At 40.9% G+C, this 72,089-nt stretch overlaps 1 protein-coding gene across 1 annotated transcript; it reads left to right on the plus strand.

Annotated features, from left to right (window-relative positions):
- Positions 1-3,919: 3,919 nt before the first annotated feature.
- On the plus strand, positions 3,920-45,651 carry LOC308335327 (transmembrane protease serine 9-like; the record flags this gene model as incomplete). Its single annotated transcript, XM_080792345.1, has 20 exons — positions 3,920-4,062; positions 5,373-5,635; positions 8,497-8,636; positions 9,169-9,416; positions 14,451-14,722; positions 17,047-17,186; positions 17,714-17,957; positions 18,489-18,546; positions 19,400-19,553; positions 20,368-20,397; positions 22,001-22,152; positions 23,983-24,254; positions 27,555-27,694; positions 29,047-29,403; positions 36,652-36,889; positions 39,096-39,258; positions 40,328-40,599; positions 43,018-43,157; positions 43,691-43,934; positions 45,596-45,651. 20 exons carry the CDS (start codon positions 3,920-3,922, stop codon positions 45,649-45,651), a joined length of 3,726 nt encoding a protein of 1,241 aa, XP_080648471.1.
- Between the last annotated feature and the right edge of the window lie 26,438 nt (positions 45,652-72,089).

The raw sequence follows: 72,089 nt of genomic DNA on the forward strand, positions 1-72,089 counted from the left end.
ATTATTTTGAAAACAAATGCTTTCTCTCTCTCTCTCTCTCTCTCTCTCTCTCTCTCTGTCACTGCAGTATGTGATTTGATATACAGCACTACAATATGAAACGATCTTTTCACACTGCATAGCCATTGATTTTGTGCTACCGCGGTGTCACAACAATTTAATCTCTTTATACCTCTTGGGAAGAGATACTTTTTTTGTTATGTTCTTCTTTGTCTGGAGGGGCAAAGTAAATCGCCTGGCATGACTCACTGCTATAGCACTGTGGTGCATGCTATGATAGATAGATAGATAGATAGACAGATTCTTTATTTTTGTGTCATGCACCAAAGGCGCCCAACCCACATGGACTTATACTACACCATATCATTGATTCAATATTGCATTGTGTACAAGAAACAGGTTTGTTTTGTTGTTTTCTTTTCTTTTCTATATACACAAACAAAACATTCTGCCTTTTTTCCCCACGCTTTGCATAAAAAGTTTTTCATAGTCCTCCAAACAGAAAAGGTTAGCACAGATGGTTGTCATTTTACAAAATAATACATGTCTTAATTCTTCATATAATGGGCAGTAAAACAAAAAATGAATTTATTTTTCAATTTCTTTCAAATCACACAATAGACACACTGTCCTCCTCAGGAGTACCAATTAATCTACCCGTTTCTAAAGCTAATGGTAAGGTCCCAGAATGCAGCTGTGCACAAAAAGATCTCTGACTTTTGGATATATTTTGTGTAACATAAGGTTCAGGGCCATAATTATTTTTAATAAGACGATATGTTCTTAGTTTTGGTTTGTACCATAAATCAACAGCCCAACTCTCCTTATACCCAAGGAACATATAGTTATGTATTTCATGAATATTACAGCATAGTCTATTTATATAAATAAATGATGAATTATTCTTAAAGAATAAAGACTTTACTTCATTAGCCCAGGGGTAACCATTAGAAATGTCCCAGTTAAAAATCTTTTTGGTTAAGTCTGTCATCCGGCTCCTCCCACCCAACACTCCCTGCTCACAGGTACAGGTAAAGGTACAGCCCCAGTACGGAGTACGGTGACAAATATCATCCTCCCAGCCTGGCTTCCCTCAAAGCCAGATGCACCGCAGGTGATTCAAAGCCCTAGACTCTGCGGTGGTGGGCAGGCACTTTACCACTGCGCCACCCGAGCGCCCCTTTATTACTTTATATACAATCTTGGAATCCATCTGCAAAAAAGTAAAATTTAAAATGACTCTGCCTCCTCATTATTATTATTATTATTAGTTTAGTTTGTACTTTACAAGGATATTGTATAGTAATGCATGGGTTGCACATTCTGGAGTCTGCCTCACCAACATTTCACTGCTCAGGCATACGTGACAAATATTGTAGTCTCAAGCAGACTGACAAATACTGTACTCTTTGAATCTTACAATCTAAACCTCTTGCGCAATCTGAGATGACTGAGCACAATAACTTGTTTGTTCATTTTTGTTTTGTTTACCACAGCTTTAGCCTTGAGCCCGGCCGCTTTGACTTCCTGTCCATCTACGATGGGCCAGACAAGAACAGTCATCTAATTGGTAGCTTTAATGGCAGCAGACTCCCAGAGAAGATTGAGAGCACTTCCAACTTTATGCACTTGGCGTTCCATAGTGACCACTCGTTGAGCTTCCCTGGCTTTCACTTGGAATACACAGGTAGTTGTGGGGTCTGTCTCTCAAAGTGGGATTCTGCCGTGCATTATAATGCAAAAGATTATGTGTATGGATGACTGAAAATCGGTTCTGATGTTGCAGTGGGATTTAGTTGGATGTGTGTGTATGTATGTTTGCAATTGGAAGGATGTTACGCAACTAATGTGTCTGATGTCGATGCCAACTGCGAGAAGAGCCGCTGATACACCCTTGGTCATTTTCATTTAGTTTCACAAACGACAAAGTGTAATACTTTTTAATACAACAGTTTTGTCAAATGGGTGCTCAATTTGAACCTGACTTACTTACAATACTGCCAAATTGCGGCAGTATTGAGTTCACAAATTCCCTCCTCCTGCCTCCATATTAATCTGTGCTGTGTACTGATGAGACTTCTTTACTAATATCTTTCTTTGCTATGAATTTCAGACTCTGCACAACAACCGTGGTCTGCGTCTGGTAAGCATCCAGGTTTATCTGCACCGTTTGTCTTTCATTTCAGGCTGTTACTCACAACAGGCATCAAAATATGTGTCTGGCAAGCATCCAGGATTAGCAGCACTGTTTAAGTTCATTCAATTTCTCACTTTAAGGTATCTAAAATAACTGCTTATTTTTCTAAAGAGCTCAGAGTATGCTCATCATCTCTTGTCAGGCAAGCATTTCAATATTTCCATATATTAGTTTATCGCATGACAGTGTTGTGCAAAAGAAGAACGCGTCACAAAGGGCATTTTTTTCTGGAAAGTAACCAGGGGTCATCGATTTGCCCGTACCACCCACCCTCTCCCGACCCCTAGCGCACCTCGGACCAAATGTGTCTGTGGCAAAGACTTGTCGGGGCATATTTTAGATTTTCTTTTTTGCACACATTATATTTTCTGAGGTGGGTGGGTCTTTCAGTACCTCCATGATGCTCAGTGACATCATAGAACGAAGGTTTGTTTCCCTGCCCACATCCCTGTTTTTTATTTTCTACAGGCAGGTGTTCAGGTGAATTTCATCCGTGTTTAGCCATGTTTCTCTCTCTCATTTCATGTACCAGGAATGGGTGGATAAAAGGTTCCCAGCTTCATTATTATTATTTTTCACTGACTTTGCTCCCCTATGATATACAGTAGGGCCCCCCATAATATCTACTTTGCGTGTGTTTTTAACATTGGGTAAAATATACCTGAGTTTAGTGATGGTGTGACAAAAAGGATGTTTAGCGTTCTAGGGTTAATACGGACCACGATGGAAACAAGTCCCCAGGACTTTATGTGCGTAAATAATTTATAAGACGAAAAATAAAACAAATAGTGTTGTCTCCTGACTTTCTTTTCTTCTTTCTAATGATTTGATCGTCCCAAAATATTGTGTTCATTGTCATGATTCGTCACGATCCGAATTGGCTTTGTCCGCGGCGTAACCGTCTTTAAATAAATTATATTAAAAGTGCCGATGGGAGAATGCATGGGGCTTCCACTTCCTGGGCCACTCGCTTTTCTGAAAGGGGGCTGGGACTGCGGCGCTCTATAGGCAACAGCCAACTAGGCACAGCCAACTGGGATTAGGGTGTGGGCGAAGACACCCAATCAGGAAGGAGGGGCAGGTCCGAACATGGACCTGTCAATCTCACAGCCAAGTCTGCATTCAATCATTCACTGCCAGCCATCAGCCTTTCTCACTCTCCAACATACTCCATTCAGCTCCATTCAATACCTTACATGAAACACAGAAAGAAACAAATTATAATACAAGCCATCCACAGAAGACCAACATTTCCATACTATAAATATTATTCACAGCTCAACTAATTATCATCATAATTAACCATCACAACATCAATAACAAATACTCAGAAGGACCATGGTCCGTAACACAAGTATATAGTATTTATTTATGCAGCAATGTACTTTCAAATAGAATATGTTAGACTCGTACAACAATCTTATATGACTAAACTTGCAATACTTGCTGTGCTCTGTTTTATCAAGTGTAGAGGAGGATTTAAGTGGTATTGAATTGGTACTGAATTTGCAGCTCAACAAACGCTAATTAATCCTAGTATGTGATGGAGGACAATTTCACGATACATTTCAATCTTCTCGCGGTATGATTATTGTGAGCGATTACATCGCGATAAACAATAACGATTATGGTCCCATCCCAAACTAGTAGAAGTGATAATAATCATCATCTTCAGTACACATGATGAGTGTGTTGTTTTGTTAAGTGTGCGGCCAGGCTCCCATGAACCAGAAGATCGTCGGAGGGCAGACCGCGCCGCCTGGCAGCTGGCCATGGCAGGTCAGCATACAGACTTCCTATCATTTCTGCGGAGGTTCCCTCATCAACAGTGAATGGGTGCTGTCCGCTGCCCACTGCTTCCCAAAGTGAGACATCATTTAATTAATTGTAATATAATAAATCCTTGTTTTTTGCACGTCATTAAAGTAGAAAGGTCCACATTTTTTGAAAATTGCTGATTTACAAGCTCACGAGGCATTGCGATGTGACGTGTTATCAAAATATTTTAGTTAAATTAATCGCAAATTTATAGAATAATCCCTAAGAAATAAAATCGATAGTTGAATCCCTAGTCCACATAACTATCAGTGTTCATATAAGGGTTGTGTGCGTTTTGCATGTGCGTGTGTGAAATCATCATCATACCAGGAAGTGGCAAAGAAACTACTTTCTGGCCTCGACAGCCCATACATCCAAACAGAAAAGTAATATAGACCAATTAATTGTTTACAAACATTGGGACTGGGCGCACGGGTGACTGTTTCATGTAATCAATTCCCAACAGATCTCCGAACCTGTTGTTTTGGGGAGCGCTGGTTTCAGTCCATTCAACCTCCTCTTGTGAGTTAATTGGCTAGTGAGGTGCACCCTAGGAGACATTTATACTTCAAAGCCCAACAGTATTGCACACAGAGAACAGCTGATATACAAGCTCACATCGCATATGCGACTGTTGTGAGCGTAAGAGGTCTGCGTGCGCGACACCATTGCGGAACGAAGCATACATTATACTTGATGGGCTGCAGGTGCGCGTGCAGCCGTGCACAAATAGGCTCTGCTGCCGTTCCTCCCGTTCTTATGACAGCGACTGGAGGTGTGGTTTTGAGGACAACTGTTTTGAATTGCTATTATTGTTCAAACACAACAGAAACCAGGGATTATATATTTCAAGGGCGAGAGATCACAATAAAAATCCAGTTAGTGCCGTTAGAACTTTTCCATTGCATCTTATGAGAGGTGGTGTTCTTCTGCTGCCGTGATGTGCGCGCATGCTGTTGCTTATCAGTGTGACGTCGTCTGTTAAAGGTATATTCAGTGATTTCACTAAATAAAAGGTAGGTTTCGTTTTTTGCTGTGGGACCTAAGCCTTCGTCCAATCAGGATAGAGAGTCAAAAATGAAACCTAAGGTTTTTTAACCCCCAGGGGTTAACTGGGGACAGGGATAAACTCCTTATATGGTCAGCACACTCTATAGTAGAGAGGATTATCACAACAAAACAACAAAATAAGTGATATTTGAATTAAGTGAAATCACTGAATATACCTTTAAGGCGTCTATAGTAATATCTACGCCTATAATAAACTCAATTTACCACTCAATTTACCACTCACTTTATGTATGTGCATACCTCAGGTAATTCATTGTTACCCCCTCCTCCACACACTCTCTTGCAGCCCTGATCCCAATAACAACTATATCATCTTCTTGGGCCGCCAGTCCCAAGAATTGATGAACCCCAATGAGGTGAACCGCACGGTGGTGCAGATCATCAACCATCCTCAGTACGACCAGATGTCGAATGACAACGACATGGCTCTGCTGAGGCTCTCCCACCCCGTCACCTTCACGCCGTACATCCGCCCGGTCTGTCTGGCGGCGACGAACAGCACCTTCTACAGTGGAACCATGAGCTGGGTGACTGGCTGGGGGACGGAAGGTAGTGGTGGTGAGTAATAAGGCGGGTGCATGCATGTGTTTGGTCCAACGCACTAACAGTCCGACAGGCATTAGTCCCAAACACATTGGTCCGACAGACACCCTACCCAAAACCAGAAACCTAACCATAACCTCACAGGAAAGCCATGGGTGAGTTTTAACCGGCAGCTCCATGTCAGGACTCGGGAGCCACGGGTGAGTCTTAACCAGCAAAGCATAATATGCATACGAACATAAAAACCCAACGAAACAAGCTAAGAAATATTGTTACTGCCATGACCAAATCAGATAAAATAAACTTTATCAATGATAAAGCTGAGGAAAATGAAGACAATCCTCGGGAGCTCTGGAAGCTACTCAACAACCAACTAGGCTGCGGTCAGAAACTGAAAACCAGGTTTTCAAACATAAACATCAAATCGAACGACACTCTCATCACTGACAAGCTTGATGTGGCCAACTACTTGAACATCTTCTTCACAAATATAGTAACAACGCTGGTTAACAAACTGCCCTCCCACTCTGGGCTCTTTGGAGTAGAGCACATTAAAACCTTCTACAGAAACCTAGGTGTTTGTAAAGACGTTTTTAAACAACTGATGAGACTCGGCCAACTCTATAGCTCCAATCATCACACACATAGTAAACCTCTCCATCAAACAGGGACAGGTCCCCCAAGATTTCAATCTGGCCAAAGTAACCCCCTTGCACAAGAAAGGGAGTAAATTAGACTACCGCCCTATTTCTATTCTAAGCTCCATCTCGAAGTGATGGAAAAAATAGTCTATGAACAGGTTGAAAAGTATCTAGCCACAAATAAATTAATGTACGAGTTCCAATCTGGCTTCAGAATATCACTCCACTGACACATGCCTCCTCTATTTGAGCGACCACATCAAACACGAGGTGGATGCTGGCAAATACATGGTCCTGCTGGACCTCCAAAAGGCTTTTGACACAGTGAACCACTCCATACTGGTTAACAAACTAAAAGCAATTGGTTTTGATAGCACATCAGTGAGCTGGATGCAATCCTACCTGGAGGGGAGAGAACAGATGGTGGAGGTGAACGGAACACTGCCCCCCCTCCCAGTGAGGTATGGTGTTCCACAAGGAAGCATACGGTCTTTACTGTTCCTAATACATGTAAACGACATGACATCAGCTTGTGACTGCAACTTGTTTCTGTTCGCAGATGACTCAGCACTGCTAGTCTCGGACAGGAACAAACTGCAGGTTGAAAAGGCCCTCGGCTCTGAACTCGGTAGAATCTGCACCTGGCTCGCTGATACACTATCTTTACACCTGGGAACAACTGAATCCATTCCCTTTGGATCAAATAGTAATCTCAGCAAGGCAGATGGCTTCTTGGTTAGAGTGGGTGACAATATTATCACACGAAAAGATGAAATTACCTACCTAGGTTCCATCCTGGAGGCTAATCTTTCCAGTGATAAAATGGCCACCGCAACGTGATCAAAAAAGTCAACCAAAGAACAAGGTTCCTTTACAGGATCTCCTCACTGGTCAACAAAAACAACTTGAACACCCTAACAGGAGCCCTCGTACAAGGGCTCTTTGACTATGCATGCACCTCTTGGTACTACAGCACCTCAAAGGCCCTTAAAACAAGGCTCCAGACTTCCCAAAACAAATTGGTCAGGCTCCTACTTGGCCTCACCCCCCAAAACCCACCTCACCCCTGCCCACTTTGGCAGGCTGGAATGGCTTAGGGTCGATGACAGAGTACAGCATCTTGCAATGGGTCTGTTCCACAAGATTCAATACACCACCAAGATACCAATGTACCTGTCTAAATACTTCCTTAATGTTAACCAAGTCCACACCCACAACACCAGATGGAGTGCAACAAACCATGTGCAACCCAGATTCGGCACAAACAAGGGACTAAATTATTTTAGCTCCTATGCCACCAAAATGTGGAATGCCCTACCAACAGTCATTAAGACATGCGAATCCCTTGACTGGCCCCCGTAAAAATCGGAATCTTGTAAACAAGTGTAATGCTTTATTGGGTCGTCCACTCACAGTTAACAGTCTTTGTATTGAGTTGTGCTTGAAATGTACTGTAATTCTGCAAACTGTTAATAAATATTTCAATCAATCAATCAATGGCATGACATACAGGTATGCAACAACATATTATGTTGTCGGACTGTTGCATGTTCGACTATGTTAGAACAGACCTTGAAGTCAGTGGTGGAAAGTAACTAAGTACATTTACTTAAATAATATACTTACTGTAAGTATAATTTTGAGGTATTTGTAGTTTACTTAGTATTTCCAATACTTTTACTTCTAGGATCCAAATATTGTACTTTTACTCCACTACATGTATTTGAAAGCTTTAGTTACTAGTTACTTTGTGGACTTGACTGAAATGGGACATTCTGTACAATGATTTTAATTTTGGTACTTTACGGTACATTTTGATGCCAATACTTTTGTACTTTTGCTCAAGTACATTTTGAATTCTGAATTACTCTTACTCTTACTTACAGACTAAGTAAGGCCAGACTCACACGTGCACAACAGATTGATGTATGCTTGTTGTATGAGACTTATTGACTGATGCAAGCTCACACTGCATTTCCAATGGGAGTCACATGGTTTGACACAACATTTGTGTTGTATGAGGGGGTGGGGGGCAGTCGAAACACAGCCGAAAGCCGTACAACACAAATGTTGTGTCAAACCATGTGACTTCCATTGGAAATGCATTGGGGCAAGATGTATCACACCCTTTGTATACATCTAGCATGCATCAATGTTGTATGCTAGATCGAAAGGTGTGAGTCGGGCCTAAGACAAATGAGTCCCTTTTCCTCTCTTCCAATATAGTTCCACTGGCCTCTCCCCAGAACCTTCAGGAAGTCGATGTGCCGGTCGTGGGGAACCAGCAGTGTACATGCAGCTACCATGGCCTCACAGACAACATGCTTTGTGCTGGCCTCAATGAAGGAGGAAAGGACTCCTGTCAGGTGACAGATCATTCTTTTCTCTGTCCATCATATCCTTCTATCCAGTGTTGTAGTGCTACTTTTAGAAGTGGGGGGACGTGGCACCCCATTGTATCTGCAAAGATGTTTCATTTAATCATAACGCCCCATAAGACACGTGCGCACACAAATGCATGCGCATTTGCGTGCACAACACACGCAGACACTCAATATAAATATAAAACATGCAGACAGACGTCTATAGCCTGTTTAGAAACCGGGTTTACCATGCTTAATCGTATCCATAAAAGTAAATAAAAGTCAAAAAACATATCTTTGCCCTAAAATAATTTTAGGCGTGAGAGAAGTGGGGGGTACGTATGATGTTTTATTTAATTTTTTTGTGAAAAGTCATGATGAAATATTATATTACCTCAAGTTGCCATGTATTTGGTGTATATGTGTTTAGTGATGGTATGACAAAAAGGATGTTTAGTGTTCTCGGACAGGGGTTCTCAACGTTTTTTGCCGGGGACTTATTATAAACGATATCATGAATCTCTCATTTCCTCAGGGAGACTCTGGCGGGCCGATGGTGAGCCGCATGATGAGCAACAGCACGCCACCCCGCTGGGTCCAGTCCGGGGTGGTGAGCTTCGGCCAGGGCTGCGCCCTGCCCAACATCCCGGGAGTCTACGCCCGCGTGTCGCGCTACCAGGACTGGATCAGCATGCACGTCACCTCTGACCCGCCAGGCTTCGTTAGGTTCATGTCCGACGGCATGGACACCGACATGGGCTTCCAGTGTCCTGGAAGCTGTTAGTTAATTCATTTAACAATTATCAATGTAATTAATTCTGGCCAGGGAAGAACTTCACTGGGCATGGGACATTATTTTATATACATGTTTATCTTTTATTAGCTTCCTAAATTCCTAATCTTGTCAGTGCTTTTGAATTGCATTGAGGATTTTCTTTTCATCTTAAAATATATTTCCATTTCCCCAACACCAGGCAGTGGGAAGAAAATTGATTCAAGCTGTAGAAAACTACATTAAGTAGTCAAATATGTATTTATAACTAGCTACTTATCTTTTCAAAAGCTGTATATATGTAAATATTGCTCTTACCCTATCATTACATTATAAGACACATTAGCTTAACCACATGGGCTGGAAACTGCAGTTTACCCCTCAATAATTACTACTGGAAATGATGTATAATTATGTCATTTTGTTCAAATCTACTTCATTACTTCATCTACTTTAAAGCTCCATGTGGAGGGAATGTGACAGGATCTTCTGGGTTAATTCTTTCTCCAAACTACCCCCATCCCTACCCGCACAACAAAGATTGTGACTGGCTCATTGCTGTCCACTCTGACTATGTCATCTCATTAGCTTTCATCAGGTAAGTAACTTTTTTTGTTATGTTCTTTATCTTTGTCTGGATGGCAAAGCAAATCGCCTGTCATGACTCACTGCTATAGCACTGTGGTGCATGCTATGCAAAAAATATATAATAATATCCTATTAGTCTATGGTATTGGTTAGTGGTTACTCACCAAAATTATTAGGTTTTTACTAGTTTACACTTTATTACTTGAGTAATATTATATATTTTTGCCTTTTACACCCTGTTCTCCCCAATTTTAGTAGTAAAGTAATACATAGTTTTAGTCAATACATTTCTCCCCACACACATTGAGTCACTGCTGTATCCTTCGTCCGGCTCCTCCCAACACTCCCTGCTCACAGGTACAGGTAAAGGTACAGCCCCAGTACGGAGTACGGTGACAAATATCATCCTCCCAGCCTGGCTTCCCTCAAAGCCAGATGCACCGCAGTTGATTCAAAGCCCTAGACTCTGCGGTGGTGGGCAGGCACTTTACCACTGCGCCACCCGAGCGCCCCTTTATTACTTTATATACAATCTTGGAATCCATCTGCAAAAAAGTAAAATTAAAAATGACTCTGCCTCCTTATTATTTTTATTATTATTATTAGTTTAGTTTGTACTTTACAAGGATATTGTATAGTAATGCATGGGTTGCACATTCTGGAGTCTCACCAACATTTCACTGCTCTCAGGCATACGTGACAAATATTGTAGTCTCAAGCATACTGTACATGACAAATACTGTACTCTTTGAATCTTACAATCTAAACCTCTTGCGCAATCTGAGAAGACTGAGCACAATAACTTGTTTGTTCATTTTGTTTTGTTTACCACAGCTTTAGCCTTGAGCCCCACTATGACTTCCTGTCCATCTACGATGGGCCAGACAAGAACAGTCATCTAATTGGTAGCTTTCATGGCAGCAGACTCCCAGAGAAGATTGAGAGCACTTCCAACTTTATGCACTTGGCGTTCCATAGTGATCACTCAGTGAGCTACCCTGGCTTTCACTTGGTATACAAAGGTAGTTGTGGGGTCTGTCTCTCAAGTGGGATTCTGCCGTGCATTATAATGCAAAAGATTATGTGTATGGATGACTGAAAATCGGTTCTGATGTTGCAGTGGGATTTAGTTGGATGTGTGTGTATGTATGTTTGCAATTGGAAGGATGTTACGCAACTAATGTCTCTGATGTCGATGCCAACTGTGAGAACAGCCGCTGATCCACTGGTCATTTTCATTTAGTTTCACAAACGACAAAGTGTAATACTTTTTAATACGACAGTTTTGTCAAATGGGTGCTCAATTTGAACCTGACTTACTTACAATACTGCCAAATTGCGGCAGTATTGAGTTCACAAGTTCCCTCCTCCTGCCTCCATATTAATCTGTGCTGTGTACTGATGAGACTTCTTTACTAATGTCTTTCTTTGCTGTGAATTTCAGACTCTGCACAACAACCGTGGTCTGCGTCTGGTAAGCATCCAGGTTTATCTGCACCGTTTGTCTTTAATTTCAGGCTGTTACTCACAACAGGCATCAAAATATGTGTCTGGCAAGCATCCAGGATTAGCAGCACTGTTTAAGTTCATTCAATTTCTCACTTTAAGGTATCTAAAATAACTGCTTATTTTTCTAAAGAGCTCAGAGTCTGCTCATCATCTCTTGTCAGGCAAGCATTTCAATATTTCCATATATTAGTTTATCGCATGACAGTGTTGTGCAAAAGAAGAACGCGTCACAAAGGGCATTTTTTTCTGGAAAGTAACCAGGGGTCATCGATTTGCCCGTACCACCCACCCTCTCCCGACCCCTAGCGCACCTCGGACCAAATGTGTCTGTGGCAAAGACTTGTCGGGGCATATTTTAGATTTTCTTTTTTGCACACATTATATTTTCTGAGGTGGGTGGGTCTTTCAGTACCTCCATGATGCTCAGTGACATCATAGAACGTAGGTTTGTTTCCCTGCCCACATCCCTGTTTTTTATTTTCTACAGGCAGGTGTTCAGGTGAATTTCACCCGTGTTTAGCCCCTGTTTCTCTCGCTCATTTCATGTACCAGGAATGGGTGGATAAAAGGTTCCCAGCTTCATTATTATTATTTTTCACTGACTTTGCTCCCCTATGATATACAGTAGGGCCCCCCATAATATCTACTTTGCGTGTGTTTTTAACATTGGGTAAAATATACCTGAGTTTAGTGATGGTGTGACAAAAAGGATGTTTAGCGTTCTAGGGTTAATACGGACCACGATGGAAACAAGTCCCCAGGACTTTATGTGCGTAAATAATTTATAAGACGAAAAATAAAACAAATAGTGTTGTCTCCTGACTTTCTTTTCTTCTTTCTAATGATTTGATCGTCCCAAAATATTGTGTTCATTGTCATGATTCGTCACGATCCAAATTGGCTTTGTCCGCGGCGTAACCGTCTTTAAATAAATTATATTAAAAGTGCCGATGGGAGAATGCATGGGGCTTCCACTTCCTGGGCCACTCGCTTTTCTGAAAGGGGGCGGGGACTGCGGCGCTCTATAGGCAACAGCCAACTAGGCACAGCCAACTGGGATTAGGGTGTGGGCGAAGACACCCAATCAGGAAGGAGGGGCAGGTCCGAACATGGACCTGTCAATCTCACAGCCAAGTCTGCATTCAATCATTCACTGCCAGCCATCAGCCTTTCTCACTCTCCAACATACTCCATTCAGCTCCATTCAATACCTTACATGAAACACAGAAAGAAACAAATTATAATACAAGCCATCCACAGAAGACCAACATTTCCATACTATAAATATTATTCACAGCTCAACTAATTATCATCATAATTAACCATCACAACATCAATAACAAATACTCAGAAGGACCATGGTCCGTAACACAAGTATATAGTATTTATTTATGCAGCAATGTACTTTCAAATAGAATATGTTAGACTCGTACAACAATCTTATATGACTAAACTTGCAATACTTGCTGTGCTCTGTTTTATCAAGTGTAGAGGAGGATTTAAGTGGTATTGAATTGGTACCGAATTTGCAGCTCAACAAACGCTAATTAATCCTAGTATGTGATGGAGGACAATTTCACGATACATTTCAATCTTCTCGCGGTATGATTATTGTGAGCGATTACATCGCGATAAACAATAACGATTATGGTCCCATCCCAAACTAGTAGAAGTGATAATAATCATCATCTTCAGTACACATGATGAGTGTGTTGTTTTGTTAAGTGTGCGGCCAGGCTCCCATGAACCAGAAGATCGTCGGAGGGCAGACCGCGCCGCCTGGCAGCTGGCCATGGCAGGTCAGCATACAGACTTCCTATCATTTCTGCGGAGGTTCCCTCATCAACAGTGAATGGGTGCTGTCCGCTGCCCACTGCTTCCCAAAGTGAGACATCATTTAATTAATTGAAATGATTAATAACAAATCCTTGTTTTTTGCATGTCATTAAAGTAGAAAGGTCCAAATTTTTTGAAAATTGCTGATTTACAAGCTCACAAGGCATTGCGATGTGACGTGTTATCAAAATATTTTAGTTAAATTAATCGCAAATTTATAGAATAATCCCTAAGAAAAAAAACGATAGTTGAATCCCTAGTCCACATAACTATCAGTGTTCATATAAGGGTTGTGTGCGTTTTGCATGTGCGTGTGTGAAATCATCATCATACCAGGAAGTGGCAAAGAAACTACTTTCTGGCCTCGACAGCCCATACATCCAAACAGAAAAGTAATATAGACCAATTCATTGTTTACAAACATTGGGACTGGGCGCACGGGTGACTGTTTCATGTAATCAATTCCCAACAGATCTCCGAACCTGTTGTTTTGGGGAGCGCTGGTTTCAGTCCATTCAACCTCCTCTTGTGAGTTAATTGGCTAGTGAGGTGCACCCTAGGAGACATTTATACTTCAAAGCCCAACAGTATTGCACACAGAGAACAGCTGATATACAAGCTCACATCGCATATGCGACTGTTGTGAGCGTAGAGGTCTGCGTGCGCGACACCATTGCGGAACGAAGCATACATTATACTTCATTCATTCATTATACTGCAGCCGTGCACAAATAGGCTCTGCTGCCGTTCCTCCCGTTCTTATGACAGCTACTGGAGGTGTGGTTTTGAGGACAACTGTTTTGAATTGCTATTATTGTTCAAACACAACAGAAACCAGGGATTATATATTTCAAGGGCGAGAGATCACAATAAAAATCCAGTTAGTGCCGTTAGAACTTTTCCATTGCATCTTATGAGAGGTGGTGTTCTTCTGCTGCCGTGATGCGCGCGCATGCTGTTGCTTATCAGTGTGACGTCGTCTGTTAAGGCGTCTATAGTAATATCTACACCTATAATAAACTCAATTTACCACTCAATTTACCACTCACTTTATGTATGTGCATACCTCATGTAATTCATTGTTACCCCCTCCTCCACACACTCTCTTGCAGCCCTGATCCCAATAACAACTATATCATCTTCTTGGGCCGCCAGTCCCAAGAATTGATGAACCCCAATGAGGTGAACCGCACGGTGGTGCAGATCATCAACCATCCTCAGTACGACCAGATGTCGAATGACAACGACATGGCTCTGCTGAGGCTCTCCCACCCCGTCACCTTCACGCCGTACATCCGCCCGGTCTGTCTGGCGGCGACGAACAGCACCTTCTACAGTGGAACTATGAGCTGGGTGACTGGCTGGGGGACGGAAGGTAGTGATGGTGAGTAATAAGGCGGGTGCATGCATGTGTTTGGTCCAACGCACTAACAGTCCGACAGGCATTAGTCCCAAACACATTAGTCCGACAGACACCCTACCCAAAACCCGAAACCTAACCCTAACCTCACAGGAAAGTCATGGGTGAGTTTTAACCGGCAGCTCCATGTCAGGACTCGGGAGCCACGGGTGAGTCTTAACCAGCAAAGCATAATATGCATACGAACATAAAAACCCAACGAAACAAGCTAAGAAATATTGTTACTGCCATGACCAAATCAGCTAAAATAAACTTTATCAATGATAAAGCTGAGGAAAACGAAGACAATCCTCGGGAGCTCTGGAAGCTACTCAACAACCAACCTGGCTGCGGTCAGAAACTGAAAACCAGGTTTTCAAACATAAACATCAAATCGAACGACACTCTCATCACTGACAAGCTTGATGTGGCCAACTACTTGAACATCTTCTTTACAAACATAGCAACAACGCTGGTTAACAAACTGCTCTCCCACTCTGGGCTCTTTGGTGTAGAGCACATTAAAACCTTCTACAGAAACCTAGGTGTTTGTAAAGACGTTTTTAAACAACTGATGAGACTCGGCCATCTCTATAGCTCCAATCATCACCCACATAGTAAACCTCTCCATCAAACAGGGACAGGTCCCCCAAGATTTCAATCTGGCCAAAGTAACCCCCTTGCACAAGAAAGGTATCTACCCACAAATAAATTAATGTACGAGTTCCAATCTGGCTTCAGAATATCTCACTCCACTGACACATGCCTCCTCTATTTGAGCGACCACATCAAACACGAGGTGGATGCTGGCAAATACTGCGGCATTGTCCTGCTGGACCTCCAAAAGGCTTTTGACACAGTGAACCACTCCATACTGGTTAACAAACTAAAAGCAATTGGTTTATAAAGCACATCAGTGAGCTGGATGCAATCCTACCTGGAGGGGAGAGAACAGATGGTGGAGGTGAACGGAACACTGCCCCCCCCCTCCCAGTGAGCTGTGGTATTCCACAAGGAAGCATACAGCCTTTACTGTTCCTAATATATGTAAACGACATGACATCAGCTTGTGACTGCAACTTGTTTCTGTTCGCAGATGACTCAGCACTGCTAGTCTCGGACAGGAACTAAACTGCAGGTTGAAAAGGCCCTCGTCTCTGAACTCGGTAGAATCTGCACCTGGCTCGCTGATAAACTATCTTTACACCTGGGAAGATCAAATAGTAATCTCAGCAAGGCAGATGGCTTCTTGGTTACAGTGGGTGACAATATTATCACACGAAAAGATGAAATGACTTACCTAGGTTCCATCCTGGAGGCTAATCTTTCCGGTGATAAAATGGCCACCGCAACGTAATCAAAAAAGTCAACCAAAGAACAAGATTATTTTACAGGATCTCCTCACTGGTCAACAAAAACACCTTGAAGGCCCTAACAGGAGCCCTCGTACAAGGGCTCTTTGACTATGCATGCACCTCTTGGTACCACAGCACCTCAAAGGCCCTTAAAACAAGGCTCCAGACATCCCAAAACAAACTGGTCAGGCTCCTACTTGGCCTCACCCCCCGAACCCACCTCACCCCTGCCCACTTTGACAGGCTGGAATGGCTTAGGGTCGATGACAGAGCACAGCATCTTGCTGGGTCTGTTCCACAAGATTCAATACACCACCAAGATACCAATGTACCTGTCTAAATACTTCCTTAATGTTAACCAAGTCCACACCCACAACACCAGAGGGAGTGCAACAAACTATGTGCAACCCAGATTCGACACAAACAAGGGACTAAATTATTTTAGCTCCTATGCCACCAAAATTTAGTTACTAGTTACTTTGTGGACTTGACTGAAATGGGACATTCTGTACAATGATTACTTTTAATTTTGGTACTTTACGGTACATTTTGATGCCAATACTTTTGTACTTTTGCTCAAGTACATTTTGAATTCTGAATTACTCTTACTTGTAACAGACTAAGGCCTGACTCACACGTGCACAACAGATTGATGTATGCTTGTTGTATGAGACTTATTGACTGATGCAAGCTCACAATGCATTTCCAATGGGAGTCACATGGTTTGACACAGCATTTGTGTTGTATGAGGGGGTGGGGGGCAGTCAAAACACAGCCGAAAGCCGTACAACACAAATGTTGTGTCAAACCATGTGACTTCCATTGGAAATGCATTGGGGCAAGATGTATCACACCCTTTGTATACATCTAGCATGCATCAATGTTGTATGCTAGATCGAAAGGTGTGAGTCGGGCCTAAGACAAATGAGTCCCTTTTCCTCTCTTCCAATATAGTTCCACTGGCCTCTCCCCAGAACCTTCAGGAAGTCGATGTGCCGGTCGTGGGGAACCAGCAGTGTACATGCAGCTACCATGGCCTCACAGACAACATGCTTTGTGCAGGCCTCAATGAAGGAGGAAAGGACTCCTGTCAGGTGACAGATCATACCTTTTCTCTGTCCATCATATCCTTCTATCCAGTGTTGTAGTGCTACTTTTAGAAGTGGGGGGACGTGGCACCCCATTGTATCTGCAAAGATGTTTCATTTAATCATAACGCCCCATAAGACACGTGCGCACACAAATGCACGCGCATTTGCGTGCACAACACACGCAGACACTCACTATAAATATAAACATGCAGACAGATGTCTATATCCTGTTTAGAAACCGGGTTTACCATGCTTAATCGTATCCATAAAAGTAAATAAAAGTCAAAAAACATATCTTTGCCCTAAAATAATTTTAGGCGTGAGAGAAGTGGGGGGTACGTATGATGTTTTATTTAATTTTTTTGTGAAAAGTCATGATGAAATATTATATTACTTCAAGTTGCCATGTATTTGGTGTATATGTGTTTAGTGATGGTATGAGAAAAAGTTTAGTGTTCTCGGCAGGGGTTCTCAACGTTTTTTGCCGGGGACTTATTATAAACGATATCATGAATCTCTCATTTCCTCAGGGAGACTCTGGCGGGCCGATGGTGAGCCGCATGATGAGCAACAGCACGCCACCCCGCTGGGTCCAGTCCGGGGTGGTGAGCTTCGGCCAGGGCTGCGCCCTGCCCAACATCCCGGGAGTCTACGCCCGCGTGTCGCGCTACCAGGACTGGATCAGCATGCACGTCACCTCTGACCCGCCAGGCTTCGTTAGGTTCATGTCCGACGGCATGGACACCGACGTGGGTTTCCAGTGTCCTGGAAGCTGTTAGTTAATTCATTTAACAATTATCAATGTAATTAATTCTGGCCAGGGAAGAACTGAGCACTGGGCATGGGACATTATTTTATATACATGTTTATCTTTTATTAGCTTCCTAAATTCCTAATCTTGTCAGTGCTTTTGAATTGCATTGAGGATTTTCTTTTCATATTAAAATATATTTCCATTTCCCCAACACCAGGCAGTGGGAAGAAAATTGATTCAAGCTGTAGAAAACTACATTAAGTAGTCAAATATGTATTTATAACTAGCTACTTATCTTTTCAAAAGCTGTTATAAAATATTGCTCTTACCCTATCATTACATTAGAAGACACATTAGCTTAACCACATGGGCTGGAAACTGCAGTTTACCCCTCAATAATTACTACTGGAAATTATGTATAATTATGTCATTTTGTTCAAATCTACTTCATTACTTCATCTACTTTTAAGCTCCATGTGGAGGGAATGTGACAGGATCTTCTGGGTTAATTCTTTCTCCAAACTACCCCCATCCCTACCCGCACAACAAAGATTGTGACTGGCTCATTGCTGTCCACTCTGACTATGTCATCTCATTAGCTTTCATCAGGTAAGTAACTTTTTTTGTTATGTTCTTTATCTTTGTCTGGATGGCAAAGCAAATCGCCTGGCATGACTCACTGCTATAGCACTGTGGTGCATGCTATGCAAAACATATATAATAATATCCTATTAGTCTATGGTATTGGTTACTCACCAAAATTATTAGGTTTTTACTAGTTTACACTTTATTACTTGAGTAATATTATGTATTTTTGCCTCTTACTCCCTGTTCTACCCAATTTTAGTAGTAAAGTAATACATAGTTTTAGTCAATACATTTCTCCCCACACACATTGAGTCACTGCTGTATCCTTCGTCCGGCTCCTCCCAACGCTCCCTGCTCACAGGTACAGGTAAAGGTACAGCCCCAGTACGGAGTACGGTGACAAATATCATCCTCCCAGCCTGGCTTCCCTCAAAGCCAGATGCACCGCAGTTGATTCAAAGCCCTAGACTCTGCGGTGGTGGGCAGGCACTTTACCACTGCGCCACCCGAGCGCCCCTTTATTACTTTATATACAATCTTGGAATCCATCTGCAAAAAAGTAAAATAAAAAATGACTCTGCCTCCTTATTATTATTATTATTATTATTATTATTATTATTATTATTATTATTATTATTATTATTAGTTTAGTTTGTACTTTACAAGGATATTGTATAGTAATGCATGGGTTGCACATTCTGGAGTCTCACCAACATTTCACTGCTCTCAGGCATACGTGACAAATATTGTAGTCTCAAGCATACTGTACATGACAAATACTGTACTCTTTGAATCTTACAATCTAAACCTCTTGCGCAATCTGAGAAGACTGGGCACAATAACTTGTTTGTTCATTTTGTTTTGTTTACCACAGCTTTAGCCTTGAGCCCCGCTATGACTTCCTGTCCATCTACGATGGGCCAGACAAGAACAGTCATCTAATTGGTAGCTTTCATGGCAGCAGACTCCCAGAGAACATTGAGAGCACTTCCAACTTTATGCACTTGGCGTTCCATAGTGATCACTCAGTGAGCTACCCTGGCTTTCACTTGGTATACAAAGGTAGTTGTGGGGTCTGTCTCTCAAGTGGGATTCTGCCGTGCATTATAATGCAAAAGATTATGTGTATGGATGACTGAAAATCGGTTCTGATGTTGCAGTGGGATTTAGTTGGATGTGTGTTGTATACGTATGTATGCGAGAATTTGCAATTGGAAGGATGTTACGCAACTAATGTCTCTGATGTCGATGCCAACTGCGAGAAGAGCCGCTGATACACCCTTGGTCATTTTCATTTAGTTTCACAAACGACAAAGTGTAATACTTTTTAATACGACAGTTTTGTCAAATGGGTGCTCAATTTGAACCTGACTTACTTACAATACTGCCAAACTTCACCAGTTCCCTCCTCCTGCCTGCATCTGGGATCTCTCAAGCAGAAACGATGAACCGGAAGCAGTGGGACAACAATCTGATATCTCCACAATAATTTTGAGTTGTAGTCTTGTTAGGTTGTGTTTACATTTGTGCTGTGGCACAGCTTCATTATGTCATCAGTCTCACGTTGATCCCGCCTCTAGTGGCCGCAGTACATCATCTCTGCTCGAGAGACACCAGACTAGGGTTCCCCAATAGGCGGCCCGCGGGCCGAGCGCCCCCTTGTGGCCCCTGGAGGAATAAACAAAACAAAAACCTTGACCTCGGACTCGGCCCCCAGCCTGGTACCGTAGTCATGAACGCAGCATGACATAATTGTATGCTGCACGGAAATGCTCCATATTAATCTGTGCTGTGTACTGATGAGACTTCTTTACTAATGTCTTTCTTTGCTATGAATTTCAGACTCTGCACAACAACCGTGGTCTGCGTCTGGTAAGCATCCAGGTTTATCTGCACCGTTTGTCTTTAATTTCAGGCTGTTACTCACAACAGGCATCAAAATATGTGTCTGGCAAGCATCCAGGATTAGCAGCACTGTTTAAGCTCATTAAATTTCTCACTTTTAAGGCATCTAAAATAACTGCTTATTTTTCTAAAGAGCTCAGAGTATGCTCATCATCTCTTGTCAGGCAAGCATCTCCATATTTCCATATATTAGTTTATCGCATGACAGTGTTGTGCAAAAGAAGAACGCGTCACAAAGGGCATTGTTTTCTGGAAAGTAACCAGGGGTCATCGATTTGCCCGTACCACCCACCCTCTCCCGACCCCTAGCGCACCTCGGACCAAATGTGTCCGTGGCAAAGACTTGTCGGGGCATATTTTAGATTTTCTTTTTTGCACACATTATATTTTCTGAGGTGGGTGGGTCTTTCAGTACCTCCATGATGCTCAGTGACATCATAGAACGTAGGTTTGTTTCCCTGCCCACATCCCTGTTTTTTATTTTCTACAGGCAGGTGTTCAGGTGAATTTCACCCGTGTTTAGCCCGTGTTTCTCTCGCTCATTTCATGTACCAGGAATGGGTGGATAAAAGGTTCCCAGCTTCATTATTATTATTTTTCACTGACTTTGCTCCCCTATGATATACAGTAGGGCCCCCCATAATATCTACTTTGCGTGTGTTTTTAACATTGGGTAAAATATACCTGAGTTTAGTGATGGTGTGACAAAAAGGATGTTTAGCGTTCTAGGATTAATACGGACCACGATGGAAACAAGTCCCCAGGACTTTTTGTGCGTTATCGTTTTAGCCCTTGGGGCCCTATTTTTGTCAGTGCTTTACCCCGTGTCCCTAAACTTCGTCTTTTTTTGAAAAACATTAAAAAATTGTTCAACTAGTTATTGTCACAGCCCCCTGTAGCTTGGCCTACCAGGGTCTGTGCTTCCTACTCTACCTGTCTCCACAAGGCCTGCAGGTTGGGGAATTGGGTGCCAATCAGTACATTGGGAGCACCTGCCAGTATCCCCAGTGTGCTGGGAGATATATATATATATATAATAGCAGATTGACAAAGCTGCACAATGCATAAAATCTCTTTTTGCTACTTTTACACGCCGCAAAGTCTAACGTAGGGATGAATCGATGAAAGATCATGAAATATGGAGATGTGTTTCTACTTGACAGTAATGATACAGTATGCACGCATGGTAAGATACAAGAAAGATATCAAGTATATAGTATTTATTTATGCAGCAATGTACTTTCAAATAGAATATGTTAGACTCGTACAACAATCTTATATGACTAACTTGCAATACTTGCTGTGCTCTGTTTTATCAAGTGTAGAGGAGGATTAAAGTGGTATTTAATTGGTACCGAATTTGCAGCTCAACAAACGCTAATTAATCCTAGTATGTGATGGAGGACAATTTCACCATACATTTAAATCTTCTCTCGGTATGATTATTGTGAGCGATTTAACCGCGATAAACAATAACGATTATGGTCCCATCCCAAACTAGTAGAAGTGATAATAATCGTCATCTTCAGTACACATGATGAGTGTGTTGTTTTGTTAAGTGTGCGGCCAGGCTCCCATGAACCAGAAGATCGTCGGAGGGCAGACCGCGCCGCCTGGCAGCTGGCCATGGACGGTCAGCATACAGTCTTCCTACGGTCATTTCTGCGGAGGTTCCCTCATCAACAGTGAATGGGTGCTGTCCGCTGCCCACTGCTTCCCAAAGTGAGACATCATTTAATTAATTGAAATCATTAATAATAAATCCTTGTTTTTTGCACGTCATTAGTGCAAAGTAGAAAGGTCCAATTTTTTAGAAAATTGCTTATTTACAAGCTCACAAGGCATTGCGATGTGACGTGTTATCAAAATATTTTAGTTAAATAATTCACAAATTTATAGAATAATATAGAAACAATATCGATAGTTGAATCCCTAGTCCACTTAACTATCAGTGTTCATATACCTAAAGGGTTGTGTGCGTTTTGCATGTGCGTGTGTGAAATCATCATCATACCAGGAAGTGGCAATTCATTGTTTACAAACATTGGGACTGGGCACACGGGTGACTGTTTCATGTAATCAATTCCCAACAGATCTCCAAACCTGTTGTTTTGGGGAGCGCTGGTTTCAGTCCATTCAACCTCCTCTTGTGAGTTGGCTAGTGAGGTGCACCCTAGGAGACGGCTACGTTTACATGAGCAGTTAAATCCCCTTTTCATTCCGAATAGAAGTTCAATCCTATTAAACGTTGTTATGTAAACACCTACAAAAACTTACATCCGAATGAAAACGCTCGATGCGATCTAAAAGCCATTCCGATGTCACTGGCCGGATTTCTCCGATTTTCAATGCGATTGAAAGAAATTTGACTCATGTATACACTGCTTCGGATGTAAATTCATTCTGGTCTTTCTGAGCATGCTCCAATAAGGCGCTCATATCCAAGGCGCGCCGTCGGCGCCGAGGAGTTTGCACATAGAGCGCGTTATTTCGTTCCTTTTTTCAGATCCGAAATCGACAAAAAAAAACGTGGAGCAGCAGCAGATGATCTGTGTGTGTGTGTGTGTGTGTGTGTGTGTGTGTGTGTGTGTGTTCAACGGTCTCTCTCTCTCTCTCTCTCAAAAATAACGAGCGACCCGATACAATAATAATCATCAGTGTTGCGTTGCGTGCCCTGGCCGTGCTGTAGATACAAAGTAGTAGTACAAATAAAAACGAGATGATCGCCTTCCCAGGGGAGAAGCGGAGCCGCAGCGGGTGGGGAAAAAAAGACGGTAAACACTAAACATATATGCCCGCGCCGCCCCTATCCAACCAGCAGCCTTCCCTGCCCCGACGCTAATGCGGAATGAAATGATGGGATCTAAAAGTTTCGTCCATGTAAACAATCATTCGGAATGACCATTTCCAATGTAAACACGCACGCAAAAACATTACATCGGATGTATTTTATTCGGAAGTATTTATTCTGAATGATCAGCCTGCATGTAAACGTGGCCAATACTTCAAAGCCCAACAGTATTGCACACAGAGAACAGCTGATATACAAGCTCACATCGCATCGCAGATGCGACTGTTGTGAGCGTAAGAGGTCTGCGTGCGCGACACTATTGCGGAACGAAGCATACATTATACTTGATGGGCTGCAGGTGCGCGTGCAGCCGTGCACAAATAGGCTCTGCTGCCGTTCCTCCCGTTCTTATGACAGCGACTGGAGGTGTGGTTTTGAGGACAACTGTTTTGAATTGCTATTATTGTTCAAACACAACAGAAACCAGGGATTATATATTTCAAGGGCGAGAGATCACAATAAAAATCCAGTTAGTGCCGTTAGAACTTTTCCATTGCATCTTATGAGAGGTGGTGTTCTTCTGCTGCCGTGATGCGCGCGCATGCTGTTGCTTATCAGTGTGACGTCGTCTGTTAAGGCGTCTATAGTAATATCTACGCCTATAATAAACTCAATTTACCACTCAATTTACCACTCACTTTATGTATGTGCATACCTCATGTAATTCATTGTTACCCCCTCCTCCACACACTCTCTTGCAGCCCTGATCCCAATAACAACTATATCATCTTCTTGGGCCGCCAGTCCCAAGAATTGATGAACCCCAATGAGGTGAACCGCACGGTGGTGCAGATCATCAACCATCCTCAGTACGACCAGATGTCGAATGACAACGACATGGCTCTGCTGAGGCTCTCCCACCCCGTCACCTTCACGCCGTACATCCGCCCGGTCTGTCTGGCGGCGACGAACAGCACCTTCTACAGTGGAACTATGAGCTGGGTGACTGGCTGGGGGACGGAAGGTAGTGGTGGTGAGTAATAAGGCGGGTGCATGCATGTGTTTGGTCCAACGCACTAACAGTCCGACAGGCATTAGTCCCAAACACATTAGTCCGACAGACACCCTACCCAAAACCCGAAACCTAATCCTAACCTCACAGGAAAATCACGGGTGAGTTTTAACCGGCAGCTCCATGTCAGGACTCTGGAGCCACGGGTGAGTCTTAACCAGCAAAGCATAATATGCATACAACATAAAAACCCAACAAAACAAGCTAAGAAATATTGTTACTGCTATGACCAAATCAGCTAAAAGAAACTTTATCAATGATAAAGCTGAGGAAAACGAAAACAATCCTCGGGAGCTATGGAAGCTACTCAACAACCAACTATAGGCTGCGGTCAGAAACTGAAAACCAGGTTTTCAAACATAAACATCAAATCGAACGACACTCTCATCACTGACAAGCTTGATGTGGCCAACTACTTGAACATCTTCTTTACAAACATAGCAACAACGCTGGTTAACAAACTGTCCTCCCACTCTGGGCTCTTTGGTGTAGAGCACATTAAAACCTTCTACAGAAACCTAGGTGTTTGTAAAGACGATTTTAAACTAGTTATGGTAACAACTGATGAGGTACTTAAGAAATTGAGTGCCCTCCAACCCCACAAGGCCACTGGCCATGACAATATTCCCTCCGAATTTCTCAGAGACTCGGCCATCTCTATAGCTCCAATCATCACCCACATAGTAAACCTCTCCATCAAACAGGGACAGGTCCCCCAAGATTTAAATCTGCCCAAAGTAACCCCCTTGCACAAGAAAGGGAGTAAATTAGACTACCGCCCTATTTCTCTTCTAAGCTCCATCTCAAAAGTGATGGAAAAAATAGTCTATGAACAGGTTGAAAAGTATCTAGCAACAAATAAATTAATGTACGAGTTCCAATCTGGCTTCAGAACATCCCACTCCACTGACACATGCCTCCTCTATTTGAGCGACCACATCAAACATGCTGGCAAATACTGCGGCATGGTCATGCTGGACCTCCAAAAGGCTTTTGACACAGTGAACCACTCCATACTGGTTAACAAACTAAAAGCAATTGGTTTTGATAGCACATCAGTGAGCTGGATGCAATCCTACCTGGAGGGTAGAGAACAGATGGTGGAGGTGAACGGAACACTGCCCCCCCCTCCCAGTGAGCTGTGGTGTTCCACAAGGAAGCATACGGCCTTTACTGTTCCTAATATATGTAAACGACATGACATCAGCTTGTGACTGCAACTTGTTTCTGTTCGCAGATGACTCAGCACTGCTAGTCTCGGACAGGAACAAACTGCAAGTTGAAAAGGCCCTCGGCTCTGAACTCGGTAGAATCTGCACCTGGCTCGCTGATACACTATCTTTACACCTGGGAAAAACTGAATCCATTCCCTTTGGATCAAATAGTAATCTCAGCAAGGCAGATGGCTTCTTGGTTAGAGTGGGTGACAATATTATCACACGAAAAGATGAAATTACCTACCTAGGTTCCATCCTGGAGGCTAATCTTTCCGGTGATAAAATGGCCACCGCAACCTGATCAAAAAAGTCAACCAAAGAACAAGATTCCTTTACAGGATCTCCTCACTGGTCAACAAAAACACCTTGAAGACCCTAACAGGAGCCCTCGTACAAGGGTTCATTGACTATGCATGCACCTCTTGGTACCACAGCACCTCAAAGGCCCTTAAAACAAGGCTCCAGACTTCCCAAAACCAACTGGTCAGGCTCCTATTTGGCCTCACCCCCGAACCCACCTCAGCCCTGCCCACTTTGACAGGCTGGAATGGCTTAGGGTCGATGACAGAGTACAGCATCTTGCAATGCGTCTGTTCCACAAGATTCAATACACCACCAAGATACCAATGTACCTGTCTAAATACTTCCTTAATGTTAACCAAGTCCACACCCACAACACCAGAGGGAGTGCAACAAACCATGTGCAACCCAGATTCGGTAAAAACAAGGGACTAAATTATTTTAGCTCCTATGCCACCAAAATGGGTAATGCCCTACCAACAGTCATTAAGACATGCGAATCCCTTGACTGGCCCCCGTAAAAATCTGAATCCCCCACAACCACCCACCCCTTTTTCCCCTCACTGTATACTGTATGTTTATTTTCCCTTTTTTACCTCCTTTATGATGAATTTCTGTTCTGTTCTTTTTGGCTATATACACTGCGCAAAAAGCATGGAATACGGAAGTGTATATTACAGGAAACTCCCTACAGTGTCCATAATTGCCCGTTAACTCCTCTTTTCACGCAGTGATAGAAGTGTCTATTTGTACGTCTCTAAATGTTTTGATGATTTTAACAAGGTGGACCCTCTTGTAAACAAGTGTAATGCTTTATTGGGTCGTCCACTCACAGTTAACAGTCTTTGTATTGAGTTGTGCTTGAAATGTACTGTAATTCTGCAAACTGTTAATAAATATTTCAATCAATCAATCAATGGCATGACATACAGGTATGCAACAACATATTATGTTGTCGGACTGTTGCATGTTCGACTATGTTAGAACAGACCTTGAAGTCCGTGGTGGAAAGGAAAGTAACTAAGTACATTTACTTAAATAATATACTTACTGTAAGTATAATTTTGAGGTATTTGTAGTTTACTTAGTATTTCCAATACTTTTACTTCTAGGATCCAAATATTGTACTTTTACTCCACTACATGTATTTGAAAGCTTTAGTTACTAGTTACTTTGTGGACTTCGACCATTTGGAAACGGCCAATCTATAAGCTCACACTGCCTCGCGATGCGACGCATTGTGAGCTTGTAGATCTGCTATTTTCAAATGATCTTTGAAAACTTGAAATTGGACATTCTGTACAATGATTTTAATTTTGGTACTTTACGGTACATTTTGATGCCAATACTTTTGTACTTTTGCTCAAGTACATTTTGAATTCTGAATTACTCTTACTTGTAACAGACTAAGGCCTGACTCACACGTGCACAACAGATTGATGTATGCTTGTTGTATGAGACTTATTGACTGATGCAAGCTCACAATGCATTTCCAATGGGAGTCACATGGTTTGACACGACATTTGTGTTGTATGAGGGGGTGGGGGGCAGTCGAAACACAGCCGAAAGCCGTACAACACAAATGTTGTGTCAAACCATGTGACTTCCATTGGAAATGCATAATTGGGGCAAGATGTATCACACCCTTTGTATACATCTAGCATGCATCAATGTTGTATGCTAGATCGAAAGGTGTGAGTCGGGCCTAAGACAAATGAGTCCCTTTTCCTCTCTTCCATTATAGTTCCACTGGCCTCTCCCCAGAACCTTCAGGAAGTCGATGTGCCGGTCGTGGGGAACCAGCAGTGTACATGCAGCTACTATGACCTCACAGACAACATGCTTTGTGCTGGCCTCAATGAAGGAGGAAAGGACTCCTGTCAGGTGACAGATCATACTTTTTCTCTGTCCATCATATCCTTCTATCCAATGTTGTAGTCAGTGGCGTGCACAGACATTTAGAGGGGCAGGTGCTCAAGTGAAAAAAAGGGCACCTTGTGCAGTGAGTGGAACCGGCTGGTTGCCATTTTGGGGCGGTAACCCATTTTGGTGTTAGCATTATGTTATGCTTTCTACAAGCTCATAGCGTGCCACCGAGTGTCGCGCTACGAGCTTGTAGTTCTGCTATTTATTTATTTTATCGAAGAACCACTGACACAGAAACATAGCTTTAGATTGTGGGGGCCTAAATAATATAATAGAAGCGTTTATATCAAGAATTGATCAATGTCACCATGGTCCACACACTATAAATTAAGAAAAAATCACACCTGTGTGAACCGAGTTGTGCAACTCCCCTCTCTCCCCCCCTCCTCTCTCTCTCTCTCTCTCTCTCTCTCTCTGCTCCGTCAGATTAGCTTTATTATGGATATCAATCTGCGTCGCTGAGAACTATCTTTTCATTATTATTTTGGCTCGGCCTTTCCTTCTTTAGCGAACCTAGACAGTTCATTATTATTTTGGCCCGGCCTTTCCTTCTTTAGTGAACCTAGACAGTCAGAATTTGGATTTGCGTCCAGCAGGTGGCAGCCATGTCACATACTTCTCTCGTTCCAATTTCACGCATGCGCACACCACTCGTGCTCACACAGGTACACAAACAGGTACACAAGTACACGGCCATTGCTGGTTGTAGGAGTGGTTGCACCACTCAAAAAGAAAAAAACTTTTTTTCTTTTTTTTTTTTAACAGCACATTGCCAAAAGGGCAGGGGTTGCTCTAGCACCCCCTAGTGTCTATCTGTGCACGCCACTGGTTGTAGTGCTACTTTTAGAAGTGGGGGGACGTGGCACCCCATTGTATCTGCAAAGATGTTTCATTTAATCATAACGCCCCATAAGCCACGTGCGCAAACACATGCACGCGCATTTGCGTGCACAACACATGCAGACACTCACTATAAAACATGCAGACAGACGTCTATAGCCTGTTTAGAAACCGGGTTTACCATGCTTAATCGTATCCATAAAAGTAAATGAAAGTCAAAAAAACATATCTTTGCCATAAAATAGTTTTAGGCGTGAGAGAAGTGGGGGATACGTATGATGTTTTATTTTATTTGTTTGTGAAAAGTCATGATGAAATATTATATTACCTCAAGTTGCCATGTATTTGGTGTATATGTGTTTAGTGATGGTATGACAAAAAGGATGTTTAGTGTTCTCGGGCAGGGGTTCTCAACGTTTTTTTGCCGGGGACTTATTATAAACGATATCATGAATCTCTCATTTCCTCAGGGAGACTCTGGCGGGCCGATGGTGAGCCGCATGATGAGCAACAGCACGCCACCCCGCTGGGTCCAGTCCGGGGTGGTGAGCTTCGGCTTGGGCTGCGCCCTGCCCAACATCCCGGGAGTCTACGCCCGGGTGTCGCGCTACCAGGACTGGATCAGCATGCACGTCACCTCTGACCCGCCAGGCTTCGTTAGGTTCATGTCCGACGGCATGGACACCGACGTGGATTTCCAGTGTCCTACACAACCACCCATGACCACATACCCACCATGGCCACCCATGACCACCCATGACCCTGAACCATCCCCGGGGCCAGCCACCACATACCCACCGTGGCCACCCATGACCACCTATGGCCCCGTATACCCACCGGGGTGGACCACGCGCCCACCACCACCCATTAAACCGTGTGAGAGTCTCTTTTGTGGCGGCCCAAACACCGTCCATTTGACGTACTTCACGTATGTCTTAACTCTCGCACTGATGCTCTACACCGTGGCTGGTTTTGCATAAGGGCTTTTCAAGGCACCAAGTTGCATTACGTTAAGTTACGTTGGCCATAGGGGAACCTCTCATTGTTTATTTTATTGTGTGGATTTGGTTGTTTAAAGCCCCATTGTGCGATACATAGCCTATAGATAGATAGATAGATAGATAGATAGATAGATAGATAGATAGATAGATAGATAGATAGATAGATAGATAGATAGATAGATAGATAGATAGATAACTTTATTGGATTGGCAGTTAAAAAAAAAAAATCTATTTAGAAAACATCAACATGGACTATACACAAAAAAAGCAAAAGCTTGTTTCCATTGTGGTCCACCATGTAACATAAAACCTACCACAGGCTCAAAACGGTCTCAAACTCAACATAAAAACAAGCACGTTGACAATCCAATGTGTCTATTACATATTGCACAATGTGGCTTTAACATATAAGGGATTGTTCACTCTAGCCCTGGGGGTCAAAAGTATGTTGCTTAGATTCTAATTGCAACTACCGGTACTGTAATTTTGTATCTTATGAAGATATGTTGAATGCTAAAACTATTGCTAAAACTATTAAAGTTTTACTTTTATTCCAATGTCCATTTGCAAACTTTGTCTGTCTCTTTGTCTGTCTCTTGAATCTGCAATCGCACAGAAAGAAATCAACAGTAATTACAATATTGATATCAGGTTAGAGCCACTAATGAGGAAAATGTAGGCATGGTGATTTGGTGTAATATGTGAAAGTCGGGACCGGGGACCCCTAGGGTCCTTGTGGGGGCTCCAGGGGGTCCCCAGCAAATGTGTTAACACAGCATCAAAATCGGATTAACCACGGTAATCCTATTTAATACTTACTAGGCCTACTTAAAAATCACTGATCTGTAGATTTTTTAAACATTTAGAAATGGTTTAACACAAATCTTCTCTCCTGGGGGTCCCTGGCACATCGTTTCAGGTGGTGGGTCCCCGGCCATATAGCGGTCCCTGACATGAAAAGGTTTGAGATTGAACAATAATTAAATTTGTGGTCAAATTTGACTGAGGGACTGCCATTGGATTTATTTATTTTTTGTCATATGAAAGCAGGGAATCATAACTTCAAATTGACATATTGGTTGCATTTATTTCATATTTACATACGATTTCAGCTCGTATCATGAATGCACTCACGTTCTCCCCTCTCATTCTGGTCTCTCTCCCCATGCAGCTTCCATAGTGACAGACTGTAATACGTCTCGTCAATGATGCTGTTGACAGCATTAATGAAAGTGAAGGTATACATACTGCGAAAACAAACCACCCAAAACACAATTCAAAGGAATTGCCTTTGGCACGCACTGCTCTCTTTTGTTCTTTTGTTCTCTTCTGTGCAGCCTTTACCCGTATGCAATCATACGTGTCAAGTGACACCAGATCTGCTTCTTCCATTGAAATCTTTCAATAGATTAAGAACATTTCCTTATAATGGTGACTCAACCAGGCAATCCGGTATAGCTTCCCTTGAGATTCTACCTCCCTTTTCTGTGGAAGTTCTTGACGTCTGACTTCCCAGTAAGTTCTGACAACATCGACACGTCATCATATATCATTTACTGCATTGTTTCTCACCTTGTGGTCAATACAATAAATTAAAATACAAATCTTCACTTTCCTACATTACTAAATGCATGGTCAGGGACCACATGCAATACCTTCACGGACCACCAGTGGTCCACGGACCACCTGTTGAAAACCCATGCTATAGAGCGGGGCAGTCCCTCCCCCTTTCAGAACAACGAACGGCCCAGGAAATGAAACCCCAATGCATTCTCCCATCGGCACTTTCTTATTTAATTTATTTAAAGACGGTTACGCCGCGGATAAAGCCAACTCGGATCGTGACAAATCATGACAATGAACACAATGTTTTGGGCCGATCAAATCATTAGAAAGAAGAAAAGAAAGTCAGGAGACAACACTATTTGTTTTGTTTTTCGTCTTATAAATTATTTGATCCGCCCAAAACATTGTGTTCATTGTCATGATTTGTCACGATCCGAGTTGGCTTTGTCCGCGGCGTAACCGTCTTTAAATAAATTAAATAAGAAAGTGCCGATGGGAGAATGCATTGGGGTTTCATTTCCTGGGCCGTTCGTTGTTCTGAAAGGGGGAGGGACTGCCCCGCTCTATAGAGGGTCATCTGTCGACATAGTTGATAACTTTAAATTCCTGGGCATGTACATAATCACAGACACATTCACATGGTCACTCAACAACGAGTACATCCTCAAGAAGGCGCAGCAGCGACTGTACTTTCTGAGGCGCCTTAAAAATGTTGGCTTAAGTACAAAAGGACTAGTGAATTTTTATCGCTGTATAATTGAAAGTGTCTTAACTGGCTCAGTGTGGTACGTGTAACACGACCGCTCAGGATTGCAATAGGTTGCAGAGGACCGTTAAAACAGCAGCTAAAATCATCGGCACTACAGAATGACCCAGTCTCCATAACATCTACACCACTCGCTGTATGAAAAAAGCCCATAACATCATGGAAGACACCAGCCACCCCGCAAATACCCTGTTCAAACTACTCCCTTCCGAAAAAACGCTACCAGAGCATCAAATCTCGTACCACCCGTCTCAGTAACAGTTTTTACCCCCAGGCAGTCAGGCTGCTGAACAGCTGACCTTGAACTGTATTGCACTTCACTTCACTTGCACTTTTCTTTTCCTGTTTTTTGTCTTTTTCTTGCACTATAGATGAGAGTGCTCTGAGCAAAATAATTGTCATTGTATGTACAGTATACTCTGTATCTATACAAATGACAAATAAACCTGAACCTGAACCTGAACCTGAACCTGAGAAGCAACCTACAGCCTCTAATTATGATGCAAAAAAGAGCATTAAGAATAGTTCATAAGGTAGGCTATTATAATCCTACAAATGAACTGTTCTTAAGGTCCTCTACACTGCAGTTCTTAGATTGAGTTGAATTTAAATCGGGACAAATTATGTACAAAGTAAGGAATAAACTACTTCCTGTCAATATTTTACAATTGTTCACGGATAGGGAGGGACGCTACCAGTTAAGATGGGACCTAAACTTCCAACAACCCTGTGTTAATACCACCCGGAAGAGCATGTGTATTTCTGTCTGTGGGGTGAAAATATGGAATGACACATCTCTCGATTCAAGATACAATTTAAGCATATCCTTTTGGCTAAATATAGCGTATCGTAGAATGATTTGTATATATATATTTTATATAATATAATATGTGGTATGTAATATATAGTATATATAATATAATATGATATAACATATTTGACCTATGAGGATGATGATGATTATGGTAATTAATTTATAGGGTTCCTGGTGGATCTCTATGGTGACACGGGGGTGGGTGGAGTATCGTGTTGGTTCTCGCCAATTGGTTGTGAATCTTCTCGAAGGTGGTATTAAATTGTTTGGATTGTTTATTGTAATCTTTTATGTTGATGTTTGTAGGATAGGCATTTATAAGCTTTCAGCTTCAGCCTATTCCCTTTGATCCCCTCCAGTTCCTTTTTTTCTTATGTAACCGTGTGTTAACAAATAAGCTGTTTTGTAACTGTGAAGATGATCAAATAAACTAAACTAAACTAAACTAAACATATAATGCCTGTCTCAGGACGGCCACCTAGCTGCCAGTATACAGTGGATAACTTCCCAGTCTTGCTGGGTAAGTTGGGTAACTATATAGCCAACTACTTTAACCCTGACATCCCAATTGTGGGCATGTCATTATAGGCTAAGAAGAAAGATGAAACCAGTGGCATGTTAAAAATGTCAGGTGCCACGTACTTTATGGGAGGAGTTGAGGACATATCAAAAGCTATTTAACGACGCTGATGTGATCAGACAAGTGAAACCGAGAGAAAATGGCCCTCCACAAACTGCTGTACGGGATATCTCTGATACTCATCCTACAGTTCAAAGGTGAGAAAAGATCTGTTTATTGTTTAGTTTGCATTATGCTACAATAGATTTTTCTTCTTTTCTTTTGGGTACATATTTTTATATAGCCTAAGTGAAGCAAGATATAATTATTCTGCTACATCCCTCCACTATTGGTGGGATGTGCATACATAAGCTTTAATCTTCTGCCTATTCCGATTCGATCGTGTTTAAAAAAAAATGTTTACTAAAAAACTGGAGAGATTCGTAAACGCATGTACTGAACAAATTACTGATCAGAATATTGCCTAGAGAGAACAGGATTTTTTAAGCCATTTCTTTCAGCCAGTTTAGCGCGTGGAAGGAATACGTTATTCCAACAGGGTTCGCCTCTTTCCCCTTATTCTATCAGAATTTTAAGAAATTTAAGAAATAATTAAGAATTCGGTGGCATTTCACATTGCAAAAGAGCAATTTTTGCAAAATGTAAAAAATATATAAAAAATTACAAAGAATTTATTTGGATAATGGTAATGTGGATATTGTAAACGTTGTCACTATTAATCCCAAAGGACTTCATTTGGAATAAAGTCTGCGGTTTTATATGGCGGGCTGTGGCAATAATAATAATAATAAAAAAAAAGATAACGAAAAATAACTATAATAGTTCATTTTTTGGAACGATGAACTTTAGTTCAAAATTTTTAATGATGAACTATGAACTAGTTAATAAAAAAAAAATTGAACTGTGAACTGAACTAGTTCCTAAAAAAAAAAGAACTTTCCCACCACTTATGCTGCGTTCACACTTCACAGCTGGCAGATGCAAAAGATACAAAGATGCCCGAGTGAACGCAGCATGACATAATTGTATGCTGCACGGAAATGCTCCATGATATTAATCTGTGCTGTGTACTGATGAGACTTCCTTACGAATGTCTTTCTTTGCTTTGAATTTCAGGTTGTTACTCTGCACAACAACCGTCTGCGTCTGGTAAGCATCCAGGTTTATCTGCACCGTTTGTCTTTCATTTCAGGCTGTTACTCACAACAGGCATCAAAATATGTGTCTGGCAAGCATCCAGGATTAGCAGCACTGTTTAAGTTTAAGCTCATTCAATTTCTCACTTTAAGACATCTAAAATAACTGCTTATTTTTCTAAAGAGCTCAGAGTATGCTCATCATCTCTTGTCAGGCAAGCATCTCCATATTTCCATATATTAGTTATAGTTTATCGCATGACAGTGTTGTGCAAAAATAGAACACGTCACAAAAGGCATTTTTTTCCTGGAAAGTAACCAGGGGTCATCGACTTGCCCATACACGGACAAATGTGTCTGTGCGGGGCAAAGACTTGTCGTGGCATATTTTAGATTTTCTTTTTTGCACACATTATATTTTCTGAGGTGGGTGGGTCTTTCAGTACCTCCATGATGCTCAGTGACATCATAGAATGTAGGTTTGTTTCCCTGCCCACATCCCTGTTTTTTATTTTCTACAGGCAGGTGTTTAGCAAAGTCTAACGTAGGGGGGTCAATATCAAATTGCGGGACTTTTTGAGTTTAAAAATTTCTGGAAAAAAAGTTATTATTTCCTAATATATTATTATTTTATCTTACAGAGTATTCCTTAGAGATTATGTTTTCAGTAATTGCCAAGCTCAGGCATGTTCTGATTTTAGATATTTAATCAAAAAACAGAGATGGTAACTCATTTTTGGTCAACTATGTTACGGACAAAAACTGTAATTGTCTGTATATGGATAAATGTCAGATTTTTAAACAAATCATTGTTCTTGGAAGAATATGCGTCCGCTTACCTTCATTTTCAATTATAATCTCCAATTATTAACGGAAATGTGTTTTTTTTGCATTAAACCTCCTAATTTCACAGAATGCTGTTACCGGTCCAGATGTTTTCTCCTAAAACTCCTGAAATTCATGATAATTTTATTGAAAAAATTATACTGAGCTACATATTTCACTGCTACTAAGTTGCTAAGTCATTTACTTGGAGTTTATGGAACAACTATATATATGTTTTCTTTAAAAACCTAATGGTAACTTAGTTGACAGCATGGTAACATAGTTGACTAAAGTAACAGAGTTGACTGGACATGAAAAAGTATAATGATTTATTTATCAAATAACCTAATCATGAATAAAATGAATTCATGATTATTATTGTATGTTAGCAAACTGCATATTCCACCTCTTAGTGTATTGAATTAAGACCATTTGATATATTGACAAACAAATACAGATAGTTAACATGGAACACTTGCCAGTTTATTAACACAGATTTTACAGACATTGTAAAATGTGCTCCTAACCTGCAAAAAGAAAACGCCGTGTGAAGTGAGTGGTGCAACTCCGTGGGGGGGTCCCCGGGGGGGTCCCCGGAAGTTTTCGTGCTCAGACGGACACAGACAGCTAGCCAGCCAGCCAGGGACGGACACAGCCAGAGACACACATAGCTGTCTATAGGAGTGGTTGCACCACTAAAAAAACACTCTTAGCTTACCACTATAGATGACTTTCATTCTATGCTTTCACATCGAGGGACAGTGACTGCAGACTACACACTTGTAGACAGATGATTCCTCATGGAGGGCGTCCCCCTGGGATTGGCCCTAGCCAGGAAAGTCACCAGCCTGACAGGGTGGGGGCCCACCCACAGTGACAGGATGACCAGGGGTGTGTAGGACGGAGCCCTGAGGCTTGCCCACATCAACTCCTGAATTTCTTTCTTTCCCTAAGCTTTTCAAACCATTCATACAAGTTTGCCATGTTCTGGTAAGAATCGAGAACACTACGACCATGTGCTACATCAACAGGAAAGGGGGACTGAAGTCTCTACGCCTGCACATGTTTGGCACACAGGCTGTTGACGTGGTGCGACAAGCACCTCTTGTCACTCACGGCCTGTCACGTCCGGGACTCCTGAATACAGGGACTGGTGTGCATTCCGTTACCACAACTGGTCCTTTGCAGAGGTGGCGGCCCAGATATGGGACAGGTTCGGGGCACCCGAGGTGGACCTGTTAGCCTCAGAGAAAAACAAGAAGTGTTGACTCCTTTATCTCCCTGGCAGGATCACCAACCCTAGGCCTGGATGCCATGGAACAGGCACTGGCCCAAGGGTCTGCTCTACGCATTCACTATTGGACCTGATTCCTCCCGTTCTGGCCAGTGTGAGGACTCCAGCCTGGAGGCAAGAAATATTTCCCCTCCTTTACGACCAGCCTTGGTGGCTCCTCCTATGGAGGGACCTGCTCACGCAGGCAGGGCGCAAGATCTTCCACCCACATCCACAGGACCTGGGCCTCTGGGTCTGGCCTGTGAGGGGTCAAACCTGAACGCAGAGGGCCTGCCCCCGAATGTCGTCGCAATGATTCTAGGCGCCAGGGCCCTGGCGACTATAGACAACAGTACAGCATCGCTTGGAACATGTTTGAACGTTGGTGCTCGGCTAGACCTCATCGGGTGGTCCCGTTCCAGGCCTCGGTGTTGCACATTCTGACCTTCCTGCAGGAGATCCTGGATAGAGGCCTGGAAGGCCTCCGTTAAGGTCAACTTGGCAGCCATTTCGGCATACCACGTCGGCATAAAGCAAGATGGTGGTTCGACAGTTCAAGAGAGGCGTCAAGCGTGCCTGTGCGGTTTCCAGATCTCTGGTCCCGTCCTGGGATCTGACTCTGGTACTGGCCCTATCACATCATTCCTTTGAGCCGCTGGAGAAGGTGGACCTGAAGTTCCTTCCGCTCTATTGGTTGCCCTGACAACTGCAAAGCGTGCTAGTGACATGCATGCACTCTTGGTCATCCCGAGCTGCATGAGATTTAGTGGGAACTCAGGGTGTCTATTAGGCCGAACCTGGTTTTCATGCCTAATAATTTCCCCTCTGTGAGTGCTCCAGTCGACCTAGTGGCGTTCCATCCGCCTTTGTTCTCCTCGGTGGAGGACAGGAGACTGAATCTACCCGGTTAGGGCATTTAAACTGTATGCGGACAGAACTGCTCCCTTCAGGAAGGGTGATAAGTTATTTGTGGCATGGTCAAGGGAAAACCCATATCAAAGGTAAGACTTTCAAAATGGATTATGGAGCCATAGAGCGGAATATATCCCCCAGAGGGTCTGAGGGCACACTCTACTATAGAGGCATGTCTGCATCCTGGGTATGCCTCCCTTTTTGCAGGGTCGGCATCTCGCCGGGGACAAATTACCAACGCTGCTTCTCTGCAGGTGATAATCGTGACATTTTCCCGAAAAACATGTTTGTCTTTTATTATATTTATTTATTTAATATTTAAAACAGTGTTTTTATTTACTGTACAGTTAGAATAGTAAATTAACTGCTGAAAACTATAAGAACATGACATGAGTGTCAACTATGTTACTCTTAGTCCACTAAGTTACCTATACAAGGGTAACATAGTTGACAGTAACATAGTTGACATATTTACTGTTTTCTGGTCTAAAAATCAACATGGCTGCCTATCACCAAACACCACATGGCATTTTTACAGAAAGATTCTTCTAAATATTAGATCCACGTTTGAGAAAAGTTGAAATTAAAAGTTATTTATAACTATATTGTAGTAACACTGTTGACATGCGATAATTCCACACATGACTCACACACTACTTCATGTTAAATATTGAAGAAAGAGGAGAAAGAACATACATTGGAGCCATGCCAGTCTGTTCATCAGTAGTTAATGACATCATGTGTAGCAGGTCATGTGATTTAGAAATGACACACCCCCTTGAGAGGTGCTTTTGTAATGGGTAACTTAGTTGACAGTGACTTCTCGGACACGGATAAAATGTGTTATTTTCCATATAATAGTTGATATATTGCCAAAAACATTATATATGAAATGATTATCTTAGCCATATAAAAATAAAATTATCAAAACAATTTTTGATTAAGCTCATTTTATTGCTGTTTAACTAATTAGAAGATGGTTGTTATTACATTCGGACAGTAACTTAGTTGACATTTTAGTGATATCCAGCCATTTTTGTATTAATTAATGATAAAATTTGTATAAATAAGTATAGTATTTGTAAAGACAGGATCATAATGATCATAAATAGCATTAGTTTTTTTTATTTTACTAAAAGTACATACAAGTTACATCCCTCGGACTTCAAAACTCCCGCAATTTGATATTGACCCAGGGATGAATTGATGAAAAATCATGAAATATGGAGATGTGTTTCTGCTTGACAGTAATGATACAGTATGCACGCATGGTAAGATACAAGAAAGATATCAAGTAAAGTATACAGTATTTATTTATGCAGCAATGTACTTTCAAATAGAATATGTTAGACTCGTACTACAATCTTATATGACTAACTTGCAATACTTGCTGTGCTCTGTTTTATCAAGTGTAGAGGATTTAAGTGGTATTGAATTGGTACCGAATTTGCAGCTCAACAAACGCTAATTAATCCTAGTATGTGATGGAGGACAATTTCACCATACATTTAAATCTTCTCGCGGTTTGATTATTATGAGCGATTACATCGCAATAAACAATAACGATTATGGTCCCATCCCAAACTAGTAGAAGTAATAATAATCGTCATCTTCAGTACACATGATGAGTGTGTTGTTTTGTTAAGTGTGCGGCCAGGCTCCCATGAACCAGAAGATCGTCGGAGGGCAGACCACGCCGCCTGGCAGCTGGCCATGGCAGGTCAGCATACAGTCTTCCTACGGTCATTTCTGCGGAGGTTCCCTCATCAACAGTGAATGGGTGCTGTCCGCTGCCCACTGCTTCCAAAAGTGAGACATCATTTAATTAATTGAAATGATTAATAATAAATCCTTGTTTTTTGCACGTCATTAAAGTAGAAAGGTCAATTTTTTTTGAAAATTGCTGATTTACAAGCTCACGAGGCATTGCGATGTGACGTGTTATCAAAATATTTTAGTTAAATTAATCGCAAATTTATAGAATAATCCCTAAGAAAAAAAATCGATAGTTGAATCCCTAGTCCACATAACTATCAGTGTTCATATAAGGGTTGTGTGCGTTTTGCATGTGCGTGTGTGAAATCATCATCATACCAGGAAGTGGCAAAGAAACTACTTTCTGGCCTCGACAGCCCATACATCCAAACAGAAAAGTAATATAGACCAATTAATTGTTTACAAACATTGGGACTGGGCGCACGGGTGACTGTTTCATGTAATCAATTCCCAACAGATCTCCGAACCTGTTGTTTTGGGGAGCGCTGGTTTCAGTCCATTCAACCTCCTCTTGTGAGTTGGCTAGTGAGGTGCACCCTAGGAGACATTTATACTTCAAAGCCCAACAGTATTGCACACAGAGAACAGCTGATATACAAGCTCACATCGCATCGCAGATACGACTGTTGTGAGCGTAAGAGGTCTGCGTGCGCGACACCATTGCCTAACGAAGCATACATTATACTTGATGGTCTGCAGGTGCGCGTGCAGCCGTGCACAAATAGGCTCTGCTGCCGTTCCTCCCGTTCTTATGACAGCGACTGGAGGTGTGGTTTTGAGGACAACTGTTTTGAATTGCTATTATTGTTCAAACACAACAGAAACCAGGGATTATATATTTCAAGGGCGAGAGATCACAATAAAAATCCAGTTAGTGCCGTTAGAACTTTTCCATTGCATCTTATGAGAGGTGGTGTTCTTCTGCTGCCGTGATGCGCGCGCATGCTGTTGCTTATCAGTGTGACGTCGTCTGTTAAGGCGTCTATAGTAATATCTACGCCTATAATAAACTCAATTTACCACTCAATTTACCACTCACTTTATGTATGTGCATACCTCAGGTAATTCATTGTTACCCCCTCCTCCACACACTCTCTTGCAGCCCTGATCCCAATAACAACTATATCATCTTCTTGGGCCGCCAGTCCCAAGAATTGATGAACCCCAATGAGGTGAACCGCACGGTGGTGCAGATCATCAACCATCCTCAGTACGACCAGATGTCGAATGACAACGACATGGCTCTGCTGAGGCTCTCCCACCCCGTCACCTTCACGCCGTACATCCGCCCGGTCTGTCTGGCGGCGACGAACAGCACCTTCTACAGTGGAACTATGAGCTGGGTGACTGGCTGGGGGACGGAAGGTAGTGGTGGTGAGTAATAAGGCGGGTGCATGCAAGTGTTTGGTCCAACGCACTAACAGTCCGACAGGCATTAGTCCCAAACACATTAGTCCGACAGACACCCTACCCAAAACCCGAAACCTAATCCTAACCTCACAGGAAAGTCATGGGTGAGTTTTAACCGGCAGCTCCATGTCAGGACTCGGGAGCCACGGGTGAGTCTTAACCAGCAAAGCATAATATGCATACGAACATAAAAACCCAACGAAACAAGCTAAGAAATATTGTTACTGCCATGACCAAATCAGATAAAATAAACTTTATCAATGATAAAGCTGAGGAAAACGAAGACAATCCTCGGGAGCTCTGGAAGCTACTCAACAACCAACTAGGCTGCGGTCAGAAACTGAAAACCAGGTTTTCAAACATAAACATCAAATCGAACGACACTCTCATCACTGACAAGCTTGATGTGGCCAACTACTTGAACATCTTCTTTACAAACATAGCAACAACGCTGGTTAACAAACTGCTCTCCCACTCTGGGCTCTTTGGTGTAGAGCACATTAAAACCTTCTACAGAAACCTAGGTGTTTGTAAAGACGTTTTTAAACAACTGATGAGACTCGGCCATCTCTATAGCTCCAATCATCACCCACATAGTAAACCTCTCCATCAAACAGGGACAGGTCCCCCAAGATTTCAATCTGGCCAAAGTAACCCCCTTGCACAAGAAAGGGAGTAAATTAGACTACCGCCCTATTTCTATTCTAAGCTCCATCTCGAAGTGAAAGAATAGTCTATGAACAGGTTGAAAAGTATCTAGCCACAAATAAATTAATGTACGAGTTCCAATCTGGCTTCAGAATATCTCACTCCACTGACACATGCCTCCTCTATTTGAGCGACCACATCAAACACGAGGTGGATGCTGGCAAATACTGCGGCATTGTCCTGCTGGACCTCCAAACGGCTTTTGCCACAGTGAACCACTCCATACTGGTTAACAAACTAAAAGCAATTGGTTTATAAAGTGAGCTGGATGCAATCCTACCTGGAGGGGAGAGAACAGATGGTGGAGGTGAACGGAACACTGCCCCCCCCCCTCCCAGTGAGCTGTGGTATTCCACAAGGAAGCATACAGCCTTTACTGTTCCTAATATATGTAAACGACATGACATCAGCTTGTGACTGCAACTTGTTTCTGTTCGCAGATGACTCAGCACTGCTAGTCTCGGACAGGAACTAAACTGCAGGTTGAAAAGGCCCTCGGCTCTGAACTCGGTAGAATCTGCACCTGGCTCGCTGATAAACTATCTTTACACCTGGGAAAAACTGAATCCATTCTCTTTGGATCAAATAGTAATCTCAGCAAGGCAGATGGCTTCTTGGTTACAGTGGGTGACAATATTATCACACGAAAAGATGAAATGACTTACCTAGGTTCCATCCTGGAGGCTAATCTTTCCGGTGATAAAATGGCCACCGCAACGTAATCAAAAAAGTCAACCAAAGAACAAGATTATTTTACAGGATCTCCTCACTGGTCAACAAAAACACCTTGAAGGCCCTAACAGGAGCCCTCGTACAAGGGCTCTTTGACTATGCATGCACCTCTTGGTACCACAGCACCTCAAAGGCCCTTAAAACAAGGCTCCAGACATCCCAAAACAAACTGGTCAGGCTCCTACTTGGCCTCACCCCCCGAACCCACCTCACCCCTGCCCACTTTGACAGGCTGGAATGGCTTAGGGTCGATGACAGAGTACAGCATCTTGCTGGGTCTGTTCCACAAGATTCAATACACCACCAAGATACCAATGTACCTGTCTAAATACTTCCTTAATGTTAACCAAGTCCACACCCACAACACCAGAGGGAGTGCAACAAACTATGTGCAACCCAGATTCGGCACAAACAAGGGACTAAATTATTTTAGCTCCTATGCCACCAAAATGTAGTTACTAGTTACTTTGTGGACTTGACTGAAATGGGACATTCTGTACAATGATTACTTTTAATTTTGGTAATTTACGGTACATTTTGATGCCAATACTTTTGTACTTTTGCTCAAGTACATTTTGAATTCTGAATTACTCTTACTTGTAACAGACTAAGGCCTGACTCACACGTGCACAACATATTGATGTATGCTTGTTGTATGAGACTTATTGACTGATGCAAGCTCACAATGCATTTCCAATGGGAGTCACATGGTTTGACACAACATTTGTGTTGTATGAGGGGGTGGGGGGCAGTCGAAACACAGCCGAAAGCCGTACAACACAAATGTTGTGTCAAACCATGTGACTTCCATTGGAAATGCATTGGGGCAAGATGTATCACACCCTTTGTATACATCTAGCATGCATCAATGTTGTATGCTAGATCGAAAGGTGTGAGTCGGGCCTAAGACAAATTAGTCCCTTTTCCTCTCTTCCAATATAGTTCCACTGGCCTCTCCCCAGAACCTTCAGGAAGTCGATGTGCCGGTCGTGGGGAACCAGCAGTGTACATGCAGCTACCATGGCCTCACAGACAACATGCTTTGTGCAGGCCTCAATGAAGGAGGAAAGGACTCCTGTCAGGTGACAGTTCATACCTTTTCTCTGTCCATCATATCCTTCTATCCAGTGTTGTAGTGCTACTTTTAGAAGTGGGGGGACGTGGCACCCCATTGTATCTGCAAAGATGTTTCATTTAATCATAACGCCCCATAAGACACGTGCGCACACAAATGCACGCGCATTTGCGTGCACAACACACGCAGACACTCAATATAAATATAAAACATGCAGACAGACGTCTATAGCCTGTTTAGAAACCGGGTTTACCATGCTTAATCGTATCCATAAAAGTAAATAAAAGTCAAAAAACATATCTTTGCCCTAAAATAATTTTAGGCGTGAGAGAAGTGGGGGGTACGTATGATGTTTTATTTAATTATTTTGTGAAAAGTCATGATGAAATATTATATTACCTCAAGTTGCCATGTATTTGGTGTATATGTGTTTAGTGATGGTATGACAAAAAGGATGTTTAGTGTTCTCGGGCAGGGGTTCTCAACGTTTTTTGCCGGGGACTTATTATAAACGATATCATGAATCTCTCTTTTCCTCAGGGAGACTCTGGCGGGCCGATGGTGAGCCGCATGATGAGCAACAGCACGCCACCCCGCTGGGTCCAGTCCGGGGTGGTGAGCTTCGGCCAGGGCTGCGCCCTGCCCAACACCCCGGGAGTCTACGCCCGCGTGTCGCGCTACCAGGACTGGATCAGCATGCACGTCACCTCTGACCCGCCAGGCTTCGTTAGGTTCATGTCCGACGGCATGGACACCGACGTGGGCTTCCAGTGTCCTGGCCAGGGTAGAACTGAGCACTGGGCATGGGACAGTATTTTATATACATGTTTATCTTTTATTAGCTTCCTAAATTCCTAATCTTGTCAGTGCTTTTGAATTGCATTGAGGATTTCCATTTCCCCAACACCAGGCAGTGGGAAGAAAATTGATTCAAGCTGTAGAAAACTACATTAAGTAGTCAAATATGTATTTATAACTAGCTACTTATCTTTTCAAAAGCTGTTATAAAATATTGCTCTTACCCTATCATTACATTAAAGACGCATTAGCTTAACCACATGGGCTGGAAACTGCAGTTTTCCCCCTCAATTTAATTACTACTGGAAATTATGTATAATTATGTCATTTTGTTCAAATCTACTTCATTACTTCATCTACTTTCAAGCTCCATGTGGAGGGAATGTGACAGGATCTTCTGGGTTAATTCTTTCTCCAAACTACCCCCATCCCTACCCGCACAACAAAGATTGTGACTGGCTCATTGCTGTCCACTCTGACTATGTCATCTCATTAGCTTTCATCAGGTAAGTAACTTTTTTTGTTATGTTCTTTATCTTTGTCTGGATGGGCAAAGCAAATCGCCTGGCATGACTCACTGCTATAGCACTGTGGTGCATGCTATGCAAAACATATATAATAATATCCTATTAGTCTATGGTATTGGTTACTCACCAAAATTATTAGGTTTTTACTAGTTTACACTTTATTACTTGAGTAATATTATATATTTTTGCCTTTTACTCCCTGTTCTCCCCAATTTTAGTAGTAAAGTAATACATAGTTTTAGTCAATACATTTCTCCCCACACACATTGAGTCACTGCTGTATCCTTCGTCCGGCTCCTCCCAACACTCCCTGCTCACAGGTACAGGTAAAGGTACAGCCCCAGTACGGAGTACGGTGACAAATATCATCCTCCCAGCCTGGCTTCCCTCAAAGCCAGATGCACCGCAGTTGATTCAAAGCCCTAGACTCTGCGGTGGTGGGCAGGCACTTTACCACTGCGCCACCCGAGCTCCCCTTTATTACTTTATATACAATCTTGGAATCCATCTGCAAAAAAGTAAAATATAAAATAATATTTTTATTATTATTAGTTTAGTTTGTACTTTACAAGGATATTGTATAGTAATGCATGGGTTGCACATTCTGGAGTCTCACCAACATTTCACTGCTCTCAGGCATACGTGACAAATATTGTAGTCTCAAGCATACTGTACATGACAAATACTGTACTCTTTGAATCTTACAATCTAAACCTCTTGCGCAATCTGAGAAGACTGAGCACAATAACTTGTTTGTTCATTTTGTTTTGTTTACCACAGCTTTAGCCTTGAGCCCCGCTATGACTTCCTGTCCATCTACGATGGGCCGGACAAGAACAGTCATCTAATTGGTAGCTTTCATGGCAGCAGACTCCCAGAGAAGATTGAGAGCACTTCCAACTTTATGCACTTGGCGTTCCATAGTGATCACTCAGTGAGCTACCCTGGCTTTCACTTGGTATACAAAGGTAGTTGTGGGGTCTGTCTCTCAAGTGGGATTCTGCCGTGCATTATAATGCAAAAGATTATGTGTATGGATGACTGAAAATCGGTTCTGATGTTGCAGTGGGATTTAGTTGGATGTGTGTTGTATATGTATGCGAGAATTTGCAATTGGAAGGATGTTACGCAACTAATGTCTCTGATGTCGATGCCAACTGTGAGAACAGCCGCTGATTCACTGGTCATTTTCATTTAGTTTCACAAACGACAAAGTGTAATACTTTTTAATACGACAGTTTCAAATGGGTGCTCAATTTGAACCTGACTTACTTACAATACTGCCAAATTGCGGCAGTATTGAGTTCACAAGTTCCCTCCTCCTGCCGCCATATTAATCTGTGCTGTGTACTGAGACTTCTTTACTAATGTCTTTCTTTGCTATGAATTTCAGACTCTGCACAACAACCGTGGTCTGCGTCTGGTAAGCATCCAGGTTTATCTGCACCGTTTGTCTTTAATTTCAGGCATTTACTCACAACAGGCATCAAAATATGTGTCTGGCAAGCATCCAGGATTAGCAGCACCGTTTAAGCTCATTCAATTTCTCACTTTAAGGTATCTAAAATAACTGCTTATTTTTCTAAAGAGCTCAGAGTATGCTCATCATCTCTTGTCAGGCAAGCATTTCAATATTTCCATATATTAGTTTATCGCATGACAGTGTTGTGCAAAAGAAGAACGCGTCACAAAGGGCATTGTTTTCTGGAAAGTAACCAGGGGTCATCGATTTGCCCGTACCACCCACCCTCTCCCGACCCCTAGCGCACCTCGGACCAAATGTGTCCGTGGCAAAGACTTGTCGGGGCATATTTTAGATTTTCTTTTTTGCACACATTATATTTTCTGAGGTGGGTGGGTCTTTCAGTACCTCCATGATGCTCAGTGACATCATAGAACGTAGGTTTGTTTCCCTGCCCACATCCCTGTTTTTTATTTTCTACAGGCAGGTGTTCAGGTGAATTTCACCCGTGTTTAGCCCCTGTTTCTCTCGCTCATTTCATGTACCAGGAATGGGTGGATAAAAGGTTCCCAGCTTCATTATTATTATTTTTCACTGACTTTGCTCCCCTATGATATACAGTAGGGCCCCCCATAATATCTACTTTGCGTGTGTTTTTAACATTGGGTAAAATATACCTGAGTTTAGTGATGGTGTGACAAAAAGGATGTTTAGCGTTCTAGGGTTAATACGGACCACGATGGAAACAAGTCCCCAGGACTTTTTGTGCGTTATCGTTTTAGCCCTTGGGGCCCTATTTTTGTCAGTGCTTTACCCCGTGTCCCTAAACTTCGTCTTTTTTTGAAAAACATTAAAAAATTGTTCAACTAGTTATTGTCACAGCCCCCTGTAGCTTGGCCTACCAGGGTCTGTGCTTCCTACTCTACCTGTCTCCACAAGGCCTGCAGGTTGGGGAATTGGGTGCCAATCAGTACATTGGGAGCACCTGCCAGTATCCCCAGTGTGCTGGGAGATATATATATATATATAATAGCAGATTGACAAAGCTGCACAATGCATAAAATCTCTTTTTGCTACTTTTACACGCCGCAAAGTCTAACGTAGGGATGAATTGATGAAAGATCATGAAATATGGAGATGTGTTTCTACTTGACAGTAATGATACAGTATGCACGCATGGTAAGATACAAGAAAGATATCAAGTATATAGTATTTATTTATGCAGCAATGTACTTTCAAATAGAATATGTTAGACTAGATATGTTAATCTTATATAACTTGCAATACTTGCTGTGCTCTGTTTTATCAAGTGTAGAGGAGGATTTAAGTGGTATTGAATTGGTACCGAATTTGCAGCTCAACAAACGCTAATTAATCCTAGTATGTGATGGAGGACAATTTCACCATACACCCAAACTAGTAGAAGTGATAATAATCATCATCTTCAGTACACATGATGAGTGTGTTGTTTTGTTAAGTGTGCGGCCAGGCTCCCATGAACCAGAAAATCGTCGGAGGGCAGACCGCGCCGCCTGGCAGCTGGCCATGGACGGTCAGCATACAGTCTTCCTACGGTCATTTCTGTGGAGGTTCCCTCATCAACAGTGAATGGGTGCTGTCCGCTGCCCGCTGCTTCCAAAAGTGAGACATCATTTAATTAATTGAAATGATTAATAATAAATCCTTGGTTTTTGCACGTCATTAAAGTAGAAAGGTCACATTTTTGAAAATTGCTGATTTACAAGCTCACGAGGCATTGCGATGTGACGTGTTATCAAAATATTTTAGTTAAATTAATCGCAAATTTATAGAATAATCCCTAAGACAAAAAATCGATAGTTGAATTCCTAGTCCACATAACTATCAGTGTTCATATAAGGGTTGTGTGCGTTTTGCATGTGCGTGTGTGAAATCATCATCATACCAGGAAGTGGCAAAAAAACGACTTTCTGGCCTCGACAGCCCATACATCCAAACAGAAAAGTAATATAGACCAATTAATTGTTTACAAACATTCGGACTGGGCGCACGGGTGACTGTTTCATGTAATCAATTCCCAACAGATCTCCGAACCTGTTGTTTTGGGGAGCGCTGGTTTCAGTCCATTCAACCTCCTCTTGTGAGTTGGCTAGTGAGGTGCACCCTAGGAGACATTTATACTTCAAAGCCCAACAGTATTGCACACAGAGAACAGCTGATATACAAGCTGACATCGCATCGCAGATGCGACTGTTGTGAGCGTAAGAGGTCTGCGTGCGCGACACCATTGCGGAACGAAGCATAAATTATACTTGATGGTCTGCAGGTGCGCGTGCAGCCGTGCACAAATAGGCTCTGCTGCCGTTCCTCCCGTTCTTATGACAGCGACTGGAGGTGTGGTTTTGAGGACAACTGTTTTGAATTGCTATTATTGTTCAAACACAACAGAAACCAGGGATTGTATATTTCAAGGGCGAGAGATCACAATAAAAATCCAGTTAGTGCCGTTAGAACTTTTCCATTGCATCTTATGAGAGGTGGTGTTCTTCTGCTGCTGTGATGCGCGCGCATGCTGTTGCTTATCAGTGTGACGTCGTCTGTTAAGGCGTCTATAGTAATATCTACGCCTATAAACTCAATTTACCACTCAATTTACCACTCACTTTATGTATGTGCATACCTCATGTCATTCATTGTTACCCCCTGCTCCACACACTCTCTTGCAGCTCTGATCCCAATAACAACTATATCATCTTCTTGGGCCGCCAGTCCCAAGAATTGATGAACCCCAATGAGGTGAACCGCACGGTGGTGCAGATCATCAACCATCCTCAGTACGACCAGATGTCGTTTGACAACGACATGGCTCTGCTGAGGCTCTCCGACCCCGTCACCTTCACGCCGTACATCCGCCCGGTCTGTCTGGCGGCGACGAACAGCACCTTCTACAGTGGAACCATGAGCTGGGTGACTGGCTGGGGGACGGAAGGTAGTGATGGTGAGTAATAAGGCGGGTGCATGCATGTGTTTGGTCCAACGCAATAACAGTCCGACAGGCATAAGTCCCAAACACATTAGTCCGACAGACACCCTACCCAAAACCAGAAACCTAATCCTAACCTCACAGGAATGTCAGGACTCGGGAGCCACGGGTGAGTCTTAACCAGCAAAGCATAATATGCATACGAACATAAAAACCCAACGAAACAAGCTAAGAAATATTGTTACTGCCATGACCAAATCAGCTAAAATAAACTTTATCAATGATAAAGAGGAAAACGAAGACAATCCTCGGGAGCTCTGGAAGCTACTCAACAACCAACTAGGCTGCGGTCAGAAACTGAAAACCAGGTTTTCAAACATAAACATCAAATCGAACGACACTCTCATCACTGACAAGCTTGATGTGGCCAACTACTTGATCATCTTCTTTACAAACATAGCAACAACGCTGGTTAACCAGGGCTCGAAATAGCGACCATTTTGGTCGCAAATGCGCCTGAATTTTAATCTGTGCGATCTCAAAATATAACTGGGCGCACCAGTGCTACTGCATATAATTACTGTAGTGCGACCAAAACGATCGCGACCGAAAGTGTCGCGGGCCGGTTCCCTCCCGCGAGATGATTTAAACTTGTAGAGCATAAAGATCTGAGCATGTAAAAAAAAAGTAAGTTCCTAGTCCATTCCTGTCCAGAGTTATGATTGTTTAAAGAAATATCTCCTTGGCTTCTTCTACTTCCTCTAACCTCCCGTCAGTCCGTGGACTGATTGGGTGATCAACATCAGCTGGACCTGAGGTCCTCAGCTGTGAGAGACAACAAAAGGGCTCAATTGAATGGAATGTGTGGAGTCACACACACACATTTATGATGACGTTATGAAAATAACTTCTCATAAATATATACAGTAGGCCTATATATATATATATATATATATATATATATATATTTTTTTTACTTCAATCAAAAAGCAGGCCTACATAAAACAAAGGGTTTTGTAGCCATTTACAAATTCAGAAATTATAGCAGAGACAGTATTTAGAATTTAATTATATTTTCAACTGGTTTATTGCCACAAAAATAGCATCTCATACCAACTGGCTTGTAGGCCAGTGGTTCCCAAAGTGGGGTCCGGGGATCCCTAGGGGTCCTCGGTTAAATGATAGTTAGGAACCAAATGGACCCTTATGGGTCTGAAACTCTGAGAGTGTACTACATACTATGGGTAAACCAATTTCACTGTACATTTGTACACTCAGTTAAATTAACTTTGATTTTATGGGTCCCAGAGATAGAAATGGGGAACGGTAGCCTAATTCAGGTCAAACTGGGGGTCCTTGAAATGTAAATAACTGAAAATCACTGCTAGAGCCGTAAAAATCTTCTCATATGGGGGTCCCTGGCATATATTTTCAAATGGGGGTCCGTGGGCTAATGAGTGTCAATTTGAGGGTGCTTGACATGAAAAATGTTGGGAACCACTGCTGTAGGCTACAAGTGTAATAATAATGAATGTAAAAAATCGATTACATATTGGTGCTCGTAAAATTTTGGTGGGTGCTCCTAATTTTTTTCTGGTGCTCCTTCATTCTGAATTTGGGAGCACCAGTGCTACCAAGTAAAAAAGTTAATTTCGAGCCCTGTTAACAAACTGCCCTCCCACTCTGGGCTCTTTGGTGTAGAGCACATTAAAACCTTCTACAGAAACCTAGGTGTTTGTAAAGACGTTTTTAAACAACTGATGAGACTCGGCCATCTCTATAGCTCCAATCATCACCCACATAGTAAACCTCTCCATCAAACAGGGACAGGTCCCCCAAGATTTAAATCTGGCCAAAGTAACCCCCTTGCACAAGAAAGGGAGTAAATTAGACTACCGCCCTATTTCTATTCTAAGCTCCATCTCGAAGTGATGGAAAAAATAGTATCTACTATCTAGCCAAGTATCTAGCCACAAATAAATTAATGTACGAGTTCCAATCTGGCTTCAGAATATCTCACTCCACTGACACATGCCTCCTCTATTTGAGCGACCACATCAAACAGGAGGTTGATGCTGGCAAATACTGCGATATGGTCCTGCTGGACCTCCAAAAGGCTTTTTACACAGTGAACCACTCCATACTGGTTAAGAAACTAAAACCAATTGGTTTTGATAGCACATCAGTGAGCTGGATGCAATCCTACCTGGAGGGGAGAGAACAGATGGTGGAGGTGAACGGAACACTGCCCCCCCTCCCAGTGAGCTGTGGTGTTCCACAAGGAAGCATACAGCCTTTACTGTTCCTAATATATGTAAACGACATGACATCAGCTTGTAACTGCAACTTGTTTCTGTTCGCAGATGACTCAGCACTGCTAGTCTCGGACAGGAACAAACTGCAGGTTGAAAAGGCCCTCGGCTCTGAACTCGGTAGAATCTGCACCTGGCTCGCTGATACACTATCTTTACACCTGGGAAAAACTGAATCCATTCTCTTTGAATCAAATAGTAATCTCAGCAAGGCAAATGGCTTCTTGTTTGAGTGGGTGACAATATTATCACACGAAAAGATGAAATTACTTACCTAGGTTCCATCCTGGAGGCTAATCTTTCCGGTGATAAAATGGCCACCGCAACATAATCAAAAAAGTCAACCAAAGAACAAGATTCTTTTACAGGATCTCCTCACTGGTCAACAAAAACACCTTGAAGGCCCTAACAGGAGCCCTCGTACAAGGGCTCTTTGACTATGCATGCACCTCTTGGTACCACAGCACCTCAAAGGCCCTTAAAACAAGGCTCCAGACTTCCCAAAACAAACTGGTCAGGCTCCTACTTGGCCTCACCCCCCGAACCCACCTCACCCCTGCCCACTTTGACAGGCTGGAATGGCTTAGGGTCGATGACAGAGTACAGCATCTTGCTGGGTCTGTTCCACAAGATTCAATACACCACCAAGATACCAATGTACCTGTCTAAATCTTAATGTTAACCAAGTCCACACCCACAACACCAGAGGGAGTGCAACAAACCATGTGCAACCCAGATTCGGCACAAACAAGGGACTAAATTATTTTCGCTCCTATGCCACCAAAATATGGAACGGCCTACCAACAGTCATTAAGACATGTGGATCCCTTAACTGGCCCCCGTAAAAATCTGAATCCCCCACAACCACCCACCCCTTTTTCCCCTCACTGTATGTTTCTTTTCCCTTTTTTACCTCCTTTATGATGAATTTCTGTTCTGTTCTTTTTGGCTATATACACTGCGCAAAGAACATGGAATACGGATGTGTATATTACAGGAAACTCCCGTTAAACTTTCTAACAAACTACGGTAAACTTGTACCATCACACCTGTATATTACCATATTATTAACTGTATAATGCCCGCTAAACTTGAGGTTTACGGGGAAAACCCAGTGCCCATAATTGCCTGTTAACTCCTCTTTTCACACAGTGATAGAAGTGGCTATTTGTACGTCTCTAAATGTTTTGATGATTTGAACAAGGTGGACCCTCTTGTAAACAAGTGTAATGGTTTATTGGGTCGTCCACTCACAGTTAACAGTCTCTGTATTGAGTTGTGCTTGAAATGTACTGTAATTCTGCAAACTGTTAATACATATTTCAATCAATCAATCAATGGCATGACATACAGGTATGCAACAACATATTATGTTGTCGGACTGTTGCATGTTCGACTATGTTAGAACAGACCTTGAAGTCAGTGGTGGAAAGTAACTAAGTACATTTACTTAAATAATATACTTACTGTAAGTACAATTTTGAGGTATTTGTAGTTTACTTAGTATTTCCTTCTAGGATCCAAATATTGTACTTTTACTCCACTACATGTATTTGAAAGCTTTAGTTACTAGTTACTTTGTGGACTTGACTGAAATGGGACATTCTGTACAATGATTACTTTTAATTTTGGTACTTTACGGTACATTTTGATGCCAATACTTTTGTACTTTTGCTCAAGTACATTTTGAATTCTGAATTACTCTTACTTGTAACAGACTAAGTAAGGCCTGACTCACACGTGCACAACAGATTGATGTATGCTTGTTGTGTGAGACTTATTGACTGATGCAAGCTCACAATGCATTTCCAATGGGAGTCACATGGTTTGACACAACATTTGTGTTGTATGAGGGGGTGGGGGGCAGTCGAAACACAGCCGAAAGCCGTACAACACAAATGTTGTGTCAAACCATGTGACTTCCATTGGAAATACATTGGGGCAAGATGTATCACACCCTTTGTATACATCTAGCATGCATCAATGTTGTATGCTAGATCGAAAGGTGTGAGTCGGGCCTAAGACAAATGAGTCCCTTTTCCTCTCTTCCATTATAGTTCCCCTGGCCTCTCCCCAGGACCTTCAGGAAGTCTATGTGCCGGTCGTGGGGAACCAGCAGTGTACATGCAGCTACCATGACTACATCACAGACAACATGCTTTGTGCTGGCCTCAGAGGAAAGGACTCCTGGGTTAGGGCATACCTTTTCTCTGTCCATCATATCCTTCTATCCAGTGTTGTAGTGCTACTTTTAGAAGTGGGGGGACGTGGCACCCCATTGTATCTGCATAGATGTTTAATTTAATCATAACGCCCCATAAGACATGTGCGCACACACATGCACGCGCATTTGCGTGCACAACACACGCAGACACTCACTATAAAACATGCAGACAAACGTCTATAGCCTGTTTAGAAACCGGGTTTACCATGCTTAATCGTATCCATAAAAGTAAATGAAAATCAAAAAACATATCTTTGCCCTAAAATAATTTTAGGCGTGAGAGAAGTGGGGGATACGTATGATGTTTTATTTTATTTGTTTGTGAAAAGTCATGATGAAATATTATATTACCTCAAGTTGCCATGTAGTTGGTGTATATGTGTTTAGTGATGGTATGACAAAAAGGATGTTTAGTGTTCTCGGGCAGGGGTTCTCAACGTTTTTTGCCGGGGACTTATTATAAACGATATCATGAATCTCTCATTTCCTCAGGGACACTCTGGCGAGCCGATGGTGAGCCGCATGATGAGCAACAGCACGCCACCCCGCTGGGTCCAGTCCGGGGTGGTGAGCTTCGGCCCGGGAGTCTACGCCCGCGTGTCGCGCTACCAGGACTGGATCAGCATGCACGTCACCTCTGACCCACCAGGCTTCGTTAGGTTCATGTCCGACGGCATGGACACCGACGTGGGTTTCCAGTGTCCTACGGAACCACCCATGACCACCCATGACCCTGAACCATCCACCACATACCCACCATGGCCACCCATGACCACCCATGACCCCGTATACCCACCGGGGTGGACCACGCGCCCACCACCACCCATTAAACCGTGTGAGAGTCTCTTTTGTGGCGGCCCGAACACCGTCCATTTCACGTACTTCACGTATGTCTTAACTCTCGCACTGATGCTCTACAGCGTGGCTGGTTTTGCATAAGGGCTTTTCAAGGCACCAAGTTGCGTTAAGTTACGTTGGCCATAGGGGAACCTCTCATTGTTTATTTTATTGTGTGGATTTGGTTGTTTAAAGCCCCATTGTGCGATACATAGCCTATAGATAGATAGATAGATAGATAGATAGATAGATAGATAGATAGATAGATAGATAGATAGATAGATAACTTTATTGGATTGGCAGTTTAAAAAAAAAAAATCTATTTAGAAAACATCAACATGGACTATACACAAAAAAAAGCAAAAGCTTGTTTCCATTGTGGTCCACCATGTAACATAAAACCTACCACAGGCTCAAAACGGTCTCAAACTCAACATAAAAACAAGCACGTTGACAATCCAATGTGTCTATTAAATATTGCACAATGTGGCTTTAACATATAAGGGATTGTTCACTCTATCCCTGGGGGTCAAAAGTATGTTGCTTAGATTCTAATTGCAACTACCGGTACTGTAATTTTGTATCTTATGAAGATATGTTGAATGCTAAAACTATTAAAGTTTTACTTTTATTCCAATGTCCATTTGCAAACTTTGTCTGTCTCTTTGTCTGTCTCTTGAATCTCTGCAATCGCACAGAAAGAAATCAACAGTAATTACAATATTGATATCAGGTTAGAGCCACTAATGAGGAAAATGTAGGCATGGTGATTTGGTGAAATATGTGAAAGTCGGGACCGGGGACTGAGGGACTGCCATTGGATTTTTTATTTTTCTGTCATATGAAAGCAGGGAATCATAACTTCAAATTGACATATTGGTTGCATTTATTTCATATTTACATGTCGATTTCAGCTATTTCAGACATGCTCTAGCCTCTAGTATGTGAAGAGTCTGCCTGTGCTATTAACTCATTTTGAATAAGAAAAAATATTTTTTTGCTTTGGTGAAAAGCTGGAATTTGCGCGATGGCAGGCTCTCAGTCAAATGTGGTCACCATTGGATTAGGCCAGGGGTTTTCAACTGATTATGAACCAGGGACCACCACCCTGACTGAGAATCAACCTGGGGACCACTGTTGTGTTGGGAGGGGGGATATGGGCGTTGTGTGGGGGGAAAATTAACCTTCCATATTAAACTCATATTGCTATTGTAACTTACTGTATGTATGAGCGAGCAGACACAATTAATTATGAGCACATTTCCTAATAATGGTGACTCAACCAGGCAATCCGGTATAGCTTCCCTTGAGATTCTACCTCCCTTTTCTGTGGAAGTTCATGACGTCTGTCTTCCCAGTAACTGACAACATCGACAAGTCATCATATATCACCACGTCATTTACTGCATTGTTTCTCAACTTGTGGTCAATACAATAAATTAAAATACAAATCTTCACTTTCCTACATTACTAAATGCATGGTCAGGGACCACATGCAATACCTTCACGGACCACCATTGGTCCACGGACCACCTGTTGAAAACCCATGGATTAGGCAATTAATATATGTATCATTAATTACGGTTGGGGTAAAGATTTGGGGAGTCTTAAAGGAGTAGTTCACGCCAAAAATGACTTATTTTCAATTTCACACCCCATGAAGCCTTCATGGAGAAAAACCTCTGTGAATTCACGGCTTCATGGGCGGGTGTGTAATTGATAAAAGTATATATTTTTTTTAGTTTAGAGCACCTGTGACGTAAAAGGTTTGCTTACAGTAGGGGGATGCTTTTCCAGAAAGACTGACACCGGAATAAGGTTGGTGAGGGGTGCGTTATAACGCACCCCTCACCAACCTTAATCCAGTCGTTTTATATGGAAGGTTAATTTTCACCCCACACAACGCCCATATCCCCCCTCCCAACACAACAGTGGTCCCCAGGTTTTATAAGACGACCAGATTAAGGTTGGTGAGGGGTGCATTAAGGGTTGGGGGAGGGTTAAGGTTAGGTGTACTGCCCCGTGGGAAGTTAGGTTAGGGTGAGCGTTTGAGATGGTTAACATCTCGGTAGACAACTTGACTGTGTGTGCGTGCGTTTGTTTTGATTTGTGAGTTCTCTTGGCACCGTACCATGGGTGTGTACGCATAACAAAACCATATGCTTCTGTGCAACGATTGGTATGAAAAGCATCATTGAAGCTGATAAGGGTCATGCCAGTATCGGCTATGGGGATTAATGTGGTTGACACGCACTGTAGGAGGAGAAGATGAGTTCAGATATGTACAAGTGACACTGTCTGCTATTTTGTTTAAAGCTGCATTACACCTCAAGCAGACTGTAATTAGGAAACCTTTTAATAATTTGACTGGTTTGGGTGTTATTTTGTTCATAAAGTGCATGCTGTTCTTGTGTGATCCTCAACACAGGATTTGATATATCAAGACTAAAAGTATTAGTATTGCCGTCACCACCAATAATCATGATAGTACAGCAGTTATCTGCACCCGGGGGCATCACAACACGCTACAAGCTCACAACACATTACGGCGTGTGGTGACCTTGTAGATCAGCAATTGTCCTTTCTATAATGAATGACATGCCCAAAATCAGGATGTCAGGGTTAAAGTAGTTAGCTATATAGTTGCCCAACTTACCCAGCAAGACTGGGAAGTTATCCACAGTATACTGGCAGGTGGCCGTCCTGAGACAGGCATTATATGTGGCATAATGCATGGTCCAAGTATATTCCATGTTTGGGATTTTAATAAATGGGTCTTATACAGTAAGTACAGTTGCAGTCCGATAAAGGGACACTTAGCTGCAAATGTGAATGGATGCGTAGTATACTTCATATTAGGTTACTTGTTCCTGTTCGCAGATGACTCAGCACTGCTGGTCTCGGACAGGAACAAACTGCAGGTTGAAAAGACCCTCAGCTCTGAACTCGGTAGAATCTGCACCTGGCTCGCTGACAAACTATCCTTACACCTGGGTAAATCTGAATCCATTCTCTTCGGATCTAATAGTAATCTCAGCATGGCAGATGGCTTCTTGGTTAGAGTGGGTGACAATATTATCACACGAAAAGATGAAATTACCTACCTAGGTTCCATCCTGGAGGCCAATCTTTCCGGTGATAAAATGGCCACCAACGTAAACAAAAAAGTCAATCAAAGAACAAGATTCCTTTACAGGATCTCCTCACTGGTCAACACAAACACCTTGAAGACCTTAACAGGAGCCCTCGTACAAGGTTTCTTTGACTATGCATCCACCTCTTGGTACCACAGCACCTCAAAGGCCCTTAAAACAAGGCTCCCAAAACAAACTGGTCAGGCTCCTTCTTGGCCTCACCCCCCGAACCCACCTCACCCCTGCCCACTTTGACAGGCTGGGATGGCTTAGGGTCGACGACAGAGTACAGCATCTTGCAATGGGTCTGGTCCACAAGATTCGATACACCACCAAGATACCCATGTACCTGTCTAAATACTTCCTTAATGTAAACTGTCACGGCCCCTTGGCCTGGCCTGCAGGGCCTATGCTGTGCTATAATGTTCTCAAATGTGTTCATGTTGAGGACTATTAGGACCGTCTTTATTCATGATGGTGCTTTTACTCTCTTTCAATATTTTTGCATTACTTTACAAGAGCTTTTACAAAAAAAGCGGTTTCAGAAACGATAGTAGTAGAAGGCTCAGCTCCTTAATGAAATGGAACATCTTGTGCCCTTGAGCTCAGTGAACTATTTTCTTCCATAAACATTATGTATACTTCCATGCTGCTACTGTAAATACAACACGGTGGCCACACTAATGACGGTGTGTGTGTGTGTGTGTGTGTGTGTGTGTGTGTGTGTGCACGTGCAGTGTCTGTACATCATTTGCTGTCCAATTACTGTCACTGAACACAGACCTCAGACCTCAGATACAGCGGCACAGATTTAAACATCTCTGAGACACACAGTCACACATCCTCATGCAAGCATACACACTACACAAGCATGCCGGTGAGACTAGAGAAATACATGCAGACTGCAGGCTACACTCCCCAGCTCTGTAACCACACTGTGACATCTAACATCTTGAGTGGTTATTTAACCTTATGGGTCCATTTGGTTATGTTTGTACAATCTGAGTTGAATTAACACTGGACTTTACTGCCCTAGCCTCAGCACATGAAATAATACCCTTATCATGAATGCACTCACGTTCTCCCCTCTCATTCTGGTCTCTCTCCCCATGCAGCTTCCATAGTGACAGTAATACGTCTCGTCAATGATGCTGTTGACAGCATTGAAAGTGAAGGTATACATACTGCGAAAACAAACCACCCAAAACACAATTCAAAGGAATTGCCTTTGGCACGCACTGCTCTCTCCGTCTCTTTTGTTCTCTTCTGTGCAGCCTTTACCCGTATGCAATCATACGTGTCAAGTGACACCAGATCTGCTTCTTCCATTGAAATCTTTCAATGGATTAAGAACATTTCCTTATAATGGTGACTCAACCAGGCAATCCGGTATAGCTTCCCTTGAGATTCTACCTCCCTTTTCTGTGGAAGTTCTTGACGTCTGACTTCCCAGTAAGTTCTGACAACATCGACACGTCATCATATATCATTTACTGCATTGTTTCTCACCTTGTGGTCAATACAATAAATTAAAATACAAATCTTCACTTTCCTACATTACTAAATGCATGGTCAGGGACCACATGCAATACCTTCACGGACCACCAGTGGTCCACGGACCACCTGTTGAAAACCCATGGATTAGTCAATTATGTATCATTAATTACGGTTGGGGTAAAGATTTGGGGAGTCTTAAAGGAGTAGTTCACACCAAAAATGACTTATTTTCAATTTCACACCCTATGAAGCCTTCATGGAGAATTTCTTTGATCATTCCTGAGCCAATAAATTCATTAATTTCAGCTAATTATTGGCTCAGGAATTTGACAAAAACAAACCAAAAAACCTCAGTGAATTCACGGCTTCATGGGCGGGTGTGTAATTGATAAAAGTATATATATTTTTTAGTTTAGAGCACCTGTGACGTAAAAGGTTTGCCAGCCAAGTCTATGGACTTAATGTGTTTGACACACACACACACACACACGCACACGCACACACACACACACACACACACACACACACACACACACACACACACACACACACACACACACAGTAGTGCTTTCTTGCAGTAGTGGGGATGCTTTTCCAGAAAGACTGACACCGGAATAAGGTTGGTGAGGGGTGCGGCACCCCTTAATCTGTTCGTTTTACAATACCTCAATTGTATTATGAACGGCCCCGCCCAACAGTACAGTATTTTTATTTTTTTATCCCGTGATTTTGTAACCCATTTTCCACCCGTGTATCAATTATTTAATGTGGCTCTACACATAGCCTCCACCAACCTAGTCCCCATATATGGGGGACAAGGGGAGAGCAACGGACTTGAACTCTTGCTTCCTTCATGCCTGAGTGTCCAAGTTGCTCCTTTACACCTGACAGGGGGGAGTTTCCCTGGTTGGACGTAGTGCGTGGAAGGAACCAGTTCCTTTCCCCTCCATCAGGCGCCCCGGCTGGCTAGGGGGAGGCATTCAAGTTTTTTAACCTGGGCATTTCCCAGAATATAAATTTCAAGTGTTTCTTGTTCCTTCTTCCTTGTATTATTATTTTGACGTTGCTCCTCTGGTTACATTTGGTAATGTGACATATGGCTGAAAAAAGGCTGAGAGACACTTTTTGTTCATAGCACACACCCAATTTTGCTTTGCTTTAATGCACAGTGAATCAATTTAGAAAAAGAATGCCTGCTAAATACAAATATTCACTTTCCTACCTTACTACCTTCACACGGACATAGACGTAGTACATTATATAGTAGTACATTTTCACAGTACAGATATATGATACTTCTATGAGTATAAGCACAGTGTTCCAGTTACAATTTTGATTGTTGATCAGCATCCTTCTCTCCCGTTTACTAAAGAACTGGAGAGTGCGCAAGAGGCGTATTCATCCAGACATAATATACTAAATTATAAATCACTGATTACATTATAACACTAATATTACCGTAATCTGACATATTGTGTGGAGGTGTGGGGAAACACCTATAGAAGCAACCTACAGCCTCTAATTATAATGCAAAAAAGAGCATTAAGAATAGTTCATAAGGTAGGCTATTATAATCCTACAAATGAACTGTTCTTAAGGTCCTCTACACTGCAGTTCTTAGATTGAGTTGAATTTAAATCGGGACAAATTATGTACAAAGTAAGGAATAAACTACTTCCTGTCAATATTTTACAATTGTTCACGGATAGGGAGGGACGCCACCAGTTAAGATGGGACCTAAACTTCCAACAACCCTGTGTTAATACCACCCGGAAGAGCATGTGTATTTCTGTCTGTGGGGTGAAAATATGGAATGGCCTGACCGAGGAGTTGAAACACAGCAGACACATCTCTCGATTCAAGATACAATTTAAGCATATCCTTTTGGCTAAATATAGCGTATCGTAGAATGATTTGTATATATATATAGTATATAATATAATATGTGGTATGTAATATATAGTATATATAATATAATATGATATAACATATTTGACCTATGAGGATGATGATGATGATGATTATGGTAATTAATTTATAGGGTTCCTGGTGGATCTCTATGGTGACACGGGGGTGGGTGGAGTATCGTGTTGGTTCTCGCCAATTGGTTGTGAATCTTCTCGAAGGTGGTATTAAATTGTTTGGATTGTTTATTGTAATCTTTTATGTTGATGTTTGTAGGATAGGCCTTTATAAGCTTTCAGCTTCAGCCTATTCCCTTTGATCCCCTCCAGTTCCTTTTTTTCTTATGTAACCGTGTGTTAACAAATAAGCTGTTTTGTAACTGTGAAGAAGATCAAATAAACTAAACTAAACTAAACTAAACATATAATGCCTGTCTCAGGACGGCCACCTGCCAGTATACAGTGGATAACTTCCCAGTCTTGCTGGGTAAGTTGGGTAACTATAAGTAGTATAATAGGGTGGTGGCACAATACCAAATCTGACCACTAGTGGCGCTAGTGAGCAATTAATGCATAATTTGCATAATTAATTATGCAAATTAGTAATTAAAATAGATAGATATAAATAGATATAATTAGCATAATAATAAATCATAAATATAAATATCCATAAATATAATTAGCATATAATAGTTTATAATTAAATAATAATAAAAACTAATGATAGTTATTTATAAATGCATGATGTGTGTGTGATTAGCTGATCTCATCTCTCTCTCTCTCTCCCTGCCTCTCCTTGTGACATGCCTCCCCAAAGGCCAGCAGAGATGCTGACTCGAAGGTGTGAAAAACAAACAAATGTAAATTTGTTTGTTTGTCACTGGGGGTGAGGTGGGGGGGATGGGCTCCCAGTCTTTGTGGAATCCCATGGGCCAGGTGCGACATGCAAATTAAATGAAGCGCTGGGGGTGGGGTGGGGGGATGAGTTCTAACCAGGTGCCAGACATGCAAATTAAATGAAAGCGCGGGGGTGGGGTGGGGGGGATGGGTTCCCCCTCTTTGTGGAATGCAAGGTGCCAGACATGCAAATTAGATAAACACAGAGGTGGGGGGGATGGGCTCCCCCCTCTTTGTGGAATGCCATGGGCCAGGTGCGACATGCAAATTAGATGACTCACTGGGGGTGAGTCCTTATCTTCGAAGTGAATTGTATGCATAAATTAATCAAGTTAGTAATAACATTCCAGGATTCCTTAAATTCCTTACATACATTGACAGTGGGTGTGTGATTCCACCTAGTGGTCAATATCTATATAAATATTTACACTGCAATACCATTTATGCCCTGATGTGATCTCAGTCATCTAGGGAAATGTTTTTCAATCATTGGTCTGGGGACCACCAGTGGTCCTTGAATGTAATTATTGTGTAAGTCAAGGATAACCCCCTAGTGGTCAATTTCTATAAATATATTTACAACTGCAATACCATTTATGCCCTGATTTCAGTCACCTAGTGCAAATGTTTTCAGCAATGGTCCGGGGGCTACCGATGGTCTTTGAGAGGGTTCAGGTGACACTCCCCAGCTAAATCATGAAGAGTTGGTAACCAAATAGTCTCCTTATAGATCTTTAACTCTATACTTTTCAAAATGTTGTGTTTTTTTTAATTTTTTATGTTTCATGTTGTCCAAATGGGGTTGGGTATTGTATATCTTGTATTATTTTTTGTGTTTTGTGTTGTGTCTTTGAATTTTGCATGCTTCATGTGGTACTAGGTGTTTGGGTTATTGTCTGTCTTGTATTATTTTTGGTGTTTTGTGTTGGGATCTTTGATTTTTTTATGTTTCATGTTGTCCAAATGGGGTTGGGTATTGTATATCTTGTATTATTTTTTGTGTTTTGTGTTGTGTCTTTGAATTTTGCATGCTTCATGTGGTACTAGGTGTTTGGGTATTGTCTGTCTTGTATTATTTTTGGTGTTTTGTGTTGGGATCTTTGAATTTTTTATGTTTCATGTTGTCCAAATGGGGTTGGGTATTGTATATCTTGTATTATTTTTTGTGTTTTGTGTTGTGTCTTTGAATTTTACATGCTTCATGTGGTACTAGGTGTTTGGGTTATTGTCTGTCTTGTATTATTTTTGGTGTTTTGTGTTGGGATCTTTGAATTTTTTATGTTTCATGTTGTCCAAATGGGGTTGGGTATTGTATATCTTGTATTATTTTTTGTGTTTTGTGTTGTGTCTTTGAATTTTGCATGCTTCATGTGGTACTAGGTATTTGGGTATTGTCTGTCTTGTATTATTTTTGGTGTTTTGGGTTGGGATCTTTGAATTTTTTATGTTTCATGTTGTCCAAATGGGGTTGGGTATTGTATATCTTGTATTATTTTTTGTGTTTTGTGTTGTGTCTTTGAATTTTGCATGCTTCATGTGGTACTAGGTGTTTGGGTTATTGTCTGTCTTGTATTATTTTTGGTGTTTTGTGTTGGGATCTTTGAATTTTTTATGTTTCATGTTGTCCAAATGGGGTTGGGTATTGTATATCTTGTATTATTTTTTGTGTTTTGTGTTGTGTCTTTGAATTTTGCATGCTTCATGTGGTACTAGGTGTTTGGGTTATTGTCTGTCTTGTATTATTTTTGGTGTTTTGTGTTGGGGTCTTTGAATTTTTTATGTTTCATGTTGTCCAAATGGGGTGGGGTATTGTATATCTTGTATTATTTTTTGTGTTTTGTGTTGTGTCTTTGAATTTTGCATGCTTCATGTGGTACTAGGTGTTTGGGTTATTGTCTGTCTTGTATTATTTTTTGGTGTTTTGTGTTGGGATCTTTGAATTTTTTATGTTTCATGTTGTCCAAATGGGGTTGGGTATTGTATATCTTGTATTATTTTTTGTGTTTTGTGTTGTGTCTTTGAATTTTGCATGCTTCATGTGGTACTAGGTGTTTGGGTTATTGTCTGTCTTGTATTATTTTTGGTGTTTTGTGTTGGGATCTTTGAATTTTTTATGTTTCATGTTGTCCAAATGGGGTTGGGTATTGTATATCTTGTATTATTTTTTGTGTTTTGTGTTGTGTCTTTGAATTTTGCATGCTTCATGTGGTACTAGGTATTTGGGTATTGTCTGTCTTGTATTATTTTTGGTGTTTTGGGTTGGGATCTTTGAATTTTTTATGTTTCATGTTGTCCAAATGGGGTTGGGTATTGTATATCTTGTATTATTTTTTGTGTTTTGTGTTGTGTCTTTGAATTTTGCATGCTTCATGTGGTACTAGGTGTTTGGGTTATTGTCTGTCTTGTATTATTTTTGGTGTTTTGTGTTGGGATCTTTGAATTTTTTATGTTTCATGTTGTCCAAATGGGGTTGGGTATTGTATATCTTGTATTATTTTTTGTGTTTTGTGTTGTGTCTTTGAATTTTGCATGCTTCATGTGGTACTAGGTGTTTGGGTTATTGTCTGTCTTGTATTATTTTTGGTGTTTTGTGTTGGGATCTTTGAATTTTTTATGTTTCATGTTGTCCAAATGGGGTTGGGTATTGTATATCTTGTATTATTTTTTGTGTTTTGTGTTGTGTCTTTGAATTTTGCATGCTTCATGTGGTACTAGGTGTTTGGGTTATTGTCTGTCTTGTATTATTTTTTGGTGTTTTGTGTTGGGATCTTTGAATTTTTTATGTTTCATGTTGTCCAAATGGGGTTGGGTATTGTATATCTTGTATTATTTTTTGTGTTTTGTGTTGTGTCTTTGAATTTTGGATGCTTCATGTGGTACTAGGTGTTTGGGTTATTGTCTGTCTTGTATTATTTTTGGTGTTTTGTGTTGGGATCTTTGAATTTTTTATGTTTCATGTTGTCCAAATGGGGTTGGGTATTGTATATCTTGTATTATTTTTTGTGTTTTGTGTTGTGTCTTTGAATTTTGGATGCTTCATGTGGTACTAGGTGTTTGGGTTATTGTCTGTCTTGTATTATTTTTGGTGTTTTGTGTTGGGATCTTTGAATTTTTTATGTTTCATGTTGTCCAAATGGGGTTGGGTATTGTATATCTTGTATTATTTTTTGTGTTTTGTGTTGTGTCTTTGAATTTTTTATGTTTCATGTTGTCCTAATGGGGTTGGGTATTGTATATCTTGTATTATTTTTGGTGTTTTGTGTTGGGTCTTTGCATTTTGCATGCTTCATGTGGTACTAAGGTGTTTGGGTTACTGTCTGTCTTGTATTATTTTTTGGTGTTTTGTGTTGTGTCTTTGACTTTTTTATGTTTCATGTTGTCCTAATGGAGTTGGGTATTGTATATCTTGTATTATTTTCTGGGTTTTGTGTTGTGTCTTTGAATTTTGCATGCTTCATGTGGTACTAATGTGTTTGGGTTACTGTCTGTCTTGTATTATTTTTGGTGTTTTGTGTTGGGTCTTTGACTTTTTTATGTTTCATGTTGTCCAAATGGGGTTGGGTATTGTATATCTTGTATTATTTTTTGTGTTTTGTGTTGTGTCTTTGAATTTTGCATGCTTCATGTGGTACTAGGTGTTTGGGTTATTGTCTGTCTTGTATTATTTTTGGTGTTTTGTGTTGGGATCTTTGAATTTTTTATGTTTCATGTTGTCCAAATGGGGTTGGGTATTGTATATCTTGTATTATTTTTTGTGTTTTGTGTTGTGTCTTTGAATTTTGCATGCTTCATGTGGTACTAGGTATTTGGGTATTGTCTGTCTTGTATTATTTTTGGTGTTTTGGGTTGGGATCTTTGAATTTTTTATGTTTCATGTTGTCCAAATGGGGTTGGGTATTGTATATCTTGTATTATTTTTTGTGTTTTGTGTTGTGTCTTTGAATTTTGCATGCTTCATGTGGTACTAGGTGTTTGGGTTATTGTCTGTCTTGTATTATTTTTGGTGTTTTGTGTTGGGATCTTTGAATTTTTTATGTTTCATGTTGTCCAAATGGGGTTGGGTATTGTATATCTTGTATTATTTTTTGTGTTTTGTGTTGTGTCTTTGAATTTTGCATGCTTCATGTGGTACTAGGTGTTTGGGTTATTGTCTGTCTTGTATTATTTTTGGTGTTTTGTGTTGGGATCTTTGAATTTTTTATGTTTCATGTTGTCCAAATGGGGTTGGGTATTGTATATCTTGTATTATTTTTTGTGTTTTGTGTTGTGTCTTTGAATTTTGCATGCTTCATGTGGTACTAGGTGTTTGGGTTATTGTCTGTCTTGTATTATTTTTTGGTGTTTTGTGTTGGGATCTTTGAATTTTTTATGTTTCATGTTGTCCAAATGGGGTTGGGTATTGTATATCTTGTATTATTTTTTGTGTTTTGTGTTGTGTCTTTGAATTTTGGATGCTTCATGTGGTACTAGGTGTTTGGGTTATTGTCTGTCTTGTATTATTTTTGGTGTTTTGTGTTGGGATCTTTGAATTTTTTATGTTTCATGTTGTCCAAATGGGGTTGGGTATTGTATATCTTGTATTATTTTTTGTGTTTTGTGTTGTGTCTTTGAATTTTGGATGCTTCATGTGGTACTAGGTGTTTGGGTTATTGTCTGTCTTGTATTATTTTTGGTGTTTTGTGTTGGGATCTTTGAATTTTTTATGTTTCATGTTGTCCAAATGGGGTTGGGTATTGTATATCTTGTATTATTTTTTGTGTTTTGTGTTGTGTCTTTGAATTTTTTATGTTTCATGTTGTCCTAATGGGGTTGGGTATTGTATATCTTGTATTATTTTTGGTGTTTTGTGTTGGGTCTTTGCATTTTGCATGCTTCATGTGGTACTAAGGTGTTTGGGTTACTGTCTGTCTTGTATTATTTTTTGGTGTTTTGTGTTGTGTCTTTGACTTTTTTATGTTTCATGTTGTCCTAATGGAGTTGGGTATTGTATATCTTGTATTATTTTCTGGGTTTTGTGTTGTGTCTTTGAATTTTGCATGCTTCATGTGGTACTAATGTGTTTGGGTTACTGTCTGTCTTGTATTATTTTTGGTGTTTTGTGTTGGGTCTTTGACTTTTTTATGTTTCATGTTGTCCTAATGGAGTTGGGTATTGTATATCTTGTATTATTTTTGGTGTTTTGTGTTGTGTCTTTGAATTTTGCATGCTTCATGTGGTACTAATGTGTTTGGGTTATTGTCTGTCTTGTATTATTTTCGGTGTGTTGTGTTGTGTCTTTGAATTTTTTTATGTTTCATGTTGTCCTAATGGGGTTGGGTATTGTATATCTTGTATTATTTTTTGTGTTTTGTGTTGTGTCTTTGAATTTTGCATGCTTCATGTGGTACTAATGTGTTGGGGTTATTGTCTGTCTTGTATTATTTTTGGTGTTTTGTGTTGGGATCTTTGAATTTTTTATGTTTCATGTTGTCCTAATGGGGTTGGGTATTGTATATCTTGTATTATTTTTAGTGTTTTGTGTTGGGTCTTTGAATTTTGCATGCTTCATGTGGTACTAATGTGTTTGGGTTACTGTCTGTCTTGTATTATTTTTTGGTGTTTTGTGTTGTGTCTTTGACTTTTTTATGTTTCATGTTGTCCTAATGGAGTTGGGTATTGTATATCTTGTATTATTTTCTGGGTTTTGTGTTGTGTCTTTGAATTTTGCATGCTTCATGTGGTACTAATGTGTTTGGGTTATTGTCTGTCTTGTATTATTTTCGGTGTTTTGTGTTGGGTCTTTGAATTTTTTATGTTTCATGTTGTCCTAATGGGGTTGGGTATTGTATATCTTGTATTATTTTTTGTGTTTTGTGTTGTGTCTTTGAATTTTGCATGCTTCATGTGGTACTAATGTGTTTGGGTTATTGTCTGTCTTGTATTATTTTCGGTGTGTTGTGTTGTGTCTTTGAATTTTTTTATGTTTCATGTTGTCCTAATGGGGTTGGGTATTGTATATCTTGTATTATTTTTTGTGTTTTGTGTTGTGTCTTTGAATTTTGCATGCTTCATGTGGTACTAATGTGTTGGGGTTATTGTCTGTCTTGTATTATTTTTGGTGTTTTGTGTTGGGATCTTTGAATTTTTTATGTTTCATGTTGTCCTAATGGGGTTGGGTATTGTATATCTTGTATTATTTTTAGTGTTTTGTGTTGGGTCTTTGAATTTTGCATGCTTCATGTGGTACTAATGTGTTTGGGTTACTGTCTGTCTTGTATTATTTTTTGGTGTTTTGTGTTGTGTCTTTGACTTTTTTATGTTTCATGTTGTCCTAATGGAGTTGGGTATTGTATATCTTGTATTATTTTCTGGGTTTTGTGTTGTGTCTTTGAATTTTGCATGCTTCATGTGGTACTAATGTGTTTGGGTTATTGTCTGTCTTGTATTATTTTCGGTGTTTTGTGTTGGGTCTTTGAATTTTTTATGTTTCATGTTGTCCTAATGAGGTTGGGTATTGTATATCTTGTATTATTTTTTGTGTTTTGTGTTGTGTCTTTGAATTTTGCATGCTTCATGTGGTACTAATGTGTTTGGGGTATTGTCTGTCTTGTATTATTTTCGGTGTTTTGTGTTGGGTCTTTGAATTTTTTATGTTTCATGTTGTCCTAATGGGGTTGGGTATTGTATATCTTGTATTATTTTTTGTGTTTTGTGTTGTGTCTTTGAATTTTGCATGCTTCATGTGGTACTAATGTGTTGGGGTTATTGTCTGTCTTGTATTATTTTTGGTGTTTTGTGTTGGGATCTTGGAATTTTTTATGTTTCATGTTGTCCTAATGGGGTTGGGTATTGTATATCTTGTATTATTTTTGGTGTTTTGTGTTGGGTCTTTGAATTTTGCATGCTTCATGTGGTACTAATGTGTTTGGGTTACTGTCTGTCTTGTATTATTTTTGGTGTTTTGTGTTGTGTCTTTGACTTTTTTATGTTTCATGTTGTCCTAATGGAGTTGGGTATTGTATATCTTGTATTATTTTCTGGGTTTTGTGTTGTGTCTTTGAATTTTGCATGCTTCATGTGGTACTAATGTGTTTGGGTTATTGTCTATCTTGTATTATTTTCGGTGTTTTGGGTTGTGTCTTTGAATTTTTCATGTTTCATGTTGTCCAAATGGGGTTGGGTATTGTATATCTTGTATTATTTTTTGTGTTTTGTGTTGTGTCTTTGAATTTTGCATGCTTCATGTGGTACTAGGTGTTTGGGTTATTGTCTGTCTTGTATTATTTTCGGTGTTTTGGTGTTGTGTCTTTGAATTTTTTATGTTTCATGTTGTCCTAATGGGGTCGGGTATTGTATATCTTGTATTATTTTTGGTGTTTTGTGCTGTGTCTTTGAATTTTGCATGCTTCATGTGGTACTAATGTGTTTGGGTTATTGTCTGTCTTGTATTATTTTCGGTGTTTTGTGTTGTGTCTTTGAATTTTTTATGTTTCATGTTGTCCTAATGAGGTTGGGTATTGTATATCTTGTATTATTTTTGTGTTTTGTGTTGTGTCTTTGAATTTTGCATGCTTCATGAGGTACTAATGGGGGTGGGTATTGTATATCTTGTATTATTTTTTGTGTTATGTGTTGTGTCTTTGAATTTTTTATGTTTCATGTTGTCCCAAGGTGTATGGTTTATTGTCGGTCTTGTATTATTTTTGGTGTTTTGTGTTGTGTCTTTGAATTTTGTATGCTTCATGTGATACTAATGTGTTTGGGTTATTGTCTGTCTTGTATTATTTTCGGTGTTTTGTGTTGTGTCTTTGAATTTTTTATGTTTCATGTTGTCCTAATGGGGTTGGGTATTGTATATCTTATATTATTTTTGGTGTTTTGTGTTGTGTCTTTGAATTTTGCATGCTTCATGTGGTACTAATGTGTTTGGGTTATTGTCTGTCTTGTATTATTTTTTGTGTTTTGTGTTGGGATCTTTGAATTTTTTATGTTTCATGTTGTCCTAATGGGTTGGGTATTGTATATCTTGTATTATTTTTTTTATTACAAACAGGCGGCCTGTTGTATTAATATAATATTTTGAATAATATATATATATATATATATATATATAATATTTTTGAATTGAAAAAAATAATACAAGATATACAATAACCCATACACCTTAGGACAACATGAAACATAAAAATTCAAAGACACAACACAAAACACCAAAAATAATACAAGACAGACAATAACCCAAACACATTAGTACCACATGAAGCATGCAAAATTCAAAGACACAACACAAAACACCAAAAATAATACAAGATATACAATACCCAACCCATTAGGACAACATGAAACATAAAAAATTCAAAGATCCCAACACAAAACACAAAAAATAATACAAGACAGACAATAACCCAAACACATTAGTACCACATGAAGCATGCAAAATTCAAAGACACAACACAAAACACCAAAAATAATATAAGATATACAATACCCAACCCCATTAGGACAACATGAAACATAAAAAATTCAAAGACACAACACAAAACACCGAAAATAATACAAGACAGACAATAACCCAAACACATTAGTACCACATGAAGCATACAAAATTCAAAGACACAACACAAAACACCAAAAATAATACAAGACCGACAATAAACCATACACCTTGGGACAACATGAAACATAAAAAATTCAAAGACACAACACCAAAACACCGAAAATAATACAAGACAGACAATAACCCAAACACCTAGTACCACATGAAGCATGCAAAATTCAAAGACACAACACAAAACACAAAAAAAAATACAAGATATACAATACCCAACCCCATTTGGACAACATGAAACATGAAAAATTCAAAGACACAACCCAAAACACCGAAAATAATACAAGACAGACAATAACCCAAACACATTAGTACCACATGAAGCATGCAAAATTCAAAGACACAACACAAAACCCAGAAAATAATACAAGATATACAATACCCAACTCCATTAGGACAACATGAAACATAAAAAAGTCAAAGACACAACACAAAACACCAAAAATAATACAAGACAGACAGTAACCCAAACACATTAGTACCACATGAAGCATGCAAAATTCAAAGACCCAACACAAAACACCAAAAATAATACAAGATATACAATACCCAACCCCATTAGGACAACATGAAACATAAAAAATTCAAAGACCCAACACAAAACACCGAAAATAATACAAGACAGACAATACCCCAAACACATTAGTACCACATGAAGCATGCAAAATTCAAAGACACAACACAAAACACAAAAAATAATACAAGATATACAATACCCAACCCCATTAGGACAACATGAAACATAAAAAATTCAAAGACCCAACACAAAACACCGAAAATAATACAAGACAGACAATAACCCAAACACATTAGTACCACATGAAGCATGCAAAATTCAAAGACACAACACAAAACCCAGAAAATAATACAAGATATACAATACCCAACTCCATTAGGACAACATGAAACATAAAAAAGTCAAAGACACAACACAAAACACCAAAAATAATACAAGACAGACAGTAACCCAAACACATTAGTACCACATGAAGCATGCAAAATTCAAAGACCCAACACAAAACACTAAAAATAATACAAGATATACAATACCCAACCCCATTAGGACAACATGAAACATAAAAAATTCAAAGATCCCAACACAAAACACCAAAAATAATACAAGACAGACAATAACCCCAACACATTAGTACCACATGAAGCATGCAAAATTCAAAGACACAACACAAAACACAAAAAATAATACAAGATATACAATACCCAACCCCATTAGGACAACATGAAACATAAAAAAATTCAAAGACACAACACAACACACCGAAAATAATACAAGACAGACAATAACCCAAACACATTAGTACCACATGAAGCATGCAAAATTCAAAGACACAACACAAAACACCAAAAATAATACAAGATATACAATACCCAACTCCATTAGGACAACATGAAACATAAAAAAGTCAAAGACCCAACACAAAACACCAAAAATAATACAAGACAGACAGTAACCCAAACACATTAGTACCACATGAAGCATGCAAAATTCAAAGACACAACACAAAACCCAGAAAATAATACAAGATATACAATACCCAACTCCATTAGGACAACATGAAACATAAAAAAGTCAAAGACACAACACAAAACACCAAAAAATAATACAAGACAGACAGTAACCCAAACACCTTAGTACCACATGAAGCATGCAAAATGCAAAGACCCAACACAAAACACCAAAAATAATACAAGATATACAATACCCAACCCCATTAGGACAACATGAAACATAAAAAATTCAAAGACACAACACAAAACACAAAAAATAATACAAGATATA

Source organism: Protomyctophum bolini, assembly GCF_963924005.1.
Source record: "Protomyctophum bolini genome assembly, chromosome: 20".
Classification (NCBI taxonomy): Eukaryota; Metazoa; Chordata; class Actinopteri; order Myctophiformes; family Myctophidae; genus Protomyctophum; species Protomyctophum bolini.